The sequence below is a fragment of the Oncorhynchus mykiss genome, chromosome 30 (assembly GCF_013265735.2).
Source record: "Oncorhynchus mykiss isolate Arlee chromosome 30, USDA_OmykA_1.1, whole genome shotgun sequence".
Classification (NCBI taxonomy): domain Eukaryota; kingdom Metazoa; phylum Chordata; class Actinopteri; order Salmoniformes; family Salmonidae; genus Oncorhynchus; species Oncorhynchus mykiss.
The window spans coordinates 19,538,379-19,604,899 of NC_050570.1; the positions used below are offsets into that span (position 1 = coordinate 19,538,379).

Genomic DNA, 66,521 nt, shown 5'->3' on the forward strand with positions numbered 1-66,521 from the left:
TTGTTATAAGAATAACAAATGCTTAAAAAGTAGCAGTAAATAACATTACTTTAGTTCATTTGGTGGCAGTAATGCAACATATTGGATGTCAACCGTCATTAAACTCCACAGAAGAAAAATAAGTCACTCGGCAGTCTCCGACACTGACGAACAAGCCTGTCATCATGGGTTTTCAGTAGAACCCTGTCCACCCATCCAGCAGGTGGCAGTAAAGGGCGAGCGGAAGGTTAGTTCTTGATGTTCTTCTAATCAGATGAGGAAGTCAACAATACTGTACAAGTCGTGTTAGAATACTCATACTAACATACTGTATACTACATACTTAATGAGTATATACTACATACTATTAGTTCATTTTAGTATACTGTAAACGAATGGTATCGTTCATGTGTTGAGCGTACTAGAGCTTCGCCTGTCTATCAGAAGTTGATGCTGTTGCTATGCAACCTCTTGCTAGCTTGTTAGCATGACAAATGACTAGCCAGACATTTTACGATTTTGGGGGTGTTGGTAAATTCAATCTGGAGTGCCAGAGTGCGCTCTGGGCGTTCATAAATCATTGTCAGATTGTCAGTTCATAAATTCAGTGTTTTGCTCTCGGAGCGCACACTGGGAGCTCTGGCCAAGGGGGGTGGATCGAGCGTTCAACGGCAGTCAAGCACCCAAGCGTTTCAAGGCTGTGTTCAAACAATGATTTTTCAATGACCAGCTCAATTAATCCTTACCATTGTGACAATGAGTCGTCATAATGCTGCATAAACTGTACATTAGCCCAGGGGCGTTGGCAGACACAATGTAAGTAACTTCAATTATGTCCCCCTAATTGCCCTGAATACCTCTGTTGATAGTACAGCTGTTGCATGCAGTAATCATGAGCCTATGAACCAGAGTTATACCAAATATGTTCTATGTATGCGGAGGACTCAACACTATAGACGTCAGCTACTACAGCAACTGAAAAGACTGCAACACTGAACAAAGAGCTGCAGTTAGTTTTGGGAATGGGTAGCAAGGAATAAGTTGGTCCTAAATATTTCAAAAACTAAAAGCATTGTATTTGGGACAAATCATTCACTAAGCCCTAAACCTCAACTACATCTCGTAATGATGTGAAAATTGAGTAAGTTGAGGTGACTAAACTGCTTGGAGTAACCCTGGATTGTAAACTGTCATGGTCAAAACAGTAGCTAAAATGGGGAGAAATAAAGCGCTGCCCTGCCTTAACACTATCAACAAGGCAAGTCCTACAGGCCCCAGTTTTGTCGCATCTAGACTAGTATTCAGTAGTGTGGTTAGGTGCCACAAAGTAGGACTTAGGAAAATTGCAGTTGGCTCAGACCAGGGCAGCACCCCTTTAAAATAGTATCATGATAAAACATTAATGACATGCATGTCAATCTCTCATGGCTCAAAGTGGAAGAGAGATCGACTTCATCACTACTTGTTTTTGTAAGAGGTGTTGACAAACTGAATGTACCGAACTGTCTGTTTGAACTACTGGCACACAGCTCGGACACCCATGCATACCCCACAAGACATGCCACCAGAGGTCTCTTCACAGTCCCCAAGTCCAGAACAGACTATGGGAGGCGCACTGTACTACGTAGAGCCATAACTACATGGAACTCTATTCCACATCAGGTAACTCATGCAAGCAGTAGAATCAGATTTAAAAAACAGGTAAAAATACACCTTATGGAACAGCGGGGAATGTGAAGAGACACACACAAAGGTACAGACACACGCATTGGGATATTGTTGTATAGTGGTATCAAAGATTTTGTATTGTATATATGTAGTACTGTAATGTTATATGATGTACTGTTTTATCTTTATAATTATATGTAATGCAAGTGCTTTAATATGTTTGGACCCCATGAAGAGGGATCGCTAATAAACGTTGGTTAGCTACTTACAGACACAAATGAGAGAACACTTCACTCTGACCATTTTACTCGGCCTAAGCAGGGCTGGTTCGGCAGTTTTCATGTTATGCAGTTTTCATGTTATCCAGAGCGTTGGTGACTAACTGTTGCTGGCAACAATATAATTCCACTTTTTTTGCCGACGTTTACTGACACCGGCCATATTCAACCGGTATTCACCAGTTATTCTGGCTCTGCCACACTCAGATGAGAGCACTCTGAAATTGGAGTAGATAGCCGGAATTAACGATGTCCATTGAAACGAGCAATGGCTATACCACTTAACCTAAACTCACCCCATTCCGTGCAAATGTGCGCAACCGCAACATTCAAACGAGGCTACAAAGAAAACTAATGGGACTGTGTTGACTTCAAAATCGGGAGTGTGAACTAGGTTTCTATTCAAGCGTTGATCGACATGGTAATGGATCTAAAGTTGAAAGAACGTTTAGTTTCGCTTCCCCACCCGCCATTTTTAAAAAGACCCGACGGGGCTCATTGCCTGCTTGAATTATGCAGAAACGGGCAGTGTGTAGGTCATGTAATTGATTATGTTGGAAAGGGGAGAAATTGTGCTTTACAATGGTATTGACATTACAGTTGATCTGGAAGTATTACGTTTTTGGGGCTCTAAAATAAAGCAATTGTATGGACCAAGGCGATGTACGAGTTTACGTTAGCTAATAATGTGAATAATCACGTCAATAAACGTTGGGTAGTAAGATAGCAGATAGTTAATATACTGCCTGGCAAGTTTGATGTAACATTATTAGTAGCCAACTAGAGTTAGGTAACTAGATAACATACATACTGCGATAAGGATAGCATTGCTAACAAATTGTCAGCCAACGTAACTTATTTGAAAAATTGCTCAACATTTGTCATAATTAGTTAAAGCAATTCATTTGTATCCGCTCTCGTCTGACTTTGCCTGCATATTTTTCTCAATTTTCTTCAAATTTGAAAACGTTGAAGCCACGTCCATTTTCGGAAGACTTGCATTATGGGCTGTAAAAGCACGGAAATGGTGTCCACTGCTTTTTTTTCTTATTAACAACAAATCAATACAGAAAGTACACGAGGGAACAAGTATATATAGATTATATACAATGGACATCGAGCTAGGGGGTACAATATCACATTACAATTACACAAGGACCTTAAGGGACATACATACACTTACAATTCTAACCGCTTTTTTGTTAGAAGAGTATTTAACTGCCTTAAAATAGTTCAATTTCTTTTTGTAGGGTAAGAAAATGTTTTTTTTGTTTGTAAATTTACATTTGTGTATATGAAATGTGGCCAAAAGAATAATGAAATTAATTACATAAAAATGTTTCAGCTTATTTATATTGTATGTAAAGAATCTAAACAGTACATCTCTCCACAATAGTGTAACATCTTCATAAATGTGTTCAATTATAAATCTACTAATGTCTTGACACAGTTTTCTTACATGAATACAATGCCAAAAAAGGTGCAACACTGTTTCTGGGTGGTCATTACAAAAGGAGAAATTGAAGTTGTTTTCCTTAAACTTCTTCATATAGTGGTTGGCAGGATAATATTTGTGAATAAAAACATTTTTACATTTTGTTAACAAGTAGGTATGTGTGTGGCAACATCCAAACTTTTTTCCAACAGATATTATCAATAAATCCATTCTAATAAGGCATGACATAAGGTACAACATAGATACAACATCCTGCAGAAACAAGGTTTGTATCACTGTTGTTGAATGGACCAAAAGAGAAACAAATCTTTCCTACTGATGAGTCAACAGGGTCAATAGAAGGTAGGCTCTGAGGGTCAGGTCTTGACATGTTCCTGAACAACATAGCAACACCTGAGGGAATAGCATCTAAAACAATTGCAAAATCTTTAGGTGTTACAGGGACCTTGTAAGAATTCCTTATAACTGAGTAAAATACCCTCTGCATTTACCAGTTGGCTCACCAATAGGATATTATTTCGGAACCAATATTCTAAAAACAAAGAAGTATTTGTATACAATATATCCCGATTATTCCATATTATATCTGTGTGGAGAAAAATTGTGTTTATAAATTAAGGACCATGACAAGAAAATCTGCCGATGAAAAGCAGAAAGTTTCACTGGAATTTTGTCAATATTATAATTGCAAAACATGAAGTTAAGGCCACCAAAAGTAGAGAAGACATGATGAGGACATGGTGTCCACTGCTTGTATACTTCGTATTTTGGCGAATTTAGTACACATCCGGGAACTTTTGGCATACTAACTATATCCATATTATGACCAATAAAGCATACGATATACTCACGTCACAAATAGTACGATTAGTATGAGTAATCGAACACACCTCAGTAAAATTATACGAAATGTTTTTGATTTAGCTAGCTATGTCTTTGCACCTTTAGAATAGTTACCGTAATAACACAGACAACAATTATGGTATTATGGACAATTACGTCGGTATGAAGGGGCAATGGTAGAATACCGTTGTTGTGAGCCAGCCTGGGTCAATGGACGAGAGGACTTGAACTAAGACAGTACAATATGGTTTAGAAACTCTGCTTGAAATGTGTGGCTAACAGACCTCTGAGTTAATTAGCTACTCAGGGCAGCTAACGTTAGATAGCTTGCACTACAACCCACACTTCAAGAATTACGGCTCAAGTTAAACTTTTGTATAACCCAGCTAGCTTCTTCCGGTGCCACCAGGTAGGTCTGCAATCCTTGCATTTTTAAACTGGATGAGAATGATGAGTCAGTGGCGCTGGTGATGAACGTGAGAAGACGCCTGTATAAACTAGCTAGTCAACTTTATAGGAAGGTGTCACTTGTTTTGACTGTAATTAAACGGAATAAACAAAAGTTGAATTATTAATTTAGTCATTGTTGACTTTCTGTCATTATGCATGTTGCCTGACTTTTGTCTTTAAAATCATTGAAAAGGTGATTCTACAATCATGGGAATGCCCAAACGGACCTTACCACACTACAATTAAAAGTAAGTTTATCTTTGATGAACTAGGAAACTGTCATATATGGTATCTGCTGGTGCCCCTGGTCTTGCGGACAAATAGAGCATTGTGTTGCTGTTTTTGAGCCAGTAGGAGGCCAGCATGTTTGTCTGGCCACAGTGTCAGTGTAAGCTAATTGTTCTTCACACCACTGAAGCTTGTCTCCAGTGCCCAACCACAGGAGCAAGAGTTGCAGCCATTTGGCCCATTGGTCCTTCCTTTGAATGTTTTAAGACTGCCCCCTCACCTTGCAGTGCCTAACTATTATCTCCTCTCCCTGCAGACCAGAGTGACCCTGCTGTCCTCAACATGGTGTCGTCCAGGCTGAAGTACCTGTCTCTGTGGGTGCTGGTGTTCCAGACCACCTTCCTGGTGCTGACCATGCGCTACTCCCGCACACTACAGGGGGACGGCCCCCGCTACCTGGCCTCCTCTGCTGTGGTGGTGGCTGAGCTCATGAAGATCCTCACCTGTGTGCTGCTCATATTCAAGGAGCACAGTGAGTGTCCTCAAAGAAAATACAACTGTTTAAAAATATATGTGCAAGTATACATTTAGGGAAGCTGACCCTCCTTTTGTCTCCCTCTCAAGTTTCAAGTTGTATTAGTCATATATGTACATGATACACATGGCATACACTGTCCAATGAAATGCTTTCTTCTCTCACTCTCCTGCCTGGCTGTGTTTCTCAGGCTACAATGTTCGGGCTCTGAACAGTATTCTGAGGCAAGAGATCACTCACAAGCCGAAAGAGACCCTGAAGCTGGCCATTCTTTCTGGGATCTACACCCTACAGAACAACCTGCTCTATGTGGCTCTGTCTAACCTGGACGCTGCCACCTACCAGGTAAGACAACCTGTTATGGAGTGTGTGCACAGGAGGTTGGTGGCAACTTTAATTTGGGAGGACAGGCTCATAGTAATGACTGGAGCGGAATGAGTGAAATGGTTTCCATGTGTTTGATGCCATTCCATTTGCTCCGTTCCAGCCATTATTATGAGCCATTCTCCCCTCAGCAGCCTCCACCGAGTGTGTGTGTGTCTGTTTTGTAATTGTGTGGACACACGCATATGTTTCTGTGTGGGATATCTACTTGTGTCTGGGGTAGTGTACTTTTTATGGTCTCTAAATGGTGTCCCCTGCTTTCCCCTGTCTCTCTCCACCAGGTGACGTACCAGCTGAAGATCCTCACCACAGCCCTGTTCTCAGTGTCCATGCTGGGCCGGAGGCTGGGTGTGTACCAGTGGCTCTCCCTGCTCATCCTCATGGCTGGGGTCGCACTTGTGCAGGTAAACTCTACTCTAACTCCTTTACAATCCACTTTTTTGAAACCTGCATTTACACACTTCAGTGCCTAAATTGTTTTAGTGCAAGTGTGTGTGTTTTTGTGTGTCCGATGTCTAGTGGCCCTCTGAATCCCTTGGGGCCCCTGAGAAGGAGCAGATGTCTGAAGGGTCCCAGTTTGTGGGCGTGGTGGCGGTGCTGGTGGCCTGCTGCTCCAGTGGCTTCGCTGGGGTTTATTTTGAGAAGATCCTCAAAGAGACCAAACAGAGCGTCTGGGTCCGCAACATCCAACTGGGTCAGCATGAAAGGTTTCTACTATAGTAGGGTTTTCTTGCTATAAGGGCATTTTTCATCCCAGAATTACCCCATTATTTTTAAAGGTATGTTGTTTATGACAGAGCTCCAGTATCTCTACCGGGTCCTTGAAAGGAGGTTTTACAGTGTTTTTTTTCCTTTTCACTGCACAGAAACCCTGTTTGTCTCTCAGCTCCTTTTCTGCCAAATGAGTCTTCCTGCTGAGTTTATTTTTACCTCTGAACGTGTGAAGCGTGTGTTAATTCTCCTGTGATTCATTTCCTGGTGTGAACTTGTGCTAGTTTCCTGTATCAAGTGTATGTACAGAGAAGAAACTTGATTCATCCTCATAAGGAATGGATGAGTGTAGTGTTTTTGGCATGAATGTATTCATGTCTATGCATGTAGACATGATTTGTCTTTGATTTCCAGTCAAGCACCACAGGTTATTGTTTTTTTTATTAATGCGGGCAGGGTAATGCTAAATCTGCTTTCCTATCAATCCTACATCAGTTCAAACTGCCATATCATCTGACCTGTGTGTCTGGCTGTAGGAATGTTTGGCCTGGTGTTTGGTCTGATGGGGATGTTTGCATACGATGGGGTGAGAGTCCGAGAATCTGGGATGTTCAAGGGATACAACACAATCACCTGGACAGTGGTGGTTCTGCAGGTACATCTCACTATTCACTTCACCTATCAGCTTTAGGTCAAATTTAGCCAAATGCAATACTAATTCGCAAGCTACCAATGAGGAGAAATAATGTTCCGTTTTTTATAAGTATATGGTTTCAGAGGCGAGAGTGTTACCCACTTAACCAGACTCCGGTCAAATAGTACTCTGTTTTCAGTGAAAAAGCTTGTTCTGTTAATATTGCAGAATGAATATTGCCATGCCTCTTTACTAAGGGAATATTGCTTGATCTGATTCCAAATGTATAAGCCTAGCAGTATTATAGTGTCCGTTTTGCCCAAACTACCCCACTCTGCTCATCCAGTCCATGTCTGGTGTGTGTTTCTCTAGGCACTAGGAGGGCTGGTTATAGCAGCTGTCATCAAGTATGCAGACAACATCCTGAAGGGCTTTGCCACGTCACTCTCCATCATCCTGTCAACACTCATATCCTACTTCTGGCTTGAGGACTTTGAACCCACAAGGTACACACATTCTAGCCAGGTTATTTCAATTTCCTATTTTAATGTCCCTTGGCTCTGACACGTGTAATGCTGTGTTTTTAATTTATTTGTGTCCTCTCCAGTGTGTTCTTCCTTGGTGCAGTACTGGTCATCGTGGCCACCTTCCTGTATGGCTACGAGGATAAGCCATCCCCCAACTCCAGCCGTGCCTAGAGGACATCACCGAGGACCGAAGGGGATGTCAGGGAAGAGAAAAGAAGAGGAGAAGAAAACAGTGGAGCAGAAGAGAGAAAGGAGGAGCGAAGGACACTAGCCTAGAGGCATTGTTGACTTGGGCCTCAGACACTGTGGCCGTGTTTTCACAGGCAGCCCAATTCTGATATTTTTCCCACTAATTGGTCTTTTGACCAATCACATCAGATCTTTTTCAGAGCTGATCTGATTGGTCAAAAGACCAATTAGTGAAAAAAATATCAGAATTGGGCTGCCTGTGAAAACGCGGCTATATGTAAACGCCGGTACGATGCCTGTGTAAACGCAGCCCAATAAGTTCCTTGACTAAAAAAGTGTGATCAGGAAGTTGCCACCACAGAGAAATAGACTCATGAGTCATGACCAAGCTCAGCAGTGTACTGGACACACCTGCCAGGCAGGTTATTGCACTGGGTCAAAACTGGTTGGGTAGGGGCCCTGTCTTTATATTATTGTCATCATCTTAATAATGAAGATGGATAAAACAAAGACACAGGCAGGGAAGTTTTCTGACTTGTGCATTTCCCTGAAGGCCATAATGTTCACTCATGACTTGTGACAATAGTCCGGATGTGTTAGACTCCACAGACATACTGATGAACTATGTTACTGCTTCACTGCTGTAGACCTCTGTACTTTTCCACGCATTGGTGTAATGTGATTTGTGTGTTATTTGGGGAAGTGGGGAAGGTTGACTTTATTACTGTATTTACCAATCATTAGGAACACGAAGTCCATAAAGGAAATGTTTCCTACGTCAAAGACGAGTGTATCATTCTATATCACGACTCGGTTGTAACATTGTGCGTCATATAATGCTCCCTTGTAGAAGTTTTACAAGTGCTCTGAGCCATGATATGAACACACACAGTCAAACGGATGCACTCCCTATTGTTTTTGCCACTAATACATTTTCTGATTGAGCGCATATTGTACATAACACCCATGAACTGTCAATGTGCAACTGAGGGGGGAAATGATTAGGTTTGCAGAGGGATTTAAATAGGTTCTATAAAAAAGACACATTTTACTTGAATCATTTTATTGAATTAAAAACACTGCTTGCATGCAAAAGCTCCCACCCATCCATTCTGAAACCCTGTAAAGTACCACCCCATGTTGTCCCACTACATCCTCCAGTCCGAGTCATTCTGTTCTCAGGCACATCTGTTACTGTGAGTGACTGGCTCTCAATGGACGTTTGTCACCATACAGTGGCCACCATACACGGTATGTGATATGACCTCCAATCTAAACAAATGGTTTGTAATATCCCACTCGTCCCTCTTATGATAATGACTTGGGTGTAGTCACAGAGGGGATGTGTGCATAAGTGTGTGTCTGCATGTGTGTTTAGTCACAGAGGGGATGTGTGTGTCAGTGTAAAGGCTAGTATGGTTTGCACCTCAGTAATGAGCAGCATGAGGAGTTCATATTGGTTGCATTCCCCTGTTCAGACGTTGCATGCATCAACCAATGGTTGCGTGCCACGTCATTAACTGTGTCATCGACTGACAGATTGCTATAACGTAGGGAGCGTTCCTCTGCCCTGGCTTTGCTGACGCCTGCTAGAACTTACGTTTAGATAGGTATTTTACGTATCAGCTAACCATATACTGTCTGTTATGGCAATCTGTCAGTCGATGACACAGTTGATGATGTGGCATGCAACCATTGGTTGATGATGCATGCAACATTTGAACAGGGGAACGCAACCATAATGCTGTGGTTAGCTGAAACTTAAAATATTCACACGTTGTAAGATCTGGCATGCGTCAGCAAAACCTGGGCAGAGGAACACGCCCATTACATTCTCAGTCTCCTCTTCATCTACTACCTGTCCTGGCCCACTAAGTCTCCTCTTCATCTACTACCTGGCCTGGCCCACTAAGTCTCCTCTTCATCTACTACCTGGCCTGGCCCACTAAGTCTCCTCTTCATCTACTACCTGGCCTGGCCCACTAAGTCTCCTCTTCATCTACTACCTGGCCTGGCTTACTAAGTCTCCTCTTCATCTACTACCTGGCCTGGCCCACTAAGTCTCCTCTTCATCTACTACCTGGCCTGGCCCACTCAGTCTGCTCTTCATCTACTACCTGGCCTGGCCCACTAAGTCTCCTCTTCATCTACTACCTGGCCTGGCCCACTAAGTCTCCCCTTCATCTACTACCTGGCCTGGCCCACTTAGTCTCCTCTTCATCTACTACCTGGCCTGGCCCACTAAGTCTCCTCTTCATCTACTACCTGGTCTGGCCCACTAAGTCTGCTCTTCACCTACTACCTGGCCTGGCCCACTAAGTCTCCTCTTCATCTACTACCTGGCCTGGCCCACTAAGTCTCCTCTTCATCTACTACCTGGCCTGGCCCACTAAGTCTCCTCTTCATCTACTACCTGGCCTGGCCCACTAAGTCTCCTCTTCATCTACTACCTGGCCTGGCCCACTAAGTCTCCTCTTCATCTACTACCTGGCCTGGCCCACTAAGTCTCCTCTTCATCTACTACCTGGCCTGGCCCACTAAGTCTCCTCTTCATCTACTACCTGGCCTGGCCCACTAAGTCTCCTCTTCATCTACTACCTGGCCTGGCCCACTAAGTCTCCTCTTCATCTACTACCTGGCCTGGCCCACTAAGTCTCCTCTTCATCTACTACCTGGCCTGGCCCACTCAGTCTCCTTTCTGCATCTGAAAAATTGATTTCCAAAACGCTATATCCACCAATTTTTTACATTTGTATTTTTTCACCAGAAATGATTTTTCACCTTCATGTGTGTATAAAATATAACTTTTCTCATATTTTTTATTCATAGATTTTGGATATGTATGAAAATGTTTTTTTGGGGGAAAACGCTATATATCCATTGTTTAGCTCGAATGGAATGTTTCTATCCTGTATATTTGACTGTGATATGTGGTTGTCTCACCTAGCTATCTTAAGATGAATGCACTTACTGTAAGTAGCTCTGGATAAGAGCATCTACTAAATTACTAAAATGTCAAATGTAAATGTTTTACATATAGATCTCATATTACTGTGTTGAATTATTTTTTTTAAATAAAATATATAAAGATATCACATATGTATCATTTGTACATTTCTTTATTAAAAATGTAGCTATTTGTTACATTTCATTCTATAAAACCTAGCGTAACTACTTATTTCTCAGAGAGTGAGGTGGATATATAGCATTTTGCACAACAAAAATATAATTTGTCTCTCTGAAATGAAACCATCAAGTGATAGATTTAAACAAATGCATGTCTGTCATTGAACATGCCATGATTAGATAGTGAAAAAACACATAAATCTCTTTCAATATTTCTTTAAACAATAAAAGCTCACTTACCAACATTTCTGAAAATGAATATAATAGCGTTTGTAATGAAACTCATCTACTACCTGGCCTGGCCTGGCCTACACTGCTGTTCTCATTGGGGCTGCTGTAGATTGCTTTAGAGACCCTGTCTTTCCCCTCTCCCAGTAACACATCCATCCCTTTCTGTAACTGTACTGAGCATGAAGGCTGACTTTAAATGTACCACAATCTTTGTTCTTACATATAAAATACACTATACACCTCAATACCACCTGTATTATACCCATAAAGCCACATACATGTACTCTTGTGCCTCTCACACCTTGGGCTAGTCTCACATGGCAACGCATTCTCCACATACTGCATTACCTTTAACCAGAGCCAAAGAGTAATGGGGCTCCAGTTTGAGATACAGCCCTCTACATCACTGTCATAGACCCAGAGCAATCTGTGATTAAAGATGGCTGCTCTGTCATCTCGGTGAGGCAGTATGGTGTGCGATAGGTTACGGGCTGCTCCCCTGGAGTGTAGCCTACTCTGAAGCCTGCTGGGCCTGGCACACCCACAAGTCGTCCTTGCTTCTCGAGCCAAATGACTTTATTAAGGCAGGGATCCGTCTGTGGGTCTGTCCTGTATTTATACCCGATCCAGGCAATGGTCTTCTCCCGCTCTACTCAAAGGCAGTGGTGGAGATTTAAGGCAGCTGTCCATATTGATCTCATCATGGCTGGATGTCCGGACCCATAGTTCCACCTCCCCTCCCTCTCTCCTTCCTTCTCTACTTAGGAGGGATGACCACCAGAGGCGGGCCCTTCCTGGGCCTCCACATCAGCACCTGGGCATCGTTGGCGTTGGGCCTCCCCAGGGCGTTGGGGGGGATAGGCTCCATGCGGGTTAGGACGCGGGGCTGGTCCTGGTGCGTCCGGCCCGTCAGGGTGGCTCTGGAGCCCAGGGGCATGGAGGGGTCCACCAAGATGTCCACCCTCATCCGCCACTTGACCGTCTGCAGCAGGATCTTCTCCCGCGTGGCCGTGTTGAGGGCCACCAGCCATGTGGTGAAGCTCTGGTCCCTCTTGATGCGGGTGAGCAGGGGAAGGTTGCTGTCGCTGATGGGCACTGCCCAGGTCACACTGGGGTAGAAATTATCGTTCATGCTGACGGTAAAGCGAGAGGGCTTGGAGGTGGGCCCCGTCAGGGTGACCGTCTCGGTGGTGTTGCCGTACCAGGGGTAGCTCACCCCATCTGAGTCACTGATGGCCCTCACAAGACCCTCACACAGCTCTGGTAGCTCCCAGCTAGACCTGCAGGAGGACAAAGGGTCAGATTACAGTTTAACAGATGGTGGGTTGGAGCCTGTTCTTAGTTGGTCCCGGATTGACATTGTGTTGTGGCTTGTAACACTGTAGGGTCACGAGAAGTTTCAAAAGGCTTTAGGTGTCTCACACAAACACATTTGGGAATTAGACATTCTCGAAGAGAACAGAGGAAGACAAACAAATGCATACTGTATGTGTGATAAATGGAATCAGCATGTCCATCTCTATTCTACCTCAGGGCTCCATACTGTATGTGTTCAGTGCGTCAGTAGTAGATTCATATCTCATTTGTTTGTTGGCCAATGAGGGGGTGTCAGCTGGTGTGACCTGATGCCACTGTCTCCCCCTCAGAATAACTCCATCTGTCTGTACGCTGTGTTTTTCTGCACCCCCAGACACCCCACCTCCAGCCAGGGTTAAACATCCCCTCACATATGCCTCCTCCAGTGAAAAATACCCCCAGGCAGTGCTGGAGGCGGAGGTATGTGTTGCTCGTCAGTGGGTGTGTGATTGTGTCTCCGGTAGAGGAGGGAGCGTGGGAGTGTCAGTGCATCTATCTCTCCCTCCATTGTTTCAGTGAACACAATGTGTCTAGAAGCAGTTGTTTAGCTCCTCAGTTGTTTCTATTTTGATGCTGAAATCACAGGAACAGAATCAATTGGTGGGCGTTTGAATGAAAGATGGTGACAGCATAGTTACCCTGCTGTGTGCACAAATGCTCTGCAACACATGTACCCACACAGCCATACATCAACTGTTGCATTGCATTCACGTCATTTTTGATGCCTCACAAAACCGATTTAAAGATTTATGGCATTTAAGATGGCTCTCTCTCTCTCTCTCTCTCTCTCTCTCTCTCTCACACACACACACACAAACACACACACACACACACACACACACACACACACACACACACACACACACACACACACACACACACACACACACACACACACACACACACACACACACACACACACACACACACACACACACACACACACACACACACACACACACACACACTGGAACAATGACTAAGGTCTGTTCCTTTGCTTTGGCACCTGCCCAATGCACCAAAGAGGTGACAGTTTAGGACATATCATCAGGGGGAGGGTGGAGCATCAGTCCCCTGTGACAGAGGACAGTCAGCAGCTAGCCTCCTGATGGGGGAATTCAAAACAGGAGGAGAACTCAACTTACATGCCGATGTCGTTGTAGGTGTTGTAGAATTCCATCTGGGTGCATGCCTGGATCCAACCCACCACCCAAGTCTCATTACGGGGAATAGGGGGCATCACTATCCGTGCAGAGGCCTTGAAATAGGGCGTCTTGTAGCGCAACACTATAGGCGAGTTCTCCTCAATGATTGTTGGGCAGTGGTCGATAGTGGCGGAAACGTCGTAGACCACTATGTTTTCACGTTTGATGCGCGACTTACAGGTGATGCTCTGTATGCAGCCCATGATGAGGTTAGGGTTCTAGTCAGGGGGACTTGACGGGATGATAACACTGTGGACTTGGGATAAATGTGTCATCAATCTCTGTCACGTCCCATTGAATCCAGACGCTATAGTTAAAATGGCACATTAGTCAATGCATTTTATCCAAAAACGCAATCAGTTCCATCCACATTTACGCACGAAGACAAAACAGATAGGTGGCCTGATCTTGGAATAGGGGAACAGATGAAATAACAGCAGTTGGTGATATGGGATCCTCTCTATGTCTCGTATCGCAGGTGTAGCCTGTCGGTGTCTGTGTGGCACTGCCCTCTCTTGCAGTCGGGGCTTCCGTGGGCTCCAGCCCCTCAAAATGATTGTTACCCGCGGCCTTTGTATTCAAATCCACACGTCCGCTTTGCAGGTCTGTGCCGCTTGATCCTCTTCTTTCTTCCCCGGGCTGTCATGTCACAAGCCGGAGGAGAGCAGCGGACTCAGAGGCGTCGTGTCGATGTCCCCGTCGGGTGGTGGTCGTGATGCTTGTTGATGCGGCGCTGGCGGCTCACAAGGTGCACTTGATCGGAGCGATGACATTGACAATCTACACCACCCGGCATTCCTCACTATGACAGTAAAACGATGGATAAAAACAAGGCCAAAGCGGAGAATTCCCGCATTTTTCATTGAACGCTTGCTTCCTCTCTGCAGAATTGGCTGAACAACAGCGTATTGCCTCGATAAATCAGCAGGTGAAAAATAATTGTTTAAGAAAAGAGAAATTATATAGCCTACCACAGTTCTATCCAATCAGACAATCAATGTATCGAATTGTCGCCGCATGGCTTGATGAAGTCAGACACATTAAGGATTCATTAGGGATTCTGTCTTGTCTCCTTTTTTCTCCGAAAGCTACGCGTCCTCTGGCGCTGTTCAGCTTCCCTGGTGCTGATGATGATGAGTGAACCAATGAAAAGCAGAGGTATACTGAGCGCGTGGTAGTGCCGGGGTCCATTATTTGGCAGTAACAGTCTGTACATTTCCTCCATAGCTTGAATGGCTATAGCGAATGCCTGAACAATTGATGGTTTCATTTTTTATGAGCGACATACTCCACACCAATTATACAATGGCAGGCTTTTGTCTAATCTATAGCCATTATTTGAAGGCAGCGCAATCAATAAGATTAGGCAATAATTGTATGATTATATCATATAATTTTAAGGCAAATTTAAATCGATTTTTGCAGGAGAGCTTGATATTCTTAAAAAATAAATAGCACTTACTAATCTTTGTTTGACATGATGATGAACCACAGTCGAGTTCTTTACATGAATAAAGGTAGGCGTGGCATTCTGAGCAGACAAGGATGCCCAATTTCAGTTAACTACGACAAATGGGAGGTTCTACACTTGTAGCGACATTTGACATGGCCTTTCAGTTCATGGGATTGCCCCTGCCAGTGAATCTGATGTAGACGGTAATAATAAAGCACCCCCCATTATTGGCACGCTGGGACTTTAATGTCATCCTACAGTGATCCCTTTGCCAACACACTGACATTGGTTTGGTTAGTATTTTCCCTGAAATGCACAAGGTCCTCTACTTCGACAATGAATCCACAGATAAAAGAGTAAACTGAGTTTGTTTCTAGTTATCTCTCCTCCTTCAGGCTTCTTCTTCTTTTCTGGACTTTATATGGCGGTTGGCAACCAACTTCAAGGTGCATTACCACCACCAACTGGACTGGAGAGTGGACCTCAGTTCATCTTTCAATCACCCACGTGGGTATATGCTCCTAAAAAATGAGGGAAAAAGAGAGGCGGGACTTGCAGCGTGTCAACCATCACAAATAGAACCAAGTTATATTTTAGCCCCTGGCTACACAGACGCTCGTTGACGTGCACGAGCAGTGTGGGTGCAATGATTGAATAACATGTACATGTATTTTGCAATGCTTGCGCACGCAACGCAAGCAGTGTGTTCAGTGTAACCGATGTGAAATGGCTGGCTAGTTAGTGGCGGTGCGCGCTAATAGCATTTCAATCGGTGACGTTACTCGCTTTGAGACCTTGAGGTAGTGGTTCCCCTTGCTCTGCAAGGGCCGCGGCTTTTGTGGAGCGATGGGTAAGGATGCTTCGTGAGTGACTGTGGTTGATGTGTGCAGAGGAGCCCAGGTTGGGGCGAGGAGAGGGACGGAAGCTGTACTGTTACATCAGCATAGAGTTGGTAAAAGATTACTCCTGCCTTCAAGTACTTTTATAAAATAATTTGACTGTGATCAGTACCCAATTGTCATACTCAAGTTACTCAAGTAAAAGTGAAAATCACCCAGAAAAATACTACTTGAGTAAAAGTAAAAAAGTATTTGGTTCTAAATATACCCATCAAAAGTAAATGTAATTGCTAAAATATGCCTAAATCAAACGCCCTTAATCAACAATGCAGTTTTTAATTATTTACATTTTTATACTCCCTTTTTTCTCCCCAATTGGTAGTTACAGTCTTGTCTCATCGCTGCATCTCCCGTACAGACTGGTAGTAGTTACAGTCTTGTCTCATCGCTGCATCTCCCGTACAGACTCGGGAGTGGCGAAGGTCAAGAGCCATGTGTCCCCCGAAACACAACCCAACCAAGACACACTGCTTCTTGACACAATGCACATCCAACCCGGAAGCCAGCCGCACCAATGTGTTGAAGGAAACACCGTACACCTGGTGACCTGGTCAGCGTACACTGCACCCGGCCCACCACAGGAGTCACTAGTGCAAGATGAGACAAGGATATCCCTGCCGGCTAAACCCTCCCTAACACAGACGACGCTGGGCCAATTGTGCACCGCCCCATGGGCCTCCCGGTCGCGAACCCATAATCTCTGGTGGCACAGGTGTTGTGTCTTAGACCACTGCACCACCCAGGAGGCCCTCAACAATACAGTTTTAAGAAAAATAAGTGTTAACTAAAAAATATAAATAAAAATAACATTTAATTAAAGAGCAGCAGTAAAATAACAGTAGCGAAGCTATATATAGGGGGTACCGGTATAGAGTCAATGTGCGGGGGCACCAGTTAGTCAAGGTAATTGAGGTAATATATACATGTAGGTAGAGGTAAAGTGTCTATCCATAGATAATAAACAGAGAGTAGCATCAGGGTAAAAAGGGGGGGCAATCAAATAGCCATTTGATTAGCTGTTCAGGAGTCTTATGGCTTGGTGGTAGTAGCTGTTAAGAAGCCTTTTGGACCTAGACTTCCTGACAGCCGCCCCCAGGTGCTAAGGGTAGGTAACAACACATCCGCCACGCTGATCCTCAACACAGGGGCCCCTCAGGGGTGTGTGCTCAGCTCCCTCCTTTACTCCCTGTTCACTCATGACTGCATGGCCGGGCACGACTCCAACACCATCATTACATTTGCCTATGACACAACAGTAGGCCTGATCACCGACAACAACGAGACAGCCTATAGGGAGGAGGTCAGAGACCAGGCCGTGTGGTGCCAGGACAACAAACTCTCCCTCAGTGTGATCAAGACAAAGGAGATTATTGTGGACTACAGGAAAAAGAGGACAGAGCACGCCCCATTCTCATCGATGGGGCTGTAGTGGAGCAGGTTGAGAGCTTCAAGTTCCTTGGTGTCCACATCACCTTCAAACTAACATGGTCCAAGCACACCAAGACCGTTGTGAAGCGGGCACGACAAAATCTATTCCGCCTCAGCAGACTAAAAAGAATTGGCATGGGTCCTCAGATCCTCAAAAGGTTCTACAGCTGCACCATCGAGAGCATCCTGACAGGCTGTGTCACTGCCTGGTATGGCAACTGCTCGGCCTCCGACTGCTCGGCCTTGTGGTCACAAGGCACTTACAGAGAGTAGTGCGAACGGCGGTACCGGAGCGCCAAGTCTAGGTCCACGAGGCTTCTAAACCGCTTCCACCCCAAGTCATAAGACTCCTGAACATCTAGTCAAATAGCCACCCAGACTATTTGCATTGCCCCCCCCCTCCCCTCTCCACACCACTGCCACTCTCTGTTGTCATCTATGCAGTCACTTTAATGAATTCTACATACATGTACATACTACCTCATCTAACCGGTGCCCCCACACATTGACTCTGTACCGGCACCCCCCCTGTGTTGTATTATTTGTTACTTTTATCTCTTATTCTTATCCATAATTTTTGAAACTGCACTGTTGGTTAGGGGCTTGTAACATTTTCCTGTCCTGCTAAGCAATATGTAACCAGTACATTTGGGTGTCAGGGAAAATGTATGAAGTAAAAAGTACATTATTTTCTTTAGGAATGTAGTGAAGTAAAAGTAAAAGTAGTCAAAAATATAAATAGTAAAGTAAAGTACAAATACTCAAAAAATGACTAATGAAGTACTTCAAAGTATTTTTACTTAAGTAGTTTACACCACTGACTGTGATCATGATGAATCCACAAGTTGTGTCAGTACTTGGAGGACCAGGCGCAGGGAAAGGAACCCATCGTGCCAAAATTTGGAGGCATGTGAACATTTGAAATTTTGGTCAGGATGGAGATATTTTATATTTTAAGCAGTGGAGGCTCCACAGAGGAGGAATAGAAGGTCCATCCTCCTCTTTGAATTTCATTAAACAATTGTAAAACATTTAAAAAGTTATCCTTTTTAGATAAAACTATACTTAATATATTCACTTCCCCAAATCATTGATTAAAACACACTATTTTGCTAAGGTCTACAGTAGCCTCATCAGCACTCTGTAGGGTAGCACCATTGTGTAGCTGGAGGACAGCTAGCTTCCGTCCTCCTCTGGGTACATTTGGGTACATTGACTTCAATACAAAATCTAGGAGGCTCATGGTTCTCACCCCCTTCCATAGACTTACACAGTAATTATGACAACTTCCGGAGGATGCCCTCCAATCTATTAGAGCTCTTGCACCATGAACTGACATGTTGTCCACCCAATCAAAGGATCAGAGAATTAATCTTGTACTGAAAGCATAAGCTACAGCTAGCTAGCACAGCAATGCATAAAATGTGGTGAGCAGTTTGATTTGATTTGATTTTTTTTATTAGGATCTCTTTTAGTCCCCATTTGGACTAATCTTCCAAGAGTCCAGTAGGTTGACTCAAAGATAGAGAAAGACAATAGTTGATAGTTTTGGATAAACTAATTTCTTCCAAAATGAAGGAGATGCAAGAGAGAAATAGCGAGAGAGATTTCGTAATTTTATTTTCACTTTCAGTTTCACTTACTTAGCTAGCAAATGCAGCTTGCTAGTTTAGCCTACTGAAACACCCTTCTCAAACAGAGGGATGCTGCGTTAGCTAGCTGGCTATGACTATCCAACACAACACTAGAACTTTTCCAAGTCAAGGTAATCTTTTGGGTTTACAAATGTATTGCCACCGGGGCCCGCCGGTATAACTGCTTACTGACTGTACACAGTAATGTTACTGCATGATTGCAGCGGGTTTACTAATGCATTAATTCTATTAGCTATGCTGACTATGATGTTACTTTCGCTAACATGGTGACAACGATGTAGGCTGTGTGTAGCTGTTTGGCTTGGAAAGGTTTTTTCGCCTGGTCACATTCAGCTGATGTGTTGTACTTTGAAGTCCACATGCGAAGGTGAGAGGACGAGAGAGCATAGATGCGAGAAGGAATACAACGTGGCTGCTATGAAAGTGAATTGTGTTTACGCTTGATCAGGGGTGTATTCATCCCTCCGATTCTGTTGAAAAACGTTTCTTAAACAGATGCAAACTGAACAAAACAGGGATAAATATACCTGATTTTGTCCAATAGAAACTCTTGTTTGCAACTGTTGGACTAATGATTACATCCTATATCAGCTAGATGCAGGCAAGAGTGTGCATGACACTGTTGAATATCATTGTATGCCCATGTGTCACTGTCTGTCACCTCAAATTTGTCTCTTGACCTGTGTGCCCCTAAGTTGGTAACTTAGGTTGTAGCAAACTCATAAGTGTAGGGAAAATGTAGTAGCCTAAAACTATGGCTGTTACATTGAACTGGGTGAATGGAGTATGAATGACAGTCATCCATGATGGTGTAATAGAAATACACCATAATGTAGTATGTACATGTATGTAGAGTTAAAGTGACTATGCATAGATGACAACAGAGAGTGGCAGTGGTGTGGAGAGGGGAGGGGGGGGGCAATGCAAATAGTCTGGGTAGCCATTTGACTAGATGTTCAGAAGTCTTATGACTTGGGGGTAGAAGTAAATTGAGTAAACCTCACCATGCTCATGAAAAAATGAATCGTCCCTAATCTTAAATGGCACTGACCGCAACTGATTTTAAGTCATAGGTGTCCTCCTGACAGGACTGGAACTCTGTAATACCTACAATTTATACAAGTTTATAACCCTGGGAGCCAATAGGGGTTTCCCGTGGGGTTTATGTTCTACACTGACCTGGGTTGACCTGGGCTGGAATGTAGACATGTCAACATTGAGGTTCAAAGGGCATAAGCACTCACATAAACACCAGTCATATCGGTCATACACGGTCCCTCCCTTTATTGACATCCAACAGAGGATAACCTAGCTTGAAAAGTCACAGTGCATGTGTTAACTATTCACTGCATTCCAATGCCTTCCTTAATGAAACAATTCACTGCTTTGACTTGTGTATTTTCCTTCTTTTCTTAGGTCTTCCCTTGTTCAAGTATTCCAGGCTTATGGCTGCACTCACCTGTCTGCAGGCAACCTCTTGCGGGCCGAGAGGGGTCAGGAGGCATTGAATATGGACAGCTGATCGGAAGCTACATCAAGGATGGCAAGATTGTTCCTGTGGAGATCACAATCAACTTACTGAGGAAGGTACCTCATCATCTTGTTTGCAGTTAATTGAGTAAACCCTGCCTTATTGTTTTTTCCTTTTTCAAATTTGCTCCTGGGCCGAGTAGAAAGGCTGGACGAGGCATTATTTTAGAAGGAATTGAGTGACACCTACATACAGTAATCAGATCCTGTTTGTACCCTCCCAACTCCCCTGCTCCCATCCTTCTCCCAGGCGATGGAGGAAACGATGCAGCTGGACCAGTCAAAGTTCCGCTTCCTAATTGATGGCTTTCTGCGTAACCAAGCCCACTTCCAGGGCTGGACCTGTGTCATGGAGGGGAAGGCTGATGTCCAATTCGTCCTCTTCTTTGACTACAGCAATCAGGCGGGAGGCAACTAACTACATCTCCTGGAATAGCAGGGAAAGAGCTGTGTGATCTCTGATACGTTTCTTCTAAATGCTTCTATATGAAGAAATGATCTGACCCAAGACAAAGGGGTCAGTCTCTATTGTGAATGGTAAAGTCAGCAGGGTTGCCTGTGTGTGTGTGTGTGTGTGTGTGTGTGTGTGTGTGTGTGTGTGTGTGTGTGTGTGTGTGTGTGTGTGTGTGTGTGTGCAGGTGTGCAGGTGTGTGTGTGCAGGTGTGTGTGTGCAGGTGTGTGTGTGCAGGTGTGTTTTGACAGGTGTCTGGATTGAGGGAAGAGCAGTGGACGCTAAGACGACAACAGAGGGTGTCTAGAGAAGCGGTAGGGCCTCACCTACAACAAGCCACCAGGCATTTATTGTTGTGGTACTGAGATGTCTTGTCTTATGGATATGCCAGGATGTGTGTCTCATGTATGTTCCTGGTCTGCGTTCAAGGGTCCAGACATACCCGCAGTCAACACGGCCTGTCATAGAGCTGAATGAACAACAGAGGAAAGTATGCACCGTGGATGCCTCTCGCAGTGTGTGGAGGAGGTCAGTAAGGTCATGTACACACACAAACACACACACACTATATACTGTATATAGTCAAAATGTAATACTGTATATTACATGCAGAGTAATATGTTCCCAGGCTGTTCACAGTCACACAGACAGTGTCACATATCTGTTGCACTGTTTTCCTATGACCACATGTGGATCGCCACTTCACTATGAGCTGCTGGGGCAACTCAGCAGGCCACCCCAGCTGTCCGAACATGTGTGGCTGACAAGTGAAACAATCCTCTCATTCTTTCTATTTACAGTGTTGTGTGATTGTGGTGTTGTTAATTGAAAATAATTATTTTCCTCTAAAAGCTTAATTAATCATATCCTGTCTCCTCCAGGTATTTGCTGAAGTCAAGAGAATTTTGCAGCTTCCTGTCTATCCACCGATGCAATTAACCCTGCACTAACAGCAAGTTGGGTCTTTTGAGGTTATCACGTGCTTTGTAAATAACAGGTGTGGACTAACAACGAAATGCTGACTTATGGGCCCTTCCCAACAAGAAAGAAAATTGAGAAATAATAGAAAACTTAAACACTTAATAATAATAATAGATACACAATGACTAGCGATAACTTGGCTATATACAAGGTTTTACAGTACTGAGTGGCTGTACAGAGGTACGAGGTAATAACTTGGCTATATACAAGGTTTTACAGTACTGAGTGGCTGTACAGAGGTACGAGGTAATAACTTGACTATATACAAGGTTTTACAGTACTGAGTGGCTGTACAGAGGTACGAGGTAATAACTCGGCTATATACAAGGTGTTACAGTACTGAGTGGATGTACAGGGGTATGAGGTAATAACTTGGCTATATACAAGGTTTTACAGTACTGAGTGGCTGTACAGAGGTACGAGGTAATAACTCGGCTATATACAAGGTGTTACAGTACTGAGTGGATGTACAGGGGTATGAGGTAATAACTTGGCTATATACAAGGTGTTACAGTACTGAGTGGATGTACAGAGGTATGAGGTAATAACTTGGCTATATACAAGGGGTTACAGTACTGAGTGGATGTACAGAGGTATGAGGTAATAACTTGGCTATATACAAGGTGTTACAGTACTGAGTGGATGTGCAGGGGTACGAGGTAATAACTTGGCTATATACAAGGTGTTACAGTACTGAGTGGATGTGCAGGGGTACGAGGTAATAACTTGGCTATATACAAGGTGTTACAGTACTGAGTGGATGTGCAGGGGTACGAGGTAATAACTTGGCTATATACAAGGTGTTACAGTACTGAGTGGATGTGCAGGGGCACGAGGTAATAACTTGGCTATATACAAGGGGTTACAGTACTGAGTGGATGTGCAGGGGTACGAGGTAATAACTTGGCTATATACAAGGAGTTACAGTACTGAGTGGATGTGCAGGGGTATGAGGTAATAACTTGACTATATACAAGGGGTTACAGTACTGAGTGGATGTGCAGGGGTACGAGGTAATAACTTGGCTATATACAAGGAGTTACAGTACTGAGTGGATGTGCAGGGGTACGAGGTAATAACTTGGCTATATACAAAGAGTTACAGTACTGAGTGGATGTGCAGGGGTACGAGGTAATAACTCGGCTATATACAAGGAGTTACAGTACTGAGTGGATGTGCAGGGGTACGAGGTAATAACTTGGCTATATACAAGGAGTTAAAGTACTGAGTGGATGTGCAGGGGTACGAGGTAATAACTCGGCTATATACAAGGAGTTACAGTACTGAGTGGATGTGCAGGGGTACGAGGTAATAACTTGGCTATATACAAGGAGTTAAAGTACTGAGTGGATGTGCAGGGGTACGAGGTAATAACTCGTCTATATACAAGGAGTTTCAGGTACTGGGTGGATGTACAGGGGTACGAGGTAGTTGAGGTAGATATGTAACTAGGAATAATGAGACAGGTAGTAAACAGTAGCAGCAGAATACGTAATGCGTCCATAAAAGTCCTTGTAAAAAGGGTCAATGCAGATAGTCCGGGTAGCTATTTGGTTGACTATTTAACTAACTATTGCCTTGGGGGTAGAAGCTGTTCAGGGTCCTGTTGGTTCCAGACTTGGTGCATCAGTACCGCTTGCCTTGCGGTAGCAGAGAGAACAGTCTATAACAAGCCAATAATGATTATTTTGAATGAGTCTGTTATGCAAAGGGGTTTAATTATGAGGATTGTTGTAAAGCAGTGGCCATTGGTGTGCGGGGCACTGCAGCCTGTTGTGTCAAGATATAGTTAGTTATTGCACATATTGTTTATCTATATAAAGTTCCATAGCAAATAGGAACCACATGTTTTCATTTTTATTTGACATACTGTACATTACATGACCAAAAGTATGTGGACACCTGCTCGTCGAACATCTTATTCCAAAATCATGGGCATTAATATGGAGTTGGTCCCCCCTTTCCTGCTATTACAGCCTCCACTCTTCTGGGAGGGCTTTCCACTAGATGTTTGAACATTGTTGCAGGGACCTTTGGAATACATTCCAATACATTCCAAAGGTGTTCGACGAGGTTGAGGTCAGGGCTCTGCGCAGGCCAGTCAAGTTCTTCCTCACCGATCTTGACAAACCTTTTCTGGAAGAACCTCGCTTTGTGCATGGGAGCATTGTCATGCTGGAACAGAAAAGGGCCTTCCCCAAACTGTTGTCACAAATTTGGAAGCACAGAATCGTCTAGAATATAATTGTATGTTGTAGCGTTAAGATTTCCATTCACTGGAACTGAGGGGCCTAGTTCGAACCATGTAAAACAGCCCACAGACCATTATTCCTCCTCCACCAAAGTTTACAGTTGGCACTATGCAGGTAGCATTCTCCTGGCATCCGCAAAACCCAGATTTGTCAGTCAGACTGCCAGATGGTGAAGCGTGATTCATCACTCCAGAGAACGCGTTTCCACTGCTCCATAGTCCAATGGTGGTGAGCTTTACCCCACTCCAGTCGACGCTTGGCATTGTGCATGGTGATCTTAGACTTTTGTGTGGCTGCTCGGCCATGGAAACCCATTTCAAGAAGCTCCCAACAAAAGTTATTGTGCTGACTGATGTTGCTTCTAGAGGCAGTTTGGAACTCGGTAGTGAGTGTTGCAACCGAGGACAGATTATAATTTTTTCTACCCACTTCAGCCCTCGCGGTCACGGTCTGTGGGCTTGTGTGGCCTACCACTTGGCTGAGCCGTTGTTGCTCCTAGACGTTTCTACTTTACAATAGCAGCACTTACAGTTGACCGGGGCAGCTCTAGCAGGGAAGACATTTGACGAACTGACTTGTTTAAAAGGTGTCATCCTATGACGGTGCCATGTTGAAAGTCACTGAGCTCTTCAATAAGGCCATTCTACTGCCAATGTTTGTCTATGGAGATTGTGTGCTCGATTTTATACATCTGTCAGCAACGGGTGTGGCTGAAATAGCCGAATCCACTCATTTGAAGGGGTGTCCACATACTTATGTATATATAGTGAGTCTTACTGTGCACTGTTAACTCTATTACTACAGAATCTCTGTTATAGTTGCAACTCTGCAATCTAAGCAGCGAATAATTACTTCATATAATAAACCACCTTGGATCAAAGTAAACGTGTTTAATTGACGTGGCCAGTGAAGTGCTCCTCTGCACTGCCTACAACAGTCCAATAGAGGGTAGTATGGGTGTCTTTTTACTATCCATTGTCTCCATGTACAGCCTGTCTGCTGACATCTTTCTAATGAGTCCTAGTTTTGACATCCTGATCTGACGTCTGTCATATAATGCTTACCTTTTTTTTATTCCCAATCTCATTGTTTGATGGTCCTCCTGACCAAAAATACATTGACATTACAATTAACCCTAAGAACTCATTCATCTATTTTGTAATCCACATTTCTGTGTGAATAAAGTGATAGTAAGGAAGTGAGCTATATGAGTGCAGTCTACAATCCCATAATTCCTGGGGTTTCGCAGAGTTTTAGGATTGAATGCTTCGCTACTTTGGAACCTTGCACCTCAGGAAGTGAAGTCTCCCCGTTCCAGATATGACCGGATGGCTGTCTCAGACTGGGATGACATGCACCAGCGAAACAGAACTTCTGACACTGCACTAATGAGGGGTGTGTGCTGGTGGCTAGCTAGGTGTCTACCAGGTGAATGGCCATTTGTGTGCCTAAAGTCTTGTGGAACATAATGGGTGCTGATCCCAGCTCTTTGAGCTGGGCTTGGGCTCTTAAAGGACAATGGAATGACAGGGCGAGGGGTGTGGGGGAGGGAGATCTTTACTGGCTGTTAAGGAGATGTTAAAATGACCATAATCTTGTGCAGGGGACAAATTTAATTTATACCAACATTTTAAATATTTAACCTAAAATAGTTTGAAATCTATTTTTAATATAGTTTTTTTTGTATCAACAAAAAGTTTTTTTCAAAACTTTAAATACATTTTAAATTGACAAAGTACAACACACAAAGTCCCACAGTAACTATTTCACCAATCAGTTTTTCATCTAGAAATATCTTTCATATAACATTATTGCCTTTCACAATGCAATGCTCACAATACTTTTCATATGATTCTCTTCTCATTTGTTTAAATACATTTGACCATCACTTAATCCAACTGTGCTTTAATGGTTAATCACTTAACCGCTTGGTAAACCTATAGATTTTAAACAGGTTGTCTACTATATATGGATTTTGAGAACTACAGAAATAAAATGTGTGTTTGTAAAGTATAAACATCTAAATGACCTGTATGATACATGATAACCACACATAATGACTACTGTAAAGTATAAACATCTAAATGACATGTATGATACAAGATAACCATACATAATGACTACTGTAAAGTATAAACATCTAAATGACATGTATGATACATGATAACCACACATAATGACTACTGTAAAGTATAAACATCTAAATGACATGTATGATACAAGATAACCATACATAATGACTACTGTAAAGTATAAACATCTAAATGACCTGTATGATACATGATAACCACACATAATGACTACTGTAAAGTATAAACATCTAAATGACATGTATGATACAAGATAACCATACATAATGACTACTGGTTATTATAAACATCTAAATGACATGTATGATACATGATAACCATACATAATGACTACTGTAAAGTATAAACATCTAAATGACATGTATGATACATGATAACCACACATAATGACTACTGTAAAGTATAAACATCTAAATGACATGTATGATACATGATAACCATACATAATGACTACTGTAAAGTATAAACATCTAAATGACATGTATGATACATGATAACCACACATAATGACTACTGTAAAGTATAAACATCTAAATGACATGTATGATACATGATAACCACACATAATGACTACTGGTTATTATAAACATCTAAATGACCTGTATGATACATGATAACCATGCATAATGACTACTGTAAAGTATAAAAATCTAAATGACATGTATGATACATGATAACCATACATAATGACTACTGGTTATTATAAACATCTAAATGACCTGTATGATACATGATAACCATGCATAATGACTACTGTAAAGTATAATCATCTAAATGACCTGTATGATACATGATAACCACACATAATGACTACTGTAAAGTATAAACATCTAAATGACATGTATGATACATGATAACCATACATAATGACTACTGGTTATTATAAACATCTAAATGACATGTATGATACATGATAACCATACATAATGACTACTGGTTATTATAAACATCTAAATGACATGTATGATACATGATAACCACACATAATGACTACTGTAAAGTATAAACATCTAAATGACATGTATGATACATGATAACCATACATAATGACTACTGGTTATTATAAACATCTAAATGACATGTATGATACATGATAACCACACATAATGACTACTGTAAAGTATAAACATCTAAATGACATGTATGATACATGATAACCATACATAATGACTACTGTAAAGTATAAAAATCTAAATGACATGTATGATACAAGATAACCATACATAATGACTACTGTAAAGTATAAACATCTAAATGACATGTATGATACATGATAACCATACATAATGACTACTGTAAAGTATAAACATCTAAATGACATGTATGATACATGATAACCATACATAATGACTACTGTAAAGTATAAACATCTAAATGACATGTATGATACATGATAACCATACATAATGACTACTGTAAAGTATAAACATCTAAATGACATGTATGATACATGATAACCATACATAATGACTACTGGTTATTATGAACATCTAAATGACGTGTATGATACATGATAACCACACATAATGACTACTGGTTATTATAAACATCTAAATGACATGTATGATACATGATAACCATACATAATGACTACTGGTTATTATAAACATCTAAATGACATGTATGATACATGATAACCATACATAATGACTACTGGTTATTATAAACATCTAAATGACCTGTATGATACATGATAACCACACATAATGACTACTGTAAAGTATAAACATCTAAATGACATGTATGATACATGATAACCATACATAATGACTACTGTAAAGTATAAACATCCAAATGACATGTATGATACATGATAGCCATACACAATGACTACTGGTTATTATAAACATCTAAATGACATGTATGATACATGATAACCATACATAATGACTACTGTAAAGTATAAACATCTAAATGACATGTATGATACATGATAACCATACATAATGACTACTGGTTATTATAAACATCTAAATGACATGTATGATACATGATAACCATACATAATGACTACTGTAAAGTATAAACATCTAAATGACATGTATGATACATGATAACCATACATAATGACTACTGTAAAGTATAAACATCTAAATGACATGTATGATACATGATAACCATACATAATGACTACTGTAAAGTATAAAAATCTAAATGACATGTATGATACAAGATAACCATACATAATGACTACTGTAAAGTATAAACATCTAAATGACATGTATGATACATGATAACCATACATAATGACTACTGTAAAGTATAAACATCTAAATGACATGTATGATACATGATAACCATACATAATGACTACTGTAAAGTATAAACATCTAAATGACATGTATGATACATGATAACCATACATAATGACTACTGTAAAGTATAAACATCTAAATGACATGTATGATACATGATAACCATACATAATGACTACTGGTTATTATAAACATCTAAATGACATGTATGATACATGGTAACCACACATAATGACTACTGGTTATTATAAACATCTAAATGACATGTATGATACATGATAACCATACATAATGACTACTGGTTATTATAAACATCTAAATGACATGTATGATACATGATAACCATACATAATGACTACTGGTTATTATAAACATCTAAATGACATGTATGATACATGATAACCACACATAATGACTACTGTAAAGTATAAACATCTAAATGACATGTATGATACATGATAACCATACATAATGACTACTGTAAAGTATAAACATCTAAATGACATGTATGATACATGATAACCATACATAATGACTACTGTAAAGTATAAACATCTAAATGACATGTATGATACATGATAACCATACATAATGACTACTGTAAAGTATAAAAATCTAAATGACATGTATGATACAAGATAACCATACATAATGACTACTGTAAAGTATAAACATCTAAATGACATGTATGATACATGATAACCATACATAATGACTACTGTAAAGTATAAACATCTAAATGACATGTATGATACATGATAACCATACATAATGACTACTGTAAAGTATAAACATCTAAATGACATGTATGATACATGATAACCATACATAATGACTACTGTAAAGTATAAACATCTAAATGACATGTATGATACATGATAACCATACATAATGACTACTGGTTATTATAAACATCTAAATGACATGTATGATACATGGTAACCACACATAATGACTACTGGTTATTATAAACATCTAAATGACATGTATGATACATGATAACCATACATAATGACTACTGGTTATTATAAACATCTAAATGACATGTATGATACATGATAACCATACATAATGACTACTGGTTATTATAAACATCTAAATGACATGTATGATACATGATAACCACACATAATGACTACTGTAAAGTATAAACATCTAAATGACATGTATGATACATGATAACCATACATAATGACTACTGGTTATTATAAACATCTAAATGACATGTATGATACATGATAACCATACATAATGACTACTGTAAAGTATAAACATCTAAATGACCTGTATGATACATGATAACCATACATAATGACTACTGTAAAGTATAAACATCTAAATGACATGTATGATACATGATAACCATACATAATGACTACTGGTTATTATAAACATCTAAATGACATGTATGATACATGATAACCATACATAATGACTACTGGTTATTATAAACATCTAAATGACCTGTATGATACATGATAACCACACATAATGACTACTGTAAAGTATAAACATCTAAATGACATGTATGATACATGATAACCATACATAATGACTACTGTAAAGTATAAACATCCAAATGACATGAATGATACATGATAGCCATACACAATGACTACTGGTTATTATAAACATCTAAATGACATGTATGATACATGATAACCATACATAATGACTACTGTAAAGTATAAACATCTAAATGACATGTATGATACATGATAACCATACATAATGACTACTGGTTATTATAAACATCTAAATGACATGTATGATACATGATAACCATACATAATGACTACTGTAAAGTATAAACATCTAAATGACATGTATGATACATGATAGCCATACATAATGACTACTGGTTATTATAAACATCTAAATGACATGTATGATACATGATAACCATACATAATGACTACGGTAAAGTATAAACATCTAAATGACATGTATGATACATGATAACCATACATAATTACTACTGTAAAGTATAAACATCTAAATGACATGTATGATACATGATAACCATACATAATGACTACTGGTTATTATAAACATCTAAATGACATGTATGATACATGATAACCATACATAATGACTACTGTAAAGTATAAACATCTAAATGACATGTATGATACATGATAACCATACATAATGACTACTGTAAAGTATAAACATCTAAATGACATGTATGATACATGATAACCATACATAATGACTACTGTAAAGTATAATCATCTAAATGACATGTATGATACATGATAACCACACATAATGACTACTGTAAAGTATAAACATCTAAATGACATGTATGATACATGATAACCATACATAATGACTACTGGTTATTATAAACATCTAAATGACCTGTATGATACATGATAACCATACATAATGACTACTGTAAAGTATAAACATCTAAATTACATGTATGATACATGATAACCATACATAATGACTACTGTAAAGTATAAACATCTAAATGACATGTATGATACATGATAACCACACATAATGACTACTGTAATGTATAAACATCTAAATGACATGTATGATACATGATAACCATACATAATGACTACTGGTTATTATAAACATCTAAATGACATGTATGATACATGATAACCATACATAATGACTACTGTAAAGTATAAACATCTAAATGACCTGTATGATACATGATAATCATACATAATGACTACTGGTTATTATAAACATCTAAATGACATGTATGATACATGATAACCATACATAATGACTACTGGTTATTATAAACATCTAAATGACATGTATGATACATGATAACCATACATAATGACTACTGTAAAGTATAAACATCTAAATGACATGTATGATACATGATAACCATACATAATGACTACTGGTTATTATAAACATCTAAATGACATGTATGATACATGATAACCACACATAATGACTACTGGTTATTATAAACATCTAAATGACATGTATGATACATGATAACCATACATAATGACTACTGTAAAGTATAAACATCTAAATGCCATGTATGATACATGATAACCATACATAATGACTACTGTAAAGTATAAACATCTAAATGACCTGTATGATACATGATAACCATACATAATGACTACTGGTTATTATAAACATCTAAATGACATGTATGATACATGATAACCATACATAATGACTACTGGTTATTATAAACATCTAAATGACATGTATGACACATGATAACCATACATAATGACTACTGTAAAGTATAAACATCTAAATGACATGTATGATACATGATAACCATACATAATGACTACTGGTTATTATAAACATCTAAATGACATGTATGATACATGATAACCATACATAATGACTACTGTAAAGTATAAACATCTAAATGACCTGTATGATACATGATAACCATACATAATGACTACTGTAAAGTATAAACATCTAAATGACATGTATGATACATGATAACCATACATAATGACTACTGGTTATTATAAACATCTAAATGACATGTATGATACATGATAACCATACATAATGACTACTGGTTATTATAAACATCTAAATGACCTGTATGATACATGATAACCATACATAATGACTACTGGTTATTATAAACATCTAAATGACATGTATGATACATGCTAACCATACATAATGACTACTGGTTATTATAAACATCTAAATGACATGTATGATACATGATAACCATACATAATGACTACTGGTTATTATAAACATCTAAATGACATGTATGATACATGATAACCATACATAATGACTACTGGTTATTATAAACATCTAAATGACATGTATGATACATGATAACCACACATAATGACTACTGGTTATTATAAACATCTAAATGACATGTATGATACATGATAACCACACATAATGACTACTGTAAAGTATAAACATCTAAATTACATGTATGATACATGATAACCATGCATAATGACTACTGTAAAGTATAAACATCTAAATGACATGTATGATACATGATAACCATGCATAATGACTACTGTAAAGTATAAACATCTAAATGACATGTATGATACATGATAACCATACATAATGACTACTGTAAAGTATAAACATCTAAATGACCTGTATGATACATGATAACCACACATAATGACTACTGTAAAGTATAAACATCTAAATGACATGTATGATACATGATAACCACACATAATGACTACTGTAAAGTATAAACATCTAAATGACATGTATGATACATGATAACCATACATAATGACTACTGGTTATTATAAACATCTAAATGACATGTATGATACATGATAACCACACATAATGACTACTGTAAAGTATAAACATCTAAATGACATGTATGATACATGATAACCATACATAATGACTACTGGTTATTGCTAATTGATTTCACATAGTGGTAAGCACAGTTGGTCTCCATATGAAAGGGGATGTATGAACACTTGCCATTTCTTTCAACATGGAGCAGATAGACAGCAAGGGAGAGGAAGAAATTAAAGAGCCAGTGGACAAGGGACTCGTCAAAGAGGTTAAAGAGGTGGGCATGTTCCCCGTCAAAGAGGTCAAAGAGGTGGGCATGTTCCCCGTCAAAGAGGTCAAAGAGGTGGGCATGTTCACCGTTAAAGAGGTCAAAGAGGTGGGCATGTTCCCCGTCAAAGAGGTTAAAGAGGTTGGCATGTTCCCCGTCAAAGAGGTCAAAGAGGTGGGCATGTTCCCCGTCAAAGAGGTCAAAGAGGTGGGCATGTTCCCCGTCAAAGAGGTCAAAGAGGTGGGCATGTTCCCCGACAAAGAGGTCAAAGACAAAAAAAATATATATATATATACTGTCAAGGTGGGGTGTAAACAAAACTGCTTAAAAATTTGGCAAGATAAGAAGTTGGGGTATGGGGGAGACAAAATACTGATACCTGCATATAAAAACATAGGAACTGTTCACATTGGAATTTCCTTGGCATGTTCCCCGTCAAAGAGGTCAAAAAGGTGGGCATGTTCCCCGACAAAGAGGTCACCATTTTTTGCATGAATGGTTATAAAGGATGATCACACTTTTGATTACACATTGGATAGATATATTTTAGATAGATAACTGCATCGTGTGAAAACTGTGTAATCTACTTTCAGCACTTTTCAGGGGGATTTGAAGCACGTATTTTGCATGGTTTGCTACTCGATTAACTGGTAGTTAGAACAAATTGAAAAGACACTATTATGTTGTTCGGATTAAACCAATGTTCTCATTACATTTCACAAAAAATATAGATTTTGAATCAATGGTTGTGTGGTGAGCGATGTTTACAATCCAAATGAATTTTTATTTATCTAGGCAAGTCAGTTAAGTACAAATTCTTACATTCAATGACAGCCTAGGAACACTGGGTTAACTGCCTTGTTCAGGGGTAGAATGACAGATTTTGATATTCTCAGCTTGGGGATTTGATCTTGCAACCTTCCCGTTACTAGTCCAACGCTCTAACCACTAGGCTACCTGCCGTCCCTAACCACTAGGGTATCTGCCGCCCCTAACCACTAGGGTATCTGCCGCCCCTAACCACTAGGGTATCTGCCGCCCCTAACCACTAGGTTATCTGCCGCTCCTAACCACTAGGTTATCTGCCGCCCCTAACCACTAGGTTATCTGCCGCCCCTAACCACTAGGTTATCTGCCGCCCCTAACCACTAGGGTATCTGCCGCCCCTAACCACTAGGTTATCTGCCGCCCCTAACCACTAGGGTATCTGCCGCCCCTAACCACTAGGGTATCTGCCGCCCCTAACCACTAGGTTATCTGCCGCCCCTAACCACTAGGGTATCTGCCGCCCCCTAATCACTAGGGTATCTGCCGCCCCCTAATCACTAGGGTATCTGCCGCCCCTAACCACTAGGTTATCTGCCGCCCCTAACCACTAGGTTATCTGCCGCCCCTAACCACTAGGTTATCTGCCGCCCCTAACCACTAGGTTATCTGCCGCCCCTAACCACTAGGGTATCTGCCGCCCCTAACCACTAGGGTATCTGCCGCCCCTAACCACTAGGGTATCTGCCGCCCATAACCACTAGGGTACCTGCCGCCCATAACCACTAGGGTATCTGCCGCCCATAACCACTAGGGTACCTGCCGCCCATAACCACTAGGGTACCTGCCGCCCATAACCACTAGGGTACCTGCCGCCCATAACCAATAGGGTATCTGCCGCCCCAAATGCACAATGACAGGTTATAAATGAAAGACTGGCCGCATTACAAGTGTGACAAGTTTGGAGTTTTGTACTAAGAGTTGTGAAAATAGTATCAAAGCAACAAAAAAAACTGTAATAGGTCTGTAGATTGTACACCCCACCTCCCTAGTACACAGGTGCTGAGTGTAATCACCTAGCCTGTCTGTGTACTAGGGAGGTGGGGTGTACAGAGTGTAATCACCTAGCCTGTCTGTGTACTAGGGAGGTGGGGTGTACAGAGTGCAATCACCTAGCCTGTCTGTGTACTAGGGAGGTGGGGTGTACAGAGTGCAATCACCTAGCCTGTCTGTGTACTAGGGAGGTGGGGTGTACAGAGTGTAATCACCTAGCCTGTCTGTGTACTAGGGAGGTGGGGTATACAGAGTGTAATCACCTAGCCTGTCTGTGTACTAGGGAGGTGGGGTGTACAGAGTGCAATCACCTAGCCTGTCTGTGTACTAGGGAGGTGGGGTGTACAGAGTGCAATCACCTAGCCTGTCTGTGTACTAGGGAGGTGGGGTATACAGAGTGTAATCACCTAGCCTGTCTGTGTACTAGGGAGGTGGGGTGTACAGAGTGTAATCACCTAGCCTGTCTGTGTACTAGGGATGTGGGGTGTTCAGAGTGTAATCACCTAGCCTGTCTGTGTACTAGGGAGGTGGGGTGCACAGAGTGTAATCACCTAGCCTGTCTGTGTACTAGGGAGGTGGGGTGTACAGAGTGTAATCACCTAGCCTGTCTGTGTACTAGGGAGGTGGGGTATACAGAGTGTAATCACCTAGCCTGTCTGTGTACTAGGGAGGTGGGGTGTACAGAGTGTAATCACCTAGCCTGTCTGTGTACTAGGGAGGTGGGGTGTTCAGAGTGTAATCACCTAGCCTGTCTGTGTACTAGGGAGGTGGGGTGCACAGAGTGTAATCACCTAGCCTGCCTACCTGTGAAACTTGTTTGCTACTGACCTTTCTGCTTTAATGAAGTTTCATGGAGATAAAGGTTGAACTCTGGGACTGGAGCCCTCAGTGTGTGTATGTGTGTGTGCGTGTGTGTCTGTCTGTGTGTTTGTGAGCACACACGTGCTTGTGCGCTCCTCTCCTTGCTCATGTGGGGTGACCCTGTGTGCGTTTGCACAAGCATACATGTGTAGGCTGAGATGGGACATTGTGATTGCTTATGTACGTGTGTGTAGCTCTCCCTATCTTGTCTGTCTGAGTCTGTGTGTGTAGCTCTCCCTATCTTGTCTGTCGGAGTCTGTGTGTGTAGCTCTCCCTATCTTGTCTGTCTGTGTCTGTGTATGTAGCTCTCCCTATCTTGTCTGTCTGAGTCTGTGTGTGTAAAGGCCGTGTTTTATCACTGCTCTTCGCTCTCTCTGGGGAATAAAGGATCAGGGCTGCTGGGTGTCTGCCGGTGGACTGTCTGTCTGTCTGTCTGTTTGTCATCACCAGGTAATGCCAGGGCCAAAAGGTGCTTTGAGGTGAACAGCTAGTGCTGCTGCTGATGTCTAGGGTGATAACAGTAGGCTAGATTAGCACTCATTCAATCAATTAGGCCTTGGATTTAATGCATATATTTGCATGCGGAATATACTGTAGCAATGACAGGAGACAACTTTCTGTATGCTTTTTGTATGATGCACTGCCATATACAGATATAGGGTCTTAATTTGATCACCCTGTTGCAGGACAACTTTCCTGCAATGCTGGAAAGATAAAATGTGTATCGTGTTTGAGGTTTAAAAAAGTTTGTAAATTCCACTTTGACATTTCAGACTTGATTTTCCTTTACGAAAAACCTGTCAACTGCTACAAAAATGTCCATTAGTTATAATCCACATAATAATTCATATTTCCTGTTGCTGGAGGATTATTTTCCTGTAAACTGGCTCAAATTAAGCTCCTACATCTGTACTGTAGTGTTAACCATGCAATATAATGATTTCATTTGTGTTGAGATGCTTTGGATATGTTGACAGGTTGAGATGCTTTGGTATGCATGAAATATTGGATGGTATGATAGAACAACTCTTAGTTGTTACCCCCTTTTCAGTGGAGAACAGAGTGGAATTCAGTCTAGTGCGTTGAAGAGAGAGGGAGCGAATGAGAAGTACCTGTTGACAGCTAGCACTATGAAAAGAGATGGTGAGGAGACTTTGAAAGGATCTCCTTGTCCCCTCTCACAGAGCGTGATTCTCTCTCACCCCTCTGTCCTCTGAAACTCTGACGTCTAACGTAGTGTCTGCCTGCGTCACCTCACTGATACCTAATTTAGTTCCGCAGAACAATATTTCTTGATAAAATGGGGGGGGGGGGATAACTCCCATCTTCAGAACCTTGTGTTCTGACATTTGAAAGGTAGATTAGGCTGCTTTCATAGATCTTCAGTCGACAACCCCTCCCCATCTCTACACATGCACACGCACACACCCACAAAGACTACCCAGACACCCGATCCAAACCTCATCCCCTCCACTCCTGCCAAAAGCCGCAACTCACCCTCCTCCAGTCTGGGCCACATAGCCCCCCAGGAATGCTCCACACAGACTTATTTAGCTCCTTTAGCTTGTAGAAACATTCTGGGAGTTTTCATCTCACAGAAAAGGAGAAAATCGTATTTTAAGATCTAAACAACCTGTTCTTCTTCTTCCCCCAGAAACTCTCTGATGCAGTATGATCCTCTTGTTTGTCTTTCTCCTTGGTGGCCCTATGAATAGCAGGTAGGCCTACGAGACCCACCCTGTCAGACAGAGCATTAAGTTATTAGGCCTTCTTTGCTGGTGTGTGCCAAGTTAAAGCTAGTGTCCTTATTGTAAAAATAACAAAGCAATTACCCCACCTCTGTTTGGGTAAAAAGATGGGGGATGGGAGAAATGTAACCACTCTCAAATTCATATACAGAGCTATGGATGCAAGGACTGACCATCCATTAAATCAAAAGTATAGTTTAAAACATGTTTTTGTTACCTTTATTTAACTAGGCAAGTCAGTTAAGAACAAATTCTTATTTTCAATGACAGCCTAGGAACAGGAACACTGCCTGTTCAGGGGCAGAACGACAGATTTGTACCTTGTCAGCTTGGGGATTTGAACTTGCAACCTTCTGGTTACTAGTCCAACGCTCTAACCACTAGGCTACCCTAGATCACTATTTTTTGGCTATTCCATGACCTTCACATGAAAGGCTGTTGAAATGCATGGGAGGCTTTCTATTTAAAAAACTTTTACAAACGTTATTTTGCACATGCATTATTCACATGAATAATAACTTTGGGTGATAACATAAGCTAGGCCTACATTAGGCCTATAACTAGCAGTTAGAGTGTTGGGACCATAGTTTGAATCCCCGAGCCAACAAGGTGACAAATCAGATTTGTCGATGTGCCCTTGAGTCTAATTGTTCCTGGGTCACCGTTGATAATGGCAGACCCTGGCCGTGACCCCACTCTCCGAGTTGGGATATACAAAAAACACATTTCCAATTCACACATGTGTATTAATACACACTTGTACATATGTGAAATAGGACATATATAAACACCCATCAAATTATTATCATTATTAGTTATTGGGTAGACTACATTAGGAAAAACCTAATATGTTGACAAAATCAGTCTATTTTCATACAGACCTAAGTAAATGTACTTCTTGATTACATTGATGATCTTCATGACTGAACGTTTGAGTTCATCCTGTCACAGATAAAAGGAATCATAAGAATAACAATGTCACATGACCAATTTTCCAAACGCTTATTGGGTGTGCAATAACTAAGCGGCGCGTGTCACAGGTGCAAAATACCGGAAGTATTGTGGAGCCAGATGATCAGCTAAACATTTTTTGTCCATGCAGGGGGGTCAGTTGGGCTCACTTAGGGTGACAATGTTTCATCATGATTTTCTTCAAGGTCTATGACCCTAGAGTTGGAAAATGTGTGATAACAGTGCTGCAATGACAGCTTTCTCTGTGTTATCACTCTTTCTTTCATCCTTCCATCACATTCATTTTACCCCATGACAATGCTCATGTTATAAAACGAATAACTAACCTACTGATTTTGTTGCACTCGCTAAGTCTAGGGGTCTTAGGCCTAGTTAACCTGATTTAACATATGAATCTGTACCCAAGAGACAGCAAACATTCCGAGTTCTGGATCAGCTCCGTCTTGACCTCTTGGTTTGCCAGTCCAAGCAGATGATTTTTATATTAATGGTGACAAAATAAATACATGCAAAAAACGAAACTAAGGCATGACCAACTAAAGAGGCTTAACTAACACAAGGAAACAAGCAAAGGCTGACTGAGAAGCTTCTGGCCTCCTATCTCTCCCGGACTGATAATCATCCTGATTGCCCACACCTGAGTGATTATCAAGGCTTCCTGGCAGAGCACATCATCCTAACCGGTTGCTGCTGCCCCCAGGGGATGGAGTATAGAAGTGGTAGTGTCTAATCATTCTCCTAACACCTGACCCACCTAACCTATTCCATAACACTCATATATACCCTTTAATCATATATCATTTCTGGAATGCTCAGGTCAACAGAACTTTGACATTTGACCTCTAGAGTACAAATGATCTCCAATCAATGATCATAACATATTCAAAAATCATTGATTCAGACAGTTTTTTTTGTGGCACATTCTTAACACAATTCTGTGAATAATTTAACATATTTATATACTCGGCACACCTGTCTTGTTTGGTTGTGTATTCTACATCACTATGAACATGTTAAGATATTATTGGGCATACTACAATTATATTTCATACAGGTATGGTCATGTGGATTTGATCCATTAAGTTGGTTGGTGGTTGTGGGGTTAATGCTTGGATCTTGTGATGCTCCTCTATCTACAAATCTTTTTTAAAACCCTGTTCTAGCTGTGTGTGTCTGTAATGTGCTGCCTGTATCATCAAAGTTCCATTTCCAAAACAAAGCTGCACCACTAGATGGAATTCTATGGCTAAGCTTCCAGCATTCTAATGTCGATGGCACAAATAGTTACAAATGAATCAGGGTTTCCTTTTTCAAAGCAATTTATACAGGTCATTCTGATATGTAACCTAGAGGTCAACGTTCAAACTTCTGTTGACCTGAACATTCCGAAAAGGTGCCTGATGGATAGTTGTGAATCTAAGCTTTCCAATGATATATGATTAAAGGGTATAGGTGAGCAATAACTTGTTGAATAGTGACATTGTCATGGGGTAAAATCCTTATGGGAAAATAAATGTGATGGAGGGATGAAATAATCGAGTGATAACACAGAGAAAGCTGTCATTGCTGCACTGTTATCACACATTTCCAACTCTAGGGTCATAGACCTTGAAGAAAATTATTATGAGACATTGGTGAGCCCGGCAGCCCAAATGTGGGGGTCTGGCTCATGGCCTAATGTAAACAGCACACAATTTTGCGGTAGAGGTTTGTGACATGTAACAAAAAAATGTGCAAACAAATGTATGCCTTAAGTACTTAATTGCAAAGTAGGCCAAGTAAGCAGGTTTACTTTGCAAACATGCACTTTGGCTATTGCCACCTGCTTATTTCAAAGATGGTATGTGGGAGCATGTTGCCTGTGATGGTGGGAGCATGTTGCCTGTTATGGTGGGAGCATGTTGCTTGTGAGTGGTAGGAGCATGTTGCCTGTGAGTGGTGGGAGCATGTTGCCTGTGAGTGGTGGGAGCATGTTGCCTGTTATGGTGGGAGCATGTTGCCTGTTATGGTGGGAGCATGTTGCCTGTGAGTGGTGGGAGCATGTTGCCTGTTATGGTGGGAGCATGTTGCTTGTGAGTGGTAGGAGCATGTTGCCTGTGAGTGGTGGGAGCATGTTGCCTGTGAGTGGTGGGAGCATGTTGACTGTGAGTGGTAGGAGCATGTTGCCTGTTATGGTGGGAGCATGTTGCCTGTGAGTGGTGGGAGCATGTTGCCTGTGAGTGGTGGGAGCATGTTGCCTGTGAGTGGTGGGAGCATGTTGCCTGTGAGTGGTGGGAGCATGTTGCCTGTTATGGTGGTAGCATGTTGCCTGTGAGTGGTGGGAGCATGTTGCCTGTTATGGTGGGAGCATGTTGCCTGTGAGTGGTAGGAGCATGTTGCCTGTGAGTGGTGGGAGCATGTTGCCTGTGAGTGGTAGGAGCATGTTGCCTGTTATGGTGGGAGCATGTTGCCTGTGAGTGGTGGGAGCATGTTGCCTGTGAGTGGTGGGAGCATGTTGCCTGTGAGTGGTGGGAGCATGTTGCCTGTGAGTGGTGGGAGCATGTTGCCTGTGAGTGGTAGGAGCATGTTGCCTGTTATGGTGGGAGCATGTTGCCTGTGAGTGGTGGGAGCATGTTGCCTGTGAGTGGTGGGAGCATGTTGCCTGTGAGTGGTAGGAGCATGTTACCTGTGAGTGGTGGGAGCATGTTGCCTGTGAGTGGTGGGAGCATGTTGCCTGTTATGGTGGGAGCATGTTGCCTGTGAGTGGTGGGAGCATGTTGCCTGTGAGTGGTGGGAGCATGTTGCCTGTGAGTGGTAGGAGCATGTTGCCTGTTATGGTGGGAGCATGTTGCCTGTGAGTGGTGGGAGCATGTTGCCTGTGAGTGGTGGGAGCATGTTGCCTGTGAGTGGTGGGAGCATGTTGCCTGTGAGTGGTGGGAGCATGTTGCCTGTGAGTGGTGGGAGCATGTTGCCTGTTATAGGTGGGAGCATGTTGCCTGTGAGTGGTGGGAGCATGTTGCCTGTTATGGTGGGAGCATGTTGCCTGTGAGTGGTGGGAGCATGTTGCCTGTGAGTGGTGGGAGCATGTTGCCTGTGAGTGGTGGGAGCATGTTGCCTGTTATGGTGGGAGCATGTTGCCTGTTATGGTGGGAGCATGTTGCCTGTGAGTGGTAGGAGCATGTTGCCTGTGAGTGGTGGGAGCATGTTGCCTGTGAGTGGTGGGAGCATGTTGCCTGTGAGTGGTGGGAGCATGTTGCCTGTTATGGTGGGAGCATGTTGCCTGTGAGTGGTGGGAGCATGTTGCCTGTGAGTGGTGGGAGCATGTTGCCTGTTATGGTGGGAGCATGTTGCCTGTGAGTGGTGGGAGCATGTTGCCTGTGAGTGGTGGGAGCATGTTGCTTGTTATGGTGGGAGCATGTTGCCTGTGAGTGGTGGGAGCATGTTGCCTGTGAGTGGTGGGAGCATGTTGCCTGTGAGTGGTGGGAGCATGTTGCCTGTGAGTGGTGGGAGCATGTTGCCTGTTATGGTGGGAGCATGTTGCCTGTTATGGTGGGAGCATGTTGCCTGTGAGTGGTGGGAGCATGTTGCCTGTGAGTGGTGGGAGCATGTTGCCTGTGAGTGGTGGGAGCATGTTGCCTGTTATGGTGGGAGCATGTTGCCTGTGATGGTGGGAGCATGTTGCCTGTGAGTGGTGGGAGCATGTTGCCTGTGAGTGGTGGGAGCATGTTGCCTGTTATGGTGGGAGCATGTTGCCTGTGAGTGGTGGGAGCATGTTGCCTGTGAGTGGTGGGAGCATGTTGCCTGTGAGTGGTGGGAGCATGTTGCCTGTGAGTGGTGGGAGCATGTTGCCTGTGAGTGGTGGGAGCATGTTGCCTGTGAGTGGTAGGAGCATGTTGCCTGTGATGGTGGGAGCATGTTGCCTGTGAGTGGTGGGAGCATGTTGCCTGTGAGTGGTGGGAGCATGTTGCCTGTGAGTGGTGGGAGCATGTTGCCTGTGAGTGGTAGGAGCATGTTGCCTGTGAGTGGTGGGAGCATGTTGCCTGTGAGTGGTGGGAGCATGTTGCCTGTGAGTGGTAGGAGCATGTTGCCTGTGAGTGGTGGGAGCATGTTGCCTGTGAGTGGTGGGAACATGTTGCCTGTGAGTGGTGGGAACATGTTGCCTGTGAGTGGTGGGCCTATCACTAGCTCTCCAATCCTGCCAGTAGATTGATTTGACTGGGAAAGAACTGTTCACTCGACAAGGTGTGTATTTAGCTTTGATATAGTCCACAAAAACACAGTCATTATTTAATTTTATGCCAATTGAAACCGTATTTCCTTTCAGACCAAATGAAAGGAGAGGATGAAGGGTTATAAGGAGAGGATGAAGGGTTATAAGGAGAGGATGAAGGGTTATAAGGTAAATGGATAAGTAATGAAGAGCTGGGGCCACGGTTGGTAAGTCAATTAGGCCTACATATGCTCCACTCAGAATTGGAAACAATGACAACACTAAAACACATAATCTGTTATTGCTTGTATTGCTTGCTAACTAGCTAGGCTTTATAGGTAGGAAAGGGAGAGTGAGAATGACCCAAAAGCATTACAAAGTAAAACATGGCCAACAGGGCTTGGCCAGTTCTTCAGTAATCCTGGCGTCTCAACATCTTCCACCTCGTCACCTGATTGTTGAACTGCTCTGCGTATCTGAAAACAGGACGTCACCTCCTTTTTGGTGTCAGTAGTTCATTCCTGAGGCATGAGCGCAGCGCTGCAGGGTGTGTTGCTCATACCTGTTAGAGAGGGTTTCCTGACCTGACAGAGACCTAGGGGACTAAGTCTGAATAAACCAGTGAGAGCTGCTGTGGCCATTATAAAAATAATTAACAGTGGAATTATATTTCAGTACATCATAGGTTTCATAGAGGTTTCATAATCTTTGTTAGCATTTGTTTGATTTCTATATTACCTATGACCCCAAATAACCCAGTTCTTTAGCCGTTGGACTTGGCGCTGAGGCAGTAACAGTGAAGTTGAGTAACAGAACAAGTCCTTTGTCTCACTTTCTGACTCTGTGTGCACTCTGTACATTCAGTTATTTTGGTGTCTGATCTCCACAATGTATGTGTGTTAGAGTGAGAGGTTGTGTGTGTGTGTGTGTGTGTGTGTGTGTGTGTGTGTGTGTGTGTGTGTGTGTGTGTGTGTGTGTGTGTGTGTGTGTGTGTGTGTGTGTGTGTGTGTGCGTGTGTGTGTGTGTGTGTGAGAACCATATGCGGTGCTATAGCAGGGCAGTGAGGCGTGCAGTGCAGGAGCGAGCAGGGCCTAGCCGGCCCAATAGAGCCCCAGTACTCTGATAATCCCTGTGTTTTCAGGAGCCCTGGCCCGTACTTGATTAGCTTGGGCAAGAAAAGGGTAGAGTTCTCTCTAGCGCGTTTCTCTCTCTTTCTCTCTGTCCCACTTTCATTCCCCCTATTTTTCTCATGCTTCCCCCCCTCCACCCCTGGAGCCACTTCGTGAATGAATGGGTTTTAAGTGTTTACTCAGCAACTCTCTCTTTCCCCTTTTTCTCTTTCTCTCTTTCCCTCTCCCTTTTTCTCTCTTTCCTTCTTTCCCCTTTTCTCTCTTTCTCTCTTTCCCTCTTTCCTTCTTTTTCTCTCTCCCTTTTTCTCTCTTTCTCTCTTTCCTTCTTTCCCCTTTTCTCTCTTTCCCTCTTTCCCCTTTTCTCTCTTTCTCTCTTTCACTCCTTCCCTCCTGACCTCTTTCTCTCTTTCCCTTTCTTCTTTTTCTCTTTTTCTCCCAAAGAGAGGAAGAGAGACAGATGTGGTAATGCTAAACATGTACCCACAGAGAGAGAAACAGAGGAGAGATTATTATTCTCTTTCTAGCTGTGAAAATTCTAAATGTCTCTGTGTAGTCTGTGAGTTGATGTAGTAAGAACTTCAAAGTGGTATTCAGACATGCTTGGAGATATCTGACACCTTGAATTCTTCTTAGCTGTACATTAATTATAAACAGCATCTCAGAGGTTTCTTAACAGAACTATCAATATTCATGTTAATGTGTCATATTGTAAATTAGTGACCAATTGAATAATTAAATGTAGATAAACACTTGCATGTTGCATATACCATACATGTGTTGCTCCCTCACAGTGCCTGGAGTGCACTGGTGCAATGTGTTGGTGAAGGGGGAATAGTTACTGGGGAGAGGAGGGGAGATGAATGAGCCACTTGGATGCTGGGGATGATTAGGTGGCCATGATGGTATGAGGGCCAGATTGGGAATTTAGCCAGGCCACTGTGGTTAACACCCCTACTCTTATGATAAGTGCCATGGGATCTCTAGTGATCACAGAGAATCAGGACACTCATTTAATGTCCCATCCGAAAGACGGCATTTTACACAGTTTAGGGGTTAGGTTTAGGATTACGGTTAGGGGTTAGGTTTAGGGTTAAGTGTTAGGGAAAATAAGATTGTGTGTGTGTGTGTGTGTGTGTGTGTGTGTGTGTGTGTGTGTGTGTGTGTGTGTGTGTGTGTGTGTGTGTGTGTGTGTGTGTGCGTGCGTGCGTGTGCGTGCATATTTGTGTGTGTGTGTCTGTGTGTCCGTGTGTCTGTGTGTTCATGTGTGTGTGTGTGTGTGAGCACTGGGAGGTGGGAGGGTACTGGGATTACAGTGAGGCCGTAGGCCCCAGGGCAGAGGGGCTGTTTCCTGGCCATAGCCTCTGTTTGTCCTGCCTGACCTGGCAGCTCTGGGGGCAGATCCTGCTTGGATTCACCCCTGCTCCCACGCCTGTCTGAAGCTGTTAGCCACTGGCTGAGAGTGGCTAGCTGGCTTAGTGAGTCTGAGCTGTGGGAGGGGTGGGTGCTGGGGGGGGGGGGGGGGGGGGGGGATTTGTGTTGGGAATGCTTAGTGGGGAGTGGAGAAGTGTAGAAGGGAGGGCGTTTATGGTTTATGACTTTGGTTTGATTCATTACACCATTTCTTTCATATCAGCCTGTGAGAGAGCCCTGTTGGTTTAACCTTTGCTTTGAACACAGTGTCTCGCTGCCCCTCGTTCACACACACTCTGACTGTCCCCCCTCTCTCTCACACACACACACGCATGCACACACACCTACTAACACTGTCACACTCAGATTAACAAACCTTTAGAATATTATTTTCACTGGCAAAATGTATGTCCTCCATTTGATGCAATTCAAATAGTTTTTTAAATAAAGCCATTGAAGCTATTTAAGATCATTTTTATGTTGAAAACGTTTATCAAAATATTTGTCTTGGTACATTATCTTCTGTGTCTTTTATTGGGTTATTAATGTAACACCCCCAATTTGACAAAATAATTCATTAGGAGTGCTATCATGTGATAGTGTTTTAATAGCTTGTCTGTATGGCGACGTTGTGCAATATGCTGTTCCTTATTACAATGTCCCAAAACATAACCCTCCCCTCTGCTTTGAGGAAAGTTTAATTATCAATTTCCAAACATCCTAATGAAATAGAGGGATATTTTTATTTTCTTCCCCAAAAGCTTTCACAGCTTAATTGCTTGTTTTTAATGGATTGTTATTATTTTTCAATTGGTGGATTGAGCGTTGGGTTTGGAATCCCATAGAGCAGCTCTGTCCATGTTGTTTCTGGCCTAGATATACACTGCAGTCCAGAGCAAACCCACAGCGACTCAGACACACGGAGAGAACAGAGAGGGAGGGAGAGCTCCCTGGTCCTTCACTTATCACTCACATAATAACTTGTGATTGGAGCACTTAAACTGACTGTGTGTGCTTGTGTCAATTTAACACAATCACAACGTTTTACAGTCACCCGGTATTTAAATATTTTAGTAGCGTCTAACATGTTTGATTGGTTATTTGAATGCAATGTTGCCTATATGCATTCCAACTTCAGAATATGTCATAAAAAAAATGTGTTTTAGCTGTTTTAATGTAACTGACATAGGTCACAAGAAAAAAAACGAGGATGTGGGCATATCTATAAAAAAAGAGGCAAACTTCATCCTACTCTGGGAATTAAATGGTTAAGTATCATTACGTTATTTATCCTAGAGTTACAGTGCAACATCCTTACCACATATAATTTAGAAAGTAGATATACCGGTATCTGAAAATCATGTTCTGTCAGGGGGCAGTACCCCCCCCCCACCCCCCCCCCCCCACCCTTTCTATCGCCAGTGCCGTCACTCGACCCCTGGTTTATAAAACTGTCCACGCCACTCACCTGGCAAGAGAGAATGCTCACTGACGGCGAGGTGGACAGGGTTCAAATTAACATAGGGAAGGACCCAAAACGCACGCACCGTCTCTGTGCAAAACAATAGCAGACATCCCTCTCACTTTATGGTGCCTGCATTTTTTCAGGGGCAATTTGAATATAACTTTTTTTACATTTCAAGCATACATTAACCATAATTTTTTATGAATCTTGCAAATTTCTCTTACTTTTCGGGCATGTGTAACATGACTGCTGAGTCCCAGCAGTCGCCAGCCGATGCGGCCAGCCCGCTGGTCATGTCGCCTAACGTGAGTCTGGACTCCCCGATACCGCCACCACCACTGAAACTGCCGGCCCGGACGAAGGACGGGGTTCTGATCAAGTCTGAGCCCCGGGGACCTAGTCCAAACACGGACCGAGAGGAGGGAGCTGCTCTGGGTCAAACCGAGGAGCTCATGCCCACCGGGAGTCGACGGAGGAAGAGGCCCGTTCAGAGAGGGAAACCACCCTACAGTTACATCGCTCTCATAGCCATGGCCATCGCCAACTCCCCCGAGAGAAAACTCACACTTGGTGGTATTTATAAATTCATCATGGAACGTTTTCCCTTTTATCGAGAGAACTCAAAGAAGTGGCAAAACTCCATCCGCCACAACCTTACCCTCAACGACTGCTTTGTCAAGATTCCCCGGGAACCTGGAAGGCCTGGTAAGGGAAACTATTGGACTTTGGACCCCGCCGCTGAAGACATGTTCGACAACGGGAGTTTTCTGCGGAGGAGGAAAAGATTCAAGCGCACTGACGTAAGCACGTATCCTGGTTATTTGCAGAGCTCTAGCGCGTTCACCTCGACCTCCATGGGCAGAGCGGCATACCCCAACACCCTGTACCCAGGAATAGGATCGGGTTACGGATCACAGCTGGCAGCTTCCCCCCACCCGGGGATGCTGCATCATTATCAGACCTCTGCCGGGGTTAGTCAAGGGCAGCCAAGAATGTTCAGCATCGACAACATCATCAGCCAGGAGTCGGTGATGCAGGGAGGAGAGCTCAACCCCCTGGGGTTAGGCGGTGGAGACCTGGGCACCATGTCAGCTAGCTGCTCCCTCACTGGCACTGACCCCTCCAATTGCTTCCAGATGCAGACTGTCAATCCCTCAGGGAATTCACTGGGCAGAGGCGGTGGAGGACTGTCATCAAACCTGACACACGGGTATCCATACTCTTCCTCAGCATCTCCTCCCCACCTGCCTTCCATGACGCAGTCCAGTTTCTCTCCAGGTACTTCTCAGGTGTACAGCACCGGGAACCGGATGTCTCTACCAACCGTGCGCTCCGGGTCTTGCGCCGAACACACTGAGCAACTATTGGGTCTCTCCAGCCCAATGAACTCTTACAACAACTCTTACATGAGGCAAGCCAACTTTGCGTCAGGACTAGATCGGTATATGTGAGAAACGGATTTTTATAGAGACAAACAACAATAGAGCCTCAAAATACATTCCATTCGAAATAGGTGTGACACCTCTTCTTTGTTTGAAATGCCAAAATACATTCCATTCGAAATAGGTGTGACACCTCTTCTTTGTTTGAAATGCCAAAATACATTCCATTATTGTTCATTTCTCAGTGCTTTTGGTTCGTTTACCTTACGTGTCTTATTAAATTAATATGAATGTGTTCTTAAGATGTCGTGTAGCCTATCTGCGTGTACTTGTTTTGTCCAACAATTCCAGTCATTGTCACCTGTCAGATAGAAGACTTCGTAAACAGTATCATTAGCCACATAAACTGTTATATTTTGTGAAAAGTAAATCGTTTATTTGTTTGTGAATTATGTTGAATAGGCCTACATTGCTATTTACCGTTTTTGGTTCGTGTAATAAATACATTTTTTGATAAGCATGGTCTTGTTCCTTGCATCTGTTGAACTGAATATGCCTATGATCTGCACGTACTCCTCTGATTTAAATTAGGCCTACTTTAAATTCATATTTGATTGCTCATTATAATACTTTTATTCCAATTCCCATAAACCATATTGGTTATTCCTGTGTACCCAATAGCCTATACAATTAAATTACCCAAACAAAATATTTTCTATTAATATTTCAGATATAGGCCTGCAAGGGAATTTCCACGTTCATTCTGAAATATAGGCTACATACTTACTTTATAACTTCGTTAATGGTGTTGATATAATTCGTTTCCTGCGTGTAAATAAAAATGACCAAATCAGGAATCGTGGGCCAAATGTATCGTGTTGAATTAGGCCTACCGAACTGTCTCATAATTTAACCTTTTGTTTTATTACACACTTCTAGGGAATATAGGCAGTATTGTATTTGCATGACTTGTAAGATCATTTGTATGGGTTGTTATAGTAAGACAGAAACGTCATGCTTTAAGGTTATTTGAAGTAATGTCACAGCATCATTTTTGTAGTTCTATCATCATGTATCCGTGTTTACGCACACGTTTCAGACTTGACCAAGAAGATCGTAGGCCAAACGGGCTTCTTGGTCTAGACATATTAACGCCTAAATAATATAGTGTTGCTGTTATTGTCAGTTTATGTAGATTTTTTTGTATAATGTTGCCAAATCTATCGACCACATATAGCCTGCTGGCACTGCCACAATTGTCCCTCTCCCCCAACTGCATTGTTGAGGGAGCTGGCACACAAGCATTTCGTTGCACCTTTATACCTGCTGTAAACTGTGTACATGACGAATACAATTTGATTTAATTCGATTTTTTACAATATGATGTATTTTACATGACCACGAGATACAGTGCCTTGCGAAAGTATTCGGCCCCCTTGAACTTTGCGACCTTTTGCCACATTTCAGGCTTCAAACATAAAGATATAAAACTGTATTTTTTGTGAAGAATCAACAACAAGTGGGACACAATCATGAAGTGGAACGACATTTATTGGATATTTCAAACTTTTTTAACAAATCAAAAACTGAAAAATTGGGCGTGCAAAATTATTCAGCCCCCTTAAGTTAATACTTTGTAGCGCCACCTTTTGCTGAGATTACAGCTGTAAGTCGCTTGGGGTATGTCTCTATCAGTTTTGCACATCGAGAGACTGACATTTTTTCCCATTCCTCCTTTCAAAATAGCTCGAGCTCAGTGAGGTTGGATGGAGAGCATTTGTGAACAGCAGTTTTCAGTTCTTTCCACAGATTCTCGATTGGATTCAGGTCTGGACTTTGACTTGGCCATTCTAACACCTGGATATGTTTATTTTTGAACCATTCCATTGTAGATTTTGCTTTATGTTTTGGATCATTGTCTTGTTGGAAGACAAATCTCCGTCCCAGTCTCAGGTCTTTTGCAGACTCCATCAGGGTTTCTTCCAGAATGGTCCTGTATTTGGCTCCATCCATCTTCCCATCAATTTTAACCATCTTCCCTGTCCCTGCTGAAGAAAAGCAGGCCAAAACCATGATGCTGCCACCACCATGTTTGACAGTGGGGATGGTGTGTTCAGCTGTGTTGCTTTTACGCCAAACATAACATTTTGCATTGTTGCCAAAAAGTTCCATTTTGGTTTCATCTGACCAGAGCACCTTCTTCCACATGTTTGGTGTGTCTCCCAGGTGGCTTGTGGCAAACTTTAAATGACACTTTTTATGGATATCTTTAAGAAATGGCTTTCTTCTTGCCACTCTTCCATAAAGGCCAGATTTGTGCAATATACGACTGATTGTTGTCCTATGGACAGAGTCTCCCACCTCAGCTGTAGATCTCTGCAGTTCATCCAGAGTGATCATGGGCCTCTTGGCTGCATCTCTGATCAGTCTTCTCCTTGTATGAGCTGAAAGTTTAGAGGGACGGCCAGGTCTTGGTAGATTTGCAGTGGTCTGATACTCCTTCCATTTCAATATTATCGCTTGCACAGTGCTCCTTGGGATGTTTAAAGCTTGGGAAATCTTTTTGTATCCAAATCCGGCTTTAAACTTCTTCACAACAGTATCTCGGACCTGCCTGGTGTGTTCCTTGTTCTTCATGATGCTCTCTGCGCTTTTAACGGACCTCTGAGACTATCACAGTGCAGGTGCATTTATACGGAGACTTGATTACACACAGGTGGATTGTATTTATCATCATTAGTCATTTAGGTCAACATTGGATCATTCAGAGATCCTCACTGAACTTCTGGAGAGAGTTTGCTGCACTGAAAGTAAAGGGGCTGAATAATTTTGCAAGCCCAATTTTTCAGTTTTTGATTTGTTAAAAAAGTTTGAAATATCCAATAAATATCGTTCCACTTCATGATTGTGTCCCACTTGTTGTTGATTCTTCACAAAAAAATACAGTTTTATATCTTTATGTTTGAAGCCTGAAATGTGGCAAAAGGTCGCAAAGTTCAAGGGGACCGAATACTTTCGCAAGGCACTGTATATTGGCTCACCTGTAGGCCAATGGTAGATAGCCTAGCTAATAGGCATATTTAAGTTATAGGGCCTATCTATGCACAACTTGGCAAGGACATAACATACATAAATCTATTTGTAATTGAATTCATGCACCTTTGCTATTCTAGCTGTCGAACGGTACCTCTGGCGAGTCTGTACATCATTGGTCTGCAGCCTAATAGATTATAATTTACCCATAGTTGGAGCGACACCTGGCGGTCTCTATCAAAAGTTTGTCTGGAGTGATTTTTTGTATTGGAATTGGTGCCGGATTCTACAGTTTGTCCACTAGGTGTCATGCAATACAAATAAGTCACAAACTGAAAAACAGAGTAGCCTAAAAAGGAAAAATTACGTATGGTAATGTGACGTTGTTGAGCTTGACATGTTTCCGGTCCAAAGTCCAATATGGATGAAAGTAAAATATGTTCTCATCCCTTGAGGAAAATGTAATATTTTGAGGCAATAACAAAAAACATTTAGGCTACCAATTCCACCACTATAAAGGCTGCACAAACCATTATTTTGAAGTTGGCAGTCCAAATGCTACAGGCCATTACAGACTGGTTTGTTTCTTCGTGTGATTTTGAAATAGCCCTAGGTTTATTACATGCCTCCTAAGTCATTCGTTCTTGCATTCGAAATGCAGACCCATGAGATTGCCAAATCTTGGTTTGGAAGATGATCAATTGTAATTGTGTATCTATAATCAATGGCAGGGTTGGGTAGGTTACTTTCTAAATGTAAGCCGTTACAGTTACGAGTTACCTGTCCAAAATTGTAATCAGTAATGTAATTTTGGATTACCAAAAGTCATTAATGTAATCTGATTACTTTTAGAAGTTTTAGAAGAAGACCAAAAGGATCCATCAAATGTATTTGGTGTGCCATCATAGTAGTCTCTGGCTTGTGGTCAGACTTGCTCAGCTGGAACAAACTTAAACTTGTGCCTTTTTTCAATGCTGAATTGAATGTCATTGAGAAAACAGAAAGGTGTCATTATGTATTTTTTTTCCTCAAACATCCTTTCAATTTTTTAAAGTAATCCAAGAGGTAATCATCTAGTTTTTTAAAAAGTAGGTTATCTGTTATCTGATTACAATATTTTTGCTGTTAACGTTACTGATTACAGTTACAGGTTTTTTGTAACCAGATTACATGTAATCAGTTACTCCCAAACCTTGAATAATAGGCAAAGGCTACATAATGTTATTTCTCGCCAAATCAACTCAAGTCTAAGATGGCGAGATAGCGTCTAGCTTCTTGAGAGAACAATTATGAATTGAGATTTGGCCTTTCTCCCATGCAGCTGTCTGGTTCCTCAACTCAGCGATGTGAGCAATGCAACCTCTACCAGTCGACCTGCCCTGCCCTGGGCTGGGAAGGATTGGGAAAGGGGTCTGTGACGGACTTGCTGACTGAGTGAGTGTGTTTAGATAAATTACAATTGAGAGGACCTCATGGTCGACTCCGGACACTTTCACTTCCGCACGGTTAGGCTAGGCTATACCTTCAACCGCTCTCCACCTCTTTAACAACTGAACTTGAGAGTCATGCATCAGATGTAAAATGAATTCAATTGAGTTGGCATGAATTGACGATATTTTCTATTCGAATTCAGGTAAATGATATGTAGTTTATCATTGCTGTGCGATAACTTGCTTTTGCAGGTGGGGATCGCCTAAAATCTATTTTCCCTTTTTTTTTCATGATATTTGGGCCTGTATAGGGAAAATCTTGAAAGGTTCGTTGAAATATTTGAATTTGAATTGAATAGTATATGTATAAAAAAGAAAGCCATGTTAACCCACACAAACGTTGCCAATGAAGTTGCTGTGGTGTTTTGGGCAGGAGAAGCCTGTGTTAACATGAAGGGTCCTGTTAGCTGATGGTCCTGTACAGAGACGGATGAGGTGCTGATGTGTATTACAATAACGCCATGTTTCTGCAACATAATGAATTGTAATGCGAGCGCTGCTCCCCTGCTGTCATGAAACACACAGACCCATCATCTGTTCTGTCCATAGCATACATAGCGTACTCTGACGAAGACGAATTAGAGCAGGTTGCAGGCGCATATGTGTTTGTCTATATGTGAATGATGTAGAAAATGTAGATGGATAATGTAATGACTTTTGACAAGTTAAACATAAAACCCGTGAGAAGTGATCGGAGAATTAATGGAGGACATGTTCATGGAATTCCTTAGCTAGTGCTGCCTTTCTCCTCTGAAAATAAATAATGACAGGGCATATTATTATTAAACCTTGTTATTGTTTGCCGTATAATTAGGCCTATCATTATTATTACACAGTAGTAGGCTAATTATCTTATTTTATCATTCACGAAGGATTCTTTCCATGGAAAAATTACCCCGTAGTCTCAATTCTGAAAAATATTGCTTTCAATTGTTAAACTTGCACTGTGGAGTTATATATTATTTACCTGTCAGTTTCGGCTGTGAATTACTATATCAGCTCCATGTTTCAAATGAATAATCAGAATATATATCTGTATTCTATATATATCTCCCTTTTGATAACAGTTTCATGTTGGCTTCCATTCTCCTTAACTCTGAGAGGACAGAAGTAAGAAGTCATACGTTTGTTTAAACCCAATGGACTCAATAATAATAGTAATAATAATATGACTAATAATAATAGTCTAATACAAATAATACATTCTAATAACAACACATTTGTACAGTTTAATAACACAATTATACTGTTTATAACATATGTCGTGATTTGACTGAATTAGGGTTTCAATATTGTAAAATGTTACAATACAATGACTGTGTACAATGACTGTGTATTATCAATGACTGTGTATTATCAATGCCTGTGTATTATCAATGGTTAATAACATATGTGGTAATCAAAGTCAAAATGGTAGGCCAATAATATGGGATAATATTAGACCCAAACGCATAACGTCATAGAAAACAAAATAACCACTTATTTAATTAACCGCAACGATAATAAGCAATTATTGGAGCACATTTAATTCGATTTAAAGCCATCGTGGATATTTGTATTGCAATATTTTTGTTTTGTTTAGAAGGGAATGATAGCGTGCATAATTGCAAATTGAATAACGAAATATTTAGGATATTTTACAACGCATTTTGAAATTGAGTAGGCCATAATTGGAATCATGTTGTAAATCAGATTCAAGTGACAAATGAATTATTTCACTGACTAACAAACAAATACACGAATATGTTTTAGCCTTGAAATCATTGTTCATAAATATTCAAATTGTCTGGTATTGGACCTGGGCTGTGTTATGTAGACTATTTATTATCCAATCAACTAACTCCGATTCTTAAGAATTGAACCCTATGAGGTTTCAATACCCCTGATACTATGGACACGTCCATCCTGTTTGTCTTTTGATAAAGCTACAATTCATTCCAACAACATAAAACCAATACTTTTGATGATATTCCATATTTAGAAGATGTGTGTGTATTTGAGTATCGTTAACCCAAGAGAAGGTGTAAAGTAGTGCACTCACCATCTCCTCCCCGTGTCCGTCTTCCCTTCCCTTTTCCCTTTCCTTCAATTCCTGGTAACAGTGACACCGTGACCACGTGATTTGGACGGCTGAATAAATAGCTTTTGAGAGCTATGAATGGGAATAGTATGAAGCTCACGCAGGATACTTGCTTCGTGCCTGTGGGTAAAGATATTCATACAGATATGCAACAGTAAACTAACGACCTAAAACACAAATGAGTGCAAGGAAGAAACATTATTATTGTATAAATGCTTGTAGTGGTCTTCAAGTAAATAGCTTGGCTGAATTTTCCATTCCAGTTTTGTTTTCCTGCGCTTGAATTCAGAAGAGTTTCATCCTCGGTGAAAGACACCACAGCCTCCATACCAACTGGTTGGAGTGGCGTTACACCTGGATCCAAGCGTAGTCTTGCTATCTTCTAGATTCCACTAATGTTTCTATGCAGCTTGGAGAAGTAAACAGGAGTTCGCTTTGGTCCTCTGAAGAGCGGTTGAGTGCTTTACGCACGGACTGAGTACACCCAGCTTGGGAGCTGAAAAGACTCGGTACGGAACGAGAGGAAGGAAGATAACCAGTCTCTCCAAGGATGACTCTAGGTACGGATATGTCCGACAACTCTGCTTTGTCTGAAGATGTGGACATAGATGTGGTTGGGGGAGACATCTCGGTTGGCAAGGATGGGAAATACCTTCATCACGATTTCCTGGACAATGACTCGGACGATAATTTGTCTCAGAACGCGGGAGAGAGGGGTTCCTCCCCCAGCCTCAGCAGCTCCGAGTGTCCGGTTGACCAGGTTGGAGTTGGTATAGATTCAGGGATCATGATAGGTGATAAGCCTGGTAAGAACGCTCTAGTCAAGCCCCCGTACTCCTACATAGCCCTGATAACCATGTCTATCCTCCAGAGTCCCAAGAAACGTCTCACTCTCAGCGAGATCTGTGAGTTTATTAGCAACAGGTTCCCGTATTATCGGGAGAAATTCCCCGCTTGGCAAAACTCCATTCGTCACAATCTTTCTCTCAATGACTGCTTTGTCAAAATCCCACGTGAGCCTGGCAACCCCGGAAAAGGCAACTACTGGACCCTCGACCCGGAGTCCGCAGATATGTTCGACAACGGGAGTTTTTTACGCAGGAGGAAGCGCTTCAAGAGGCACCAAGCCAACGAAATCCTCAGGGACGCCGGGGGGTTCCTGCCCGGGTTTGGATACGGCCCTTATGGGTACAACTACGGACTCCAGCTGCAGAACTTCCATGCACATAACCCCTATCATCCGCACCTCCCAGCAGGCGCTTTCCCTTTCCAGAATACATCTTGTGGATTCCCCTCGCCAGCCTCAATATTCCCCACGCCACATCCCCTGCCCTCTCTATTAGGGGCTGATTTACGAAAGCCATTCTACCCTCAACTAAGCCCGACTTTGCCCGGCCTGGCGCCTCTCAAGACGGACACTAACACTCCGATTCGGCCCTCTTTCTCCATAGACAATATAATCGGTGCAGCTAACTCCGTGGCCTCCCCGTACAGCGCACAGTCGGGCAGCCACAGTCAGGCTCAGATCCTGGCCATGTTAAACCCTGCACTCGCCTCAGCTTCGAACCACTTGAACCTCTCGCAGGAAGCAATGATTCAGCCTGGCTCACAGACATTCTCCAGCAAAACTACAAATCTAAACATGTGTCATTTCTAAACAGGCAGCAAAAGCACAACTTGCAGAAATCCTATTAATCCATTATGGTTCTATTCGTCTTATGTGAAGGTAGGATAAACATTCATTGAGAAATAGAGTGTTGCTCTTCCTCTTATGTTTCTTAGATCTGATCGGAGAGAGGAAAGTGAAACGGTGGCTATATTTATGGATTGTAAATATGTATAGGATACATTAAATGGAAGATTCATGATGAAGTCAGAAAACAAATTCTAAGACAATGTTGAGTGTATTCGTTGGCCTACATTGGCCTAGGCCCTCACCTATCGTGAGCAAAGATCCAGCTATTTTAACGCAAGTTAAATTTCATGTAATCTCACGGTGGAGAAGATTTAATTGTTTCTTAACTATAATTTAGATTTTTATTATGGTTTATATTGTTTTATATATATTGTGTGCGTTGTGAAATAAAGCACTGTTAATAGGCTACCGAGACGCAAACTCAGGTTTTAATTGTTAGAAAGCACATTGAGACAAGGGGGGTTATTTAAACAAATCGAACCTTTTCCCACTACCCCTCGTTCTCTTAACACCGGTGTTGTGGTGAATTTGTATGGACAGTGTTTCATGTTGTCAGTGGACAGATATGTGGTTTTGGTGTAAAGCGCATTACCTCTCATCCTGTTAAACTGTTGTACTTTCGTTCCTGTCTATTTCATTGAAATCAATCAGTGAAACGTATGTTATGTGTACAGACAGACACTTAATGTTCATAGGTCATTTTTTGTTGTAATGAAAATAATAATAAATGTTTGTGAATTTTAAAATACTTTCGTTAACTTGTTTATTGGAACGTTTTATTGACCCTATGCCTGCACACATAGGTCTACTCAAACATTTGAATACCCATTAAGACTTCAAAGCCTAAAATCCCACAAGGAAATAGAAAATATGCTTACGTTTTTATTTATCTAGCTCCGAGGTCAAACTTCAATCTGTATGAGTAGGCCCAGTTTGAACGCTATACGCAGGTCTTTGATTGTCCGACTACGAGCCGCTTTCTGAAACGATTATGAGCGTTCATAGTCATTTATGCAATAGTGCCATAGGTTTAAGTCTCAGTTAAATCTTGCGTGCAACGATAGGAGTATTTATTACTTCTCTATTATCAATTTGACATTTTCAAAAAGTAGCCCATTTATTAGCCTATATACCACTACAGCCAACAAGCGCTAAAATCCAGATTTGTGATGTCTGAACTCCCACATTTTGCTGTGAGATATATTCTGGAAGAGTGGGCATGTATTCATTCCTCTTATGTGGCTCTCAGGGCGTTTATAATGGACTCTTTTTTGGCAAGTAACAACAGGCTAAATGAATGGGAACATCGGGTTTTGGAGGCCTGTAATTGAATGTGAACGTTCTACATGGATACCCACGATCTCTTGGGGTTTCGTTGCTAATTTGTAGCAGCGTTTTTCATCAGGATCCTAATCCACGATCATTCCGGCGTTTTGCCCGTTTGTTGATGTTGTCACTGAAGACCCATGCTCAATGCGCTCCCAGCGAGGGGTTCTCTCGGAGACAACCCACACACATTTGCCTTTGAAAAGCGATTTTCTCAAAAGGCGCGCGGTTGTTCGCTTTCATGTCGTCTGTGTTGTCTCCGGACAGATACAAAGGAGGTAGCGGGACAGGACTCGTCTCAGTGCAGAAAACAGACCGATTATTCCATTTCGAAGTTGGCCAAGCACATGTTCCGAGGCAGAGGGGGGCGTAAGAAGCCTCTTTTATTTACCAGATCTGTGTGCAAATGGTTAAATTACTCGGTGGGGTGTTTTTGACAGTTGATTATTAGGGATAAAGGGTGGGAGGGCTGACTCCCCTCTTCCACTTTCCCCTTCAGCTCACCCTAAGCCTTTGAAGAGAACGCAAACATGATAGTCATACTTTTATGAAGTCTCTTGCACTCCTTTTGTTGATGTCGTGTTAATGAAAGCCCTTGGAGTATACCTTTTATAGGATTTTCTTTCAATTCAGGTTCTGTGTCATAGCGCAACATCAGAAAACGAATTAAACCAAATCCGTTTTGACAGTAGAGGAGAAGCTCACTTTAAGCATGGTGCCAAAAATCGCACTAAACTTAGGCTGTCACACACACGCACACACAACTTTGTCATAACTTTGATCATGCACTGAAAGGGTAAGATTGTTGTTTTAGTTTATATTATATCGACCTATGGGCTATCTCTGTCAAACGTAGATAACGGGCCCTGTTCACCCCGTGGCCATATTGAATGTTAGGTATTGTATCACATATTATATTCAATATATTTTTTGTGTCAAATATTCACTATAACACATGGACATGAAGAGATCAATTGCCTGCACCACTGTCGATACCCTCCAGTATCACAGGCTGCTGCAATCCAAACAAGACTGTGCCTCGTTAAAATCATCATTAGAACCTTCTTATGATGTGTCTTTTGTAGCCGAGCTGTTTTCCAGAGCCTTCGTTAGTAACGTGGCTCTTAAAAACCTTTGCACATCTACGAGTGATACAGACCATTCCTAGAGCAGCCAACGTGCATAGTTAGATGCCTTTTAGCCCTTCACGTCACTTTATTTACAGAAGATCTCCGCTCAACATTTAATAATCAAGATATGTCTGGCTGTGACTGCCGATAACTTCAAAACGAAGTTGACTAAATACAAAGTGCCAAAGTATTTGCAATTGGTACAAACAAGTGAAGGATAAAAATGCTGCTTAATATGAAAACCGAGATAACAGAATTAAAAGATATACAGGCCTAAATACTATTTAATCATATTGAAATCAATTTCATGTTCAATTGAGTTCTATTTTACGACTAGGTTACTGTCTGTCATTTTTGCCTCAATGTGTTTCATGATGTGTGACAACATGTGCGCAATCTGTGATGTTGTTAATGTAAATGTATGCAATAGCCTATTTGCAGCCATAGGTGGTAATATCTCTTTAGGAGATTATCCTTTGTCAGTAGTCTATTGTGGAATAATTATAATGTTAAAGTAAGATTTGAATGGAGATAGTGAGCGTTCTCTCTATGCGTGCTTGTTTGGGAAACACTATTAAAAAGTTGTCTCGTAAATAATGATGCATCTAGGCCTGCTGTCCTAGGAACGACCATCGTAATGCTTAAAGTGACCCACAATAAGAATAAAAACATGGATTACTAATTATACGTCTTTCACGGGTCACAAATCACACAAATATAATTTAATCCAATTATATCCAAATCAACTGTTTATCGTTTTAATTGCATGTTCATTCTGCTTTCATTTTCTCAATATGCCGTGTACTTGTCACAGGAGGACCACCCACAGTCTCGGGACAGAATGTGTTTCTTTATTTGTCTCTTCAGCAGTCGTCTGTCCTAGTCCTACAGTCGTCTGTCCTACGGCTTGGCTCACTAAAATTAGTTTGAAATGCTTTGAGTATATTTTAAACATGACAACATTATGACTAGACCAACTCCTAGCCTTTCCGAATGAAAGAAATGTAGCCTATGCTTTGACATGGATTTGCTTTTGATTGGCATATTTCTCTCACTATGGCACCACACCAGTTTCCTTGATCGAAGGGTGCTGTCGATAGTTCTGCTTCTATTAAATTAGGCTACTGTAACAGGATTTCTTTGATTATGGAAAAGTATATTAGATTATGCATTTTTACTTCGTTATATTGAATATCTTTAAAATATTTAGTTTGAGGAAACCTGTTAGGCTATGACTTGACCGAACTCTACAATATAATTTGTCACCTTGCTCCAAACCATCGCCTCATCACATTTCCTCCGCGCGCGGGCAGGGGATTACATGAAATCGTTGTGCTTAAACCATGCATATCCTACTCTGGCTCATATGCTAATTACACCACCAGTCAATTTGTCACTGCTAGTTACGCTGTGAAGGACACTAACGACTTGTTAATTAGGTGGCAGCAAGATGTGTATCTCAAATTCTAAGAAAAAGTAATATTATCTCGTAATTTAAATGATTCAAGGTAGCTACTGCTCGACAACGCCCAGTTTGGATTTTTTTATTTTAAAAAAAAGTATTTATACTGCAGACCTAATGAGATATTCCGAGGAGTCAATATGTCTTTGTAGGACAGGCCTACCTCCAGGGAAATGATAGGGACATGATATTAGGGCATTAGGCTTCTTGTTCAAAATATTAATAGCATCTACATTTACAAAAACAACAGTATATACTTTTCAGATGATAAAACGTTATAATAATACATTAACAATTATTATTATTATTATTATTTGGCATATATTCAAAACGTCGGTTTTCTTTTATTAATGTAAGTATCTGTAAAATAAATAGATATTGAGGGAGTTGCATAAAATAACCTTTAATGTCAAAGTGTAATCCTATTGAAACCTACGTTGATAAAAACCTATGGATATACAAGGTCTGCATTTACTATCATGTCTTGAAATGTATCGTATAGGCAAGCATCTTTACTATAAAAATAGTTGTGGTCAGCTCTACGTTTCAAACAAATACATCCCAGCAGCACCACAGTGAGAGGCAGTGTATTGGTGTGTTTAACAACACAAACAAACAGTTGCCATATCATCATGGCTTTGGCTAAAGTCTTTATGAGAAGGTCTTAAAGTTCCATTTCAGCTTTGTCAAAACATTACCGTCGGTCTATTAAATAGAGAATGGTCACCTGAGATGAACTATGATGGACGGACACCTGTTGCAGCCGGAGGCCAGACAGTTCTGTTTTTCTTTGTCATGGACTCCATATCAAACCGGCATTGCGAAGTGAGTTCAGCCATGGATAGGGCTACACGTTTCACTCCAAGTTTAGGCACCATTAGGCTCTAGCAATATATACATAGGGGGCGATTGGGAGCAGAGAATATATATATATATATATGGTCGATGCAGGTTTCATTCAAGGATTGTTCTATCAAACCTGCATTCCAGTATAGACTATTGAAGCAGCAACACAATTTCCAGTGGACAAATTAAATCGCAGAACGGAATAAATCAACAACGTAAAATATTGGCCCAGTTCAAAATGAGGACTCTTGTTTTACTGGTACTAAAGATTGTATTTGAGGTTTTGCTATTGCACTCTCGGGCCTTGCCTGCAAAAAACGTTGGCTGTGTGGCGGTAGCCTGTAGGCTGAGGCTGGGAAATAGGCAGGCAGAGAAGGTCATTTTCGCGCACACAGTACAGGAATGCGATGACCGTGTCCCAGGGCACATCGAGGCCTGTAGGAGAGTAGCCGCGGGCTACAATAAATCAAAACCTCCCTTCTCTACTGGTTAGTGCTATCCGGATCCTTGGGACTTCCATACCCTACTAAACCCTAACCATAACCTTAACCCCTTACATGAACCATAACCCGTACCGTAACCTTTTTAGATGTCAACTTCAATGGGATAGGGACGTCCGAATAGCAACTCGCTCTGCTCCAATAAGACAACAACAACTCGAAGGAACGTCCCACTCCAAAAGAAAAACAGAAGTGGCTAGGTTTTCCAGTCAATTTGTCACTGCTAGTTGCGCTGTGATGGACACTAACGACTTGTTAATTAGGGGCATTCTCTGCTCCCAATCGCCCCCTCCGTGTTTTTGCAGCGGACAGAGGAATATTCTGCTTAATTCATTTAGAATGTGTAAATAAAGCAAATACAGCGAACTGCCCTCATCTCTAGCAAAATATTTAATTTGGAAGCGCTCGCTTATCGACTTTGACACAATGTGACACACTGACGGACACCTGCTGCTGGCCAGTCATCCCACACACAGAGAACATGGGGATTAATTACAGTGGATATTCAACTGCCCTGGTTACCAGACTGTGATAACAGCTGATCTAGCCCGCCGTTCACTTGCGTGTCTTTGGCACTGCTCGTTCATGTACGTCAGAGAGCACGCACAGGGTGAGGGGAGGGATGTATGCATTTCTATGGATGTATGATCCTTTAATATGAACCCATAAGAGTCTAAGCCCTGCCTAAGGGGGGGGTTCTACTAAGCTATATGGAATACCAAGGATCATTTTGCTATTTGATTTTGAATTTTAAGACACCTTTAAGTATGAAAAAAATATACAATATACAAAAAAACATTTGATGAAAAATACGTTTTGGCCTTACTGCTATTAGCCCGTACAAACGCAAAGAATAACAGATTCATAACCTGGAACATAAGATTTTTTTAAATATAAAAAGGAAGTTTGTTCTGAAGTGTCTGTCCTACATCCGAGAGATATAACAAAGATCAGGAAACATTTTTTGTACTTAAAAAAAAAATAGTTTTTACATTTACTTAACCCCTTATTTTTGGAACTAAACAGTCTCTGTATATACTTCCATACATTTGTTCAACTGGTGCAGGGGACCTTCAGACGAGTCTTGTGAGGCCTGTGGGCGTCTTAGAGCAAAACAACTGACATGGACGTGTTCGTGAGAGTCTCACCTTTCCACAAGGGGTGTACAAAAACACTAATATTATAGCCCAAACTGTTCGGTGGCTACACCAAAACAGAGAAATCCATCTTGTTCATGAGAGTCTCATCTTTCCATAGAGGGGTCATAATAGTTTGTAGGACAAACGTTCGGATGCTACATAGGATTTTGTGAGAATACCGATTTTCCGGATTTTTCATGGTCTGACAAACACCTCTCTAGCTCTATCACCATTCACTTCAGATGCAGAAGTGTAACATAGGCGGATGTGGTGGATTGAGATGCATCCAATGCAAAAAAAACAGATGTCTCTATCTTAAATAAATTGATTTCTATGGGGATGTTTTTATTATGCTAATTCGATTTCCGCGGGGGGCACGGACATCGAACTTAGGGTTTTGTTAATATGATTATTAACTCCATGACAACCTAGGCACTCCTGTCTTTCTTTTGGAGTAGGATGTTCCGAGTTGTTGTTGGCTTATTGGAGCAACGCGTGGACTTAACGGTAACATAATGAAAAGGCAAGGGTTTTGTGTGACTTTCCCCGCTATTGCTTTGATAGAAAGGCACAGCTGGTGGCCTTTCTCGAACACACTGATATTGCTAACAGAAGTAGACACTAACAGACGGTAGGAGAGTATGTCCATTTCATGCTGGGACACTGATAGGGTATAGCCTATGTTCCTTGGTACTTCGATGAGTGTGCATGGAACAAACAAGAATCAAATGGATTCTGGAAAACGGCGCGTCTCATGAGTTGGAATGAAAAGCCCTCCAAAAACTCGTAGTAGGCCTACCACAAATGAGTTAACCTCTATATTATGAGGGGCAATGAGGCCTTTTATTATCCTTGAGGTTAACTGTTAATCCCTATGTTTTCCCCATAACTGCTGTTGGCCTATTTGTCAACCTATTACGCAGGAAAGATAGGCCTGTTACTCATGGAGGATAGGCCTAATTACACATCGGCCTATTTCACGACATGTCTTATAATTGCCCATAGAGCCTATTCATTAATCAGTGTTTTTATTTCATTAGGTGAATTCCCTTTCTAATTATTAAGGCTTGATCCCCCGAGCTCTCCAAACACAATTATATTTTACGCACAATGTAACATTTCAATCTACTGCGTATCACAGGAAAATGAATGGTGACGACATACCAAAACACGAACATGTGCACTTGTTAGTGTGTTGATCAACTTTCTCCTGAAATGTCTACTCCTTTAAATCGGGCGCATATGTCTTCCTCTGTGGTCTGCGTCCAATTGTTGCATAGCCTACTACCCTGCAGTTTACTATATGAATGTTATATCTTATTAACGTTTATTTACTTGGGTATGTGTTCTGTTTCAGTTTTAGGAACATTAAGGTGAAAAATATGACAACTAGAATATATAGTCTCAAAATAGGGTTACTCGACTAGGGAACATGTTATATCGTTTGGCAAACTAAAGAAAACTGTTTTTAAACTCAAGGACATTATCTCCCCAAGAAAGGTGAAAAATAAACTTTATTTAAGTCGTTTCGAATGTGAGTCGGTTTTCGGAAAGAAGGGGAAAACCTCGCGATAAAAATGAAGTTTACTATCCAGAGTGAAATCCGATCATGCTGAGGTCGAGGGGCCAAACTTTTTAAGACTAATGTTTATTTAGAGAAGTGAGCGCTGTCTATGCGACTCCCTGTTCTCCCAGAATGTAGCACTAATGTATTTAGCAGCGTAGTGCAGCCCACCGCCCGAGCAGCCCACTGCGGCTACAAGGCTCTGCTGGCCACCACTCTGTGGCCGCACGTGGGGACTGCAGTGTCAAAACAGCGAGCTGTAGACCTACACGCAAAATCAATTGTAAACTATATAACTTTGAAGAAGTTCCATTAATTTGAGTTAGTTACTTTTCAGAATCCATAACGTGCCTACTCGTAACTGAACCAAGAACGCGCCAGATGCTGATGACCCTCTCTCATTCCATTTGAGAAGAAACTCGTCTGTAGTGGCTACTCTGTTGAGCCCCGTTTTTTCTTACAGTTTGTGAAATTGAATTAGTTACGGTGGGGAATCTGACCTTACCAGACCCACACATTTTTCCAACCCCTCAGCTTTGTGGTGTTTCTGGGGTTTTTTGTTTGCTCAGCTGGAATCTCCATCAGACACTGTGTCCGAGTCGTCCAAGTCTAGCCTATCTCTCTTATATCTCCCTCTCTCCTCTCCTCAGCTGCCCTCTCACCCTAGGTCCCTCCGAGCTCCACTCACGGGAGAACGCTGCGTCTGAACTCGCTGAGGAGGAAGCGTTTGCGGGAATTGTGCTTCGCCCCTCACGCGCTCCGGTTGGGCTTTGCCAACAACATGGATCTGAGGGAGGACAGATGTGGAAGAACACACACACACACACACACACACACACACACACACACACACACACACACACACACACACACACACACACACACACACACACACACACACACACACACACACACACACACACGGAATAATGGTACTTTACCCTTCACTTATATTTAATTCATTTTATTTAGCCTTTACACTTTTATTTATGTATTATTCTAAATATTATATATAACTATTTGGCTAAACTGAAATAAAGACAATAATTATTTACGTAGCACTATAATAACACTGCTACTACCACTAGCTACAAGCTACTACTAATTGTATTGTTATTATTAGGGGTCCTATTATTTCAAATACATTATTTGTAATATCATTCTAGTAGAGGCAATTGCCAAAGTAACTGTTCCTAGCCCCACTATCTTATTATTATTATTTATTTAACTTGATTAACGTTTTTCAAGGAATGTCAAAGTGCATAAAAAGTAAAACAACAAACAAAACATGTATATGAGGAAGATTAAAACGTGTCAGTACGTTGAAGCAGTTTGGGCTGGAAAACACTGACACTAAATATGTAACACGCTCGCATGGGTGCTCTCGGGAATCTAACCCAATCTACCAGCGTTGCAAGCACCATGCTCTACAGCTACCAACTGAGCTACAGAGGACCACTGAAGTAGTGTAACAGTGAAGGCTATTCTGAACATATCCCTGGGGCATGTTGTTTGGTAAAACTCATTTAGCTCTTGAGAGACTGATGTCATATTCAATACTGTTCCAAGTGATTTGTTAGTTCCGACAAACGTGCCAGTGCAATTTGACAAAATGTGGTTCCATATGATGCCACATCAGATAATAGCACAGAGCAACCACAACAGAAGCTATATTGTGTCACGTCACACCCCAAGCACGCACTTATGTGGAGAATGCGGCACCCAACATCTCCCCACCTTCTCCCCACCACCTCCCTCCTGCCCCATTTTCTCAACACTGGCAGGCCGAGGTGCACAGGCTTCCACTGAACCCTGGGTAAGCGCACAAAGGGAACTTGAGTTCTCTGGGCGACTCAAGACTCTTAATGTTCCACCGCGCTCCAGAACCTTTCCCCTTCCCACTCGTCCCCCTCCAAGCCAGACTCAATGGGAGGCAGTTGGGTGACGTG

At 41.7% G+C, this 66,521-nt stretch overlaps 4 protein-coding genes and 1 pseudogene across 7 annotated transcripts; 4 read left to right on the plus strand and 1 right to left on the minus strand.

The window, feature by feature from the left end:
• Nucleotides 1–271: 271 nt before the first annotated feature.
• Nucleotides 272–8,977, plus strand: LOC110521496 (UDP-N-acetylglucosamine transporter). 4 transcript variants are annotated; one of them, XM_021599084.2, is made up of 9 exons: nucleotides 272–795; nucleotides 4,868–4,922; nucleotides 5,219–5,434; nucleotides 5,628–5,782; nucleotides 6,103–6,225; nucleotides 6,341–6,515; nucleotides 7,069–7,187; nucleotides 7,539–7,672; nucleotides 7,774–8,977. In XM_021599084.2, the coding sequence occupies exons 3-9, from the start codon at nucleotides 5,245–5,247 to the stop codon at nucleotides 7,862–7,864; spliced, it is 987 nt and encodes a 328-aa protein (XP_021454759.1). In that variant the 5' UTR covers nucleotides 272–795; nucleotides 4,868–4,922; nucleotides 5,219–5,244; the 3' UTR covers nucleotides 7,865–8,977. The 4 variants fall into 4 exon arrangements, with proteins under 4 accessions (XP_021454759.1, XP_021454761.1, XP_021454760.1 ...); XM_021599086.2 differs by lacking the exon at nucleotides 272–795 and adding an exon at nucleotides 4,165–4,633 and having other exon boundaries at nucleotides 6,341–6,528; XM_021599083.2 differs by lacking the exon at nucleotides 272–795 and adding an exon at nucleotides 4,169–4,633.
• Nucleotides 8,978–10,983: 2,006 nt separating this feature from the next.
• Nucleotides 10,984–15,687, minus strand: LOC110522759 (protein FAM78B). The gene is made up of 2 exons (XM_036969039.1): nucleotides 13,741–15,687; nucleotides 10,984–12,519 (listed from the first exon to the last, which is right to left on the minus strand). The coding sequence occupies exons 1-2, from the start codon at nucleotides 14,001–14,003 to the stop codon at nucleotides 11,997–11,999; spliced, it is 786 nt and encodes a 261-aa protein (XP_036824934.1). The 5' UTR covers nucleotides 14,004–15,687; the 3' UTR covers nucleotides 10,984–11,996.
• Nucleotides 15,688–18,401: 2,714 nt separating this feature from the next.
• LOC110522760 lies at nucleotides 18,402–37,685 on the plus strand (annotated as a pseudogene).
• Nucleotides 37,686–46,948: 9,263 nt separating this feature from the next.
• On the plus strand, nucleotides 46,949–48,826 carry LOC110520950 (forkhead box protein E4-like). The gene has a single exon (XM_021598403.2). It carries the CDS (start codon nucleotides 47,125–47,127, stop codon nucleotides 48,373–48,375), a length of 1,251 nt encoding a protein of 416 aa, XP_021454078.1. The 5' UTR covers nucleotides 46,949–47,124; the 3' UTR covers nucleotides 48,376–48,826.
• A 6,150-nt stretch (nucleotides 48,827–54,976) lies between these two features.
• On the plus strand, nucleotides 54,977–57,369 carry LOC110521497 (forkhead box protein D2). Its single transcript, XM_021599087.2, has one exon. It carries the CDS (start codon nucleotides 55,460–55,462, stop codon nucleotides 56,564–56,566), a length of 1,107 nt encoding a protein of 368 aa, XP_021454762.2. The 5' UTR covers nucleotides 54,977–55,459; the 3' UTR covers nucleotides 56,567–57,369.
• The last annotated feature ends 9,152 nt before the right edge of the window (nucleotides 57,370–66,521 follow it).

Bases quoted from the DNA above. Each gene is read 5' to 3' on its own strand.
- LOC110521496 (XM_021599084.2), top strand. From the start codon at position 5,245: ATGGTGTCGTCCAGGCTGAAGTACCTGTCTCTGTGGGTGCTGGTGTTC. The intron at 6,226-6,340 runs GTAAACTCTACT...TCCGATGTCTAG, and splicing joins CTGGGGTCGCACTTGTGCAG to TGGCCCTCTGAATCCCTTGG. The intron at 7,188-7,538 runs GTACATCTCACT...GTGTTTCTCTAG, and splicing joins GGACAGTGGTGGTTCTGCAG to GCACTAGGAGGGCTGGTTAT.
- LOC110522759 (XM_036969039.1), bottom strand. From the start codon at position 14,003: ATGGGCTGCATACAGAGCATCACCTGTAAGTCGCGCATCAAACGTGAA. The intron at 12,520-13,740 runs GTAAGTTGAGTT...GTCCTCCTGCAG, and splicing joins ACCTACAACGACATCGGCAT to GTCTAGCTGGGAGCTACCAG.
- LOC110520950 (XM_021598403.2), top strand. From the start codon at position 47,125: ATGAATCTTGCAAATTTCTCTTACTTTTCGGGCATGTGTAACATGACT.
- LOC110521497 (XM_021599087.2), top strand. From the start codon at position 55,460: ATGACTCTAGGTACGGATATGTCCGACAACTCTGCTTTGTCTGAAGAT.